Source organism: Taudactylus pleione, unplaced genomic scaffold, assembly GCF_031769625.1.
Source record: "Taudactylus pleione unplaced genomic scaffold, aTauple2 ptg001573l, whole genome shotgun sequence".
In the NCBI taxonomy this organism is placed as follows: Eukaryota; Metazoa; Chordata; class Amphibia; order Anura; family Myobatrachidae; genus Taudactylus; species Taudactylus pleione.
In genome coordinates, this window is record NW_028285970.1 from 5564545 (window position 1) to 5636633 (window position 72089).

A 72089-nucleotide genomic window follows, 5' to 3' on the forward strand; every position below is an offset into this window, starting at 1 on the left:
TACATTTAATAAATGAACGATTTTAGTAAACGATTTTCGTTCATTTTTCCCTTCAAAAAATGAATGAAAATCGTTTACTAAAATCGTTCATTTACAAAATCGTTGTGTGTATGCAGCTAGTGTGATCATTGATCCTTTATATGCTGGAATTATGACACACATATTAAAGCTGGTTAAGTGCTAATTCTACCTTCTTCATGGACTGGCCACACTCACTCAAGCATTTGGAAACTCCCCTCTAGAAATCCTGCGTTTGCCACTGCAGCGGCCCTGCATGCAGTTGACAAAGCCCCCGGGAAAACGCGCATCGGCACCGCTTGTGGGGTACTCCTGTGCGCACAGAGTACCCCTTCACCATGACCATCTGTCCCATTGGGGACTTCACCTTTACTACTTAAGCTGCATACACACACAAGGATTTTTTTAATGATTATCGTTAAACGATATCGTTTAACGATAATTGATGGCAAAAATCGTTCACTTTCTGAGTCAAACGATGAACGATTATCGTTCATGCGCGTTCACGTTTGTAGTTTGTCGTTTGTAGTTTGTCGTTCAGTCAGACTTGTCAACTCAACGATTTTCATTGAGGGAATATGCAAAAATCGTTTGTAGTTCATAAAAATCATTCATGACATTTAGTAAATGAACAACTTTAGTAAACGATTTTAGTAAATTTTTTCAAGGGAAAAAATCGTTTACTCAAATCGTTCATTAAAAAAATCGTTGTGTGTGTATGCAGCTTTACAGGTACTTTTGCTCTTTCCCCTGTTCTCTCACTAGCTGTGTTTTGGTCTGATGCCCTGCAATGCCTTGCAACAGGGTTTAGCCTAAAACCAGAGTGTTGGCAGCAGAAACAGATATACTATTCCTTCACTGTGCCGTTGCACAGGACTCTCTCATTCCCAGTCAGATGCTATGCAGGACTGGGAATTGCAGATCCTAGTGCGTGTAAATGCATAGTCTATTTTCATCTCTCACAGTAGTGGCTCAGATCTCTACCTTATATTCAATGTATGTATCTTTTCTTAATCTTCGCCGATATCCACGGTTGTGGAGACTCATTACACCCATTTTTTGCACTTATGCATAGATGCTTTTTTTTCAGTGTCTAGTGTTGACACATTTAAGCGAGATTAATAGTCATGTATACTTTAGCACACTATTGTTTCTAGATTAACATGTCATATTTGGATTCTGCCAGGCATTTCATGTATGTTCGTGTATGTATGTTTTATGAATTCTTTATGTATCTTATATTGATTACAGGATTTTAGATTTGTTTAATAAAAGGTTTTCCCTTGTAGCTGCATATTTTTGCTCATTGGGTGCACCCTCATTATGATATCAATATAGTTACTTATGTATTTATGTATCTAAATTGAATTTTTTCTGTTGTTTTGAGATTTCCGTTGTTTCTCCATCACTTCTTCAGTGCAGTGTGACATTTTCCCACTTTCTTCCCCTCCCTGATTGTAAATAATACCCCTTTTACACCAGAGCAAATACCCGGGTCGCAGCTCAGTGTAAAAGGGTCCCTGAAAAGTAACCAGGGTCAAGTGTCACGGTAATCCAACCCAGGTAGCTACCAGGGTCTGACCCAGGATGGACCTGGGTAATGGTGCAGTGTAAACGGCGCAAACCGAGTTATCCGACCTGGGTCATGCCTGAAATGAGCTGATTGGTGGTTGTGGAGCAGTCACCTCCCACTTTTTATGACCTTACAAGTTTAGCAGGGCAGACCCAGGTTCAGTGTGAACAAGGCTGACCTGGGAGTAACCCAGATCGAAGGTAAAGTGTAAATGGGGTCTGACCTGGGTTGGAATAATGTCGGACCCGGGTTTTTGGTGGAAAAGAGGTATAAAATTGTCTCCATTTTTTTTTGCAGGCTGGTGTCCCTCATATATTGAAATAAATTCAGTGGCAGATAAAGATTTTTAGATTTATTATCAAAGCTTATATTTGATATATTTTCAGTCTGTAACTACTGTAGAGTGTTCCCCTACAGTATGAGTACTGTATGAGTACTTTTTGTCGGTGCTTTTTCCTGTTTGTATATACTAGTTTACTCTGGGGAGCATCTCTCTGTAGAAGCTCATTATAGCTACTGTATACATGATTTGAGTGGACAGTCTATCCACATATACATGATATTAATGATTTATAGTATATAGCTGCATACACACACAACGATTTTTTTAATGATTATCGTTAAACGATATAGTTTAACGATAATTGATGGCAAAAATCGTTCACTTTCTGAGTCAAACGATGAACGATTATCGTTCATGCGCGTTCACGTTTGTAGTTTGTCGTTTGTAGTTTGTCGTTCAGTCAGACTTGTCAACTCAACGATTTTCATTAAGGGAATATGCAAAAATCGTTTGTAGTTCATAAAAATCGTTCATGACATTTAGTAAATTAACAACTTTAGTAAACGATTTTAGTAAATTTTTTCAAGGGAAAAAATCGTTTACTCAAATCGTTCATTAAAAAAATCGTTGTGTGTGTATGCAGCTATTAAGTCTCTACTGATTTAATACTATAACTGCATACACACACAACGATTTTTTTAATGATTATCGTTAAATGATATCGTTTAACGATAATCGTTTGCAAAAATTGTTCACTTTCTGAGTCAAACGATGAACGATTATCGTTCATGCACGTTCACATTTGTAGTTTGTCGTTTGTAGTTTGTAGTTCAGTCAGACTTGTCAACTCAACGATTTTCATTAAGGGAATATGCAAAAATCGTTTGTAGTTCATAAAAATCGTTCATGACATTTAGTAAATGAACAACTTTAGTAAACGATTTTAGTTAATTTTTTCAAGGGAAAAAATCGTTTACTAAAATCGTTCATTAAAAAAATCATTGTGTGTGTATGCAGCTTAATGGTGCATACACAAGATCAGATTTTTCCTTCAGATATGAACGATAACGATTTAAAAATCGTTCAGTCGTTCATATCTGAAGGAAAATCGTTCATATCTGACATGCCTGAACGATGGACGATCAACGATGCGCGTTCCCGTTTGTCAGATAACGATATCTGACATCTGATGGGTTTGCAGTCAGACTTGGACGATTCCATTCATTTTAATGCAGTCAAAAATCGTTCAATCGTTCAAATCGTTCAAAACTTTGGTAAAATCGTTCAAATCGTTCAATCGTTCATCTGACAAGTCTGACAAATCTGACCGTGTGTATGCTCCATAACTCCTGTGCAGCCTGCTGTCTCCCCTTTCCCCATTCCCTTTGTCTCATGGTTTGTATCTTATCAAGGTCCATTTGTAGCCCGTTACCGTATATATAATATATATATATGGCCTTGGGACATATTCTAGCTGAAAAATAAATATCAGTGTTGAAGCTTAAAAATGTAGCACTGTCTCTATGCAAGAGACCTGTTCGCCATACCATACTTTATGGTAATTAATGTTGGAATACAAGATGCACTAGTTATTCATTTGGAATGACTTCTTTCCTTATTGCCTCTATTAATGTCATCATTGGCAATATCTAACTACGGCCCTTTGCTTTAGGTACCCATAACTATTACATCGTTTATTTATAACACTCAGAGCTGCTGCACACTATTTTTAAATACTGTAAAAGTATCTTGTATTTGGGCCACATGTGAATTTGATTGCTCTAGCTAGCTTCATAGTAGAGGTGATGCGCTGCCAGTGACTTCCATGGGGTGGCGCACGACGCCTGCTCTTATAGTACTACGTTTTATGATGAAACCCAGAGAGAAGGGACAATTATGAAATGTTCATGCATACGTTCTAATGTGACGCCAATGTAACCCAACCCGGGCAACGGGCCAGGCATCATAACATCACCACCTAGGAGGTGGACGTCTTTTCAGTCCTCTCAGTGTGAATCAAGGTGGGGGATTGGTAGGAGGTGGTGCTGGAAGGGAGGTGCCAGCTGTGCAAGGATGGAAAGGAGGAGGAAGGGCGGGGGAGCTGAGAGATTTGGAGAAGCGAGAAAGGCTCCGTATATGGAATGGATAGGAGTTCCTTAATACAACAGGTACTGCGATGTGAGGCTCTCGCCACAAGATCTCCCCAGCAAGAACCTTGAGGACATGCCAGTCATCTACATGGATGTTCTACAAGGTAATTTGGGCAACACTGATACTTATGCCAGTACTGCCAGAGGCTACTGCGCTTGGCAGGAAATGTCCCCATGTCACACAGTAACTCTCTGTGAGCCTGGTGAAGTGTGCCTGATTAGTGCTGGCCGGTAACTGATGTTGTGTTGTGTTTAGTTGGCGTGTGCTGTTTCTGGTAACTGGTTACTGATGCTGGGATACTTGCATTTAAGTTTTAGATCTTGGAGTTTACATCCATGTGCCAACAATAAGCGCATGATGAGTTGGTAATGACAAAGGAGAGCAGATGAGTATGAACATGGAGATTCCCTCTTACATGTGGATCACTAAGCACTCACATTTCCCAGGTTAGCTGTGATTACGGATGTGTAAACGTATGGACATTTGTTAACCACATCTATAAAATATTGATGGCTTACTGTAGACCGGGATCACTTATTTGTAAGTGTAATGTTAAAATCCACTCTTCAGTCTTGCTTTGGGTTTTCAGTGCAGATCTGCTACACGGAAGGCAGGTAGTGTATGTAAGAAATCCTGTTTCCCTGTCCTGTAAAACCGTATCAGCCCTTTATACTTGAATCTATTGTAATAGGGAAGTACCGTGTAGCACTTAATGCTATTATAGTGTACAGCCCACATAACATTGCTGTATTTACTGTAGCTGTCAGAGAACATTCTGCATTGTAATCTATAAGATCATATTCCCCACAGGCTCAGCTATACTAGTAATAACTAATGTATAAGTCTGGGTACACACCTAGATTTCTATACAATCTGTCTGGTGGGAAGGAAAATCTGGTAATGTGTGGGAGCAAATGACAATCAAATTTTGCTCCCAAACACTGGAAAACGGACAATGGTCGTTCAGACAAATTGGCTAAATCAGTTTGATTTAATCAATTTATCTAAACAATTTTTGCTCATTTCTGGCATTTGGTAGCACAGGGATGATTGTCATTTGCTCCCATACATTACCAGATTTTCCTTCCCACCAGACAGATTGGTTAAACACCTAACGATTTGTCCAATCTGAATGCAAATGGTTGCATTTGTAGGTCAACATCTGACCACACTAATTAACTAAAGGGCTTGAAGCACCTGTATTACCTGGAGAATTAAGCTGGGTATACACTAAACCGATATATCTGCAGATCATGGTTGTTCACTTCATACACACTAAATAACCATCATATGTGTTCTGTGTGATGGAGGGGGCGGGTTGCACCCACCTCCCCGCAACTGCTGCTGCTGCAAGTGTATGGGCGGGCGGCTGACCACCCGTACACACACCATGATGCCCCAATATATCTGCAGATGTATTGGGCATTAACTGTGCAGCACAGACGATGCGATATGTCTGAGCGACGTTGTTCAGACATATCGCTGGGTACACACTGGCCGATGATCGGCCAATATAGCTGCCAGTGTGTACCCAGCGATAGGCTTCAGTGTTAGGCTAAATTGGACGTAGATTGTTTTATAGTCGCCGTCTAAGTGGCAGAACCTGCTTCTGATGGGGTATCAGATTCAGAAATTAAAATAAATAATTTTAAGAAGACAAGTGATTTTACATAGTAATAAAATACATATTTTAACATTTATCAAGTGTTTTGTGAAATTATCTGTTTTCTTTATCATGTTGGTTTCAGTTCATGTCTTAACAATAGACAATTGTAGGAAGTGTGAGGGAGGTCAGCTCTTCATATTAACACAAGATATTTCTGTCACATAAACGTGGCCACTTCCTGATATGCTGCACATTTTATATTGTCATACAGGACTTTGAGCTGTAATCACAAATTGCCATTCTGTTTTTGCCCTTTATTACTCTTGCATTTAATTTATAGTGTTATGACTTTATTTTATTCAACTTTTAATTAAAGCTCTATTAACTTCATTACCAGTATCATACAATGGCATTTTTTTACTGAACTCTGACAAATGACATTCAGTCTCGGTGCAGGACAGGAAACTTACGAATGTGAAACAATAATGGGATATGGTAATAGAGATCAGTTTCTTGTCTTCAATGAACTACTCTGAACTTGCACCTGCAATAGTTGTTATGGTGCATACACACGATCAGATTTTTCCTTCAGATATGAACGATAACGATTTAAAAATCGTTCAGTCGTTCATATCTGAAGGAAAATCGTTCATATCTGACATGCCTGAACGATGGACGATCAACGATGCGCGTTCCCGTTTGTCAGATAACGATATCTGACATCTGATGGGTTTGCAGTCAGACTTGGACGATTCCATTCATTTGAATGCAGTCAAAAATCGTTCAAATCGTTTAATCGTTCAATCGTTCATCTGACAAATCTGACAAGTCTGACAAATCTGACCGTGTGTACGCTCCATTAGAGAGAGAGAGTGGGTCTTTGAGGGAGCCTCTGCAACATCTAACTAGGCTTTCGCATGACAGGGGTATTTTAGATGTCAGATGGGTGACCGCTTTAAAATGCAGGATTCTCCCACACAAGTCTGGAGCATTAGTGTCTATACATTGAAACCAGGGCCAGTTCTAGACTGAGTAGAGTGCATAGTGAAAAGTGCCTTTGGCAAAGTCCCTCAGTTGAGGATGTGCTGTCAGGGGCTGGCTGAATGGCAACTCCTAGCCCAGGAGGATCTCCCAACCTAGTGATGCATTTTGAGTCATCACAAGAGGATGGATAACCCTTTCACACTGCTTTGCCGGGTCGCACCTGGGATTTTATACACAATTCCATCCTGGGTGTGAACCTGCTGAGACCCCTTTCAGACTGGCGGCCTGACCCGGCTTATTGCGCGGTCGATGACGTGCCAAGCAGGCGCTTGGAGATGAGATCATCAAAATAAATTGCAGGTTATTTCTAGGATTTTCCACTACAAAATGATGCATTTTTCCTGAAAATCAGTTCAGTAGATTTTGCGTCAACTAGGAACAAACCTACAGATACAACGTTCTTATAATATTAATATAGATATGTTAGCATTGGCGCTTCACAGCACTGGGATCATGAGTTTGATTGCTGACCAAAAACGTACGAGTGGAGTTTGTATGTTCTCCCAGTGTTTGTGAGGGTTTTTGGGTAGTCTGGTATCATTCTTTTCCCAAGTGCCTAAACTTCACCCTAACCCAGAGGTTCCCAAACACGGTCTTTCATTTAACCACATGTGCTCAACCATGGATATCTCTAAAACCTGAACTGCTGGGGTGCCTTGAGGACCGCGTTTTGGGAACTTCTGCCCTAACCTTTAAAAATTATGAAACAAAAAACATGTCGCCCGTTTTGGGGCACCATTTCCCAGGATTATTCTTCCAACCCATGAAGGTATAAGGTGAGGCAGCCATCTTGGGTGCACTACATAGCTAAACTGGGTGGAACATGCAGTGCCTGGAAGAGCTAACATTTAATTGAGGAACTACAGAATACTAAAGCAAAATACACAATGCTTACTAAATCATCAGAGCTATGCATTGTTCATCCTACACAGAAGAGTACCAGGAGGCCTACGCCATCTTAGCCATACTACATAGATTACGGTGGGCAGGATAAGCAGTTTGCGGAAGGGTGGGAATTACATAACGGATATGGGCCTATTTATTATCGGGGGGGCCTATTGGGAAATTCTGTATTGCTTCGGTGCAGAGAAAGCAGCTTTCCCCATGATCCCTAGAGGGAGCTGAACCTTCTTTGCAAGCCGGTGTTCCTGCCCATAGGGAACTAATGCCATCAAGGAACTAACGCTGTATATTAGGCTACTATCTTTTATGCATGTGTTACGGGTCCATAAAGGTTCATAAATAGGCCCTGTTGAGAGAAAAACTTTTATCCTCAGAGTGTTAGGTTTTCATACTTCTTCTGCATACATATTTGAAATCCATCTCTAGATATATAAAATAAAGTCCCCAGTTTAGGAGCTGCCTGTTTGTTAATATTTTGACACTGGACAAATTTTGATGGGGTTTTCACTATTCTATACAGCATTGGTCGAGGAAGGTTTAGGTGTATGAAACATTCTTCTTTGACAAAAGGGGCCGAGCAGCGACCATTTTACTGAAGCAAGTCACAGAGAAAGCTGTTGGTTGGTGTGTGTGTGTGTGTGACTGCTGCTGAGGGCTGATTGTCTCTCTGAGACAGTGAGAGCCCATCGGAGCTAACTGTGTGCCCTGTGGCTTAGCAGCAGCCTTGAGAGAGGGGAGGGAGTAAGGGACTGAGCAGGGTCAGAGCGAGAGACAGCCTCCAATGTACCCATGAAGATGCCCTGATGCAATAGCCAGGAAGGAGCTAGAGGAAGCATAGCTATCAGGAATTAAAAAAATCAATCAAACAATCATTTGATGATAGACCAGGAAATACAGGCTACATTGTGCAAATAGGACATTGCTCATCGCCATGTTTGGCAGCTGGAGAGGGGTGCGCATGGAGGCAGGGGACGGGTGAGAAGCAGGCGGTTGTGGTGAGATGCAGGGGGTATTGGTAAGAACAAGTGGCAGAGTTGAGAAACGGGCCTGTGGTGAGATGCAAGGGGCTTGGGTAAAATATAGGATGCTGTGTTGAAATGCAGGGGGCAGTTGTGAGAAGCATGATGCTGTGGTGAGGTGCAGGGGACTGGGGTGACGTAGTGCAGGTTGTTATGCGGTTCAGGGGGCTGTGATGAGATTAAATTGCTCCCATGCGAAACTGGGTCAGTTCACTAGTATTCTATAAAATAAGGTTTCTTTTTTTTGTTATTCTTTTGTCAATCTCTGAGAGTATTGGGGTCTATTCATGAACCAGAGAAGAGCCTGTTTAGCTGAAACCAGTGCTCTTCTCTGCTTCGTGCAATTCATGGAGCAAGTTTACTGTGGAGAAGTGTATTACTTCTCCAGTGGCACCCCTGCTCCAGGCCTGCATCGCATCACCATACTTTTTGTGAGTGCGATTCATAAAGGAACAGAAAGCTCAGCTTTCCGTTCCTCTCCTGCAGTACAGATATGCCATCTGAGGATGGCGTTCTCTGTAACGCAAGCTGAACAGAGCAGGGAAGCTGCATACTATCCTGCTCTCTGTCCGGCACCCAGCGCTGGCTCCACACCCTTTTCCCAGCGTCCACTGCAGCAGGTCTAACGTGACCTGCTGCTCTCGGATGCTGGGGCATGTGCAGTGAGGAGCAGGCATATCAGGCTCCCGATATGTCTGTCTTCTCACTGCGTACAGGGTTCGCAGAGAGGCCGGACACTGCCCGAAGACACCGGACAGGTAAGTGTACATGAATGGCTACTAAACATTACTATATATCGTATCCATGAGATGCGATATATAGTGAAATCTTTTAGAAGCCTCTGCATGTTGTACATGAATAGACCCCTTAATCTCTTCTGCAGCTATGGCCTTTCTTTGTTATAGAACACTACAGAAAAGCTTCCAAAGTCTGTTGTCCTGCAACTTGTTATACAGTACATTCATCCATTTGAATCTCTTCCTGGTCCTGTTATAAGGGGGGCATCCACTACACGATTTTAGCAGGCGATTGAACGATAACTGTCGTTATCGTTCAATCGTTTCAAAATCGTTCATAAATCGTGCAGTGTTTGGTCGTTAACGATCAACGATGTGCGCTCCCGCTGGTCGTTTGATCGTCTCGTCAGTCGACTGAACATGCAGGTCAATTTCACTTGATCTATTAAAGATAGTTTGCAAATCGTTCAGACTGAAAGATAAAATTTCAAGGGAAAATCCTTTAGAGATTGGACAGGGAGTACGTCTAGTGGATGCCCACCTATATCTATCTATCTCTAAATTGTATTATTTTCCTGCTTCTCCACTGTATGTCATATTTGCCAACTCTCCCTCATTGCCAGGGAGACTGCCTGAAGTAGTAGCAATCTCCCTGTCTCCCTGCAGAGTCTGCCTATCTCCCTGATTGCACCTTACTCCCATTATGAAGTTGTTATATTAAAAAAAAACACATAATACTAATGATCCCATTTGAATGTATTTATGTCCCTGCATTGGTTATAAGGCACAATGATCCCTATGGCTACATGCATTTTCTGAAAAGTATCAGTGTGTTTTCATCAACAAATAGATCTTACTGACTGCTTTTGGGCTCGTTTACATTTGCATGTAAGTTAATTTTATGATACGCCTCTCAGATATAGCCATACTTGCCTACCCTCCCGATTTGGTCGGGAGCCTCTCGAAAATCGGGTGCCGCTCCCGACCTCCCGGGAAAGCAGGCAAGCCTCCCGCTATCAGCGACACGTCTGCCCCCCCCTCCCTGCACTTACTATAAAAATCCCGGCAGCGGAGGGGCCAGTGACGTGATTCGCGCTGAATCGCGTCATCACGGCCCCGCCCCCTGCCTCACAATCCCTTTAAAACCGGCATTGTAAAGAGGGGGCGGAGCCGCGATCACGATGACACGCCCCCATGCTCTGCCCCAAAATGCACGTCACCCCCGGGCCCGCTCCCTTTTCACCGCGACCTGCCCCCCGCCGAGAAAGCCCGACAGCTCCCTCCCGGAAGGAGGGAGTGAAACATCGGCATGTATGGATATAGCACTACACGCCCACTTTTAACATTCTATAATAGGTGTTGCTGTCACAATCTCACTAAAATGCTTTTTTAAAAGTAGGTAAGTATGCTGCATGTCATCCTCACCTGCTTTTTATATTCACCATACTCGGGTGTCTCCCCCCTCTACTCTCTCTTCTACATGAACAGTTTGTATGTTCTTGTATTTGTGTGGGTTTCCTCCAGGTCCCTCTGGTTTCCTCTCACACTCTAAAAATATACTGGTAGATTTGTTTGAGCCAGACAAAATAAACACTATATTGTAATTGTATGTGAGGGACTTTAGATTGTAAGCTCCAATGGATCATGGACTCAAAAATTAATCTGTGCAGCGCTGCTTAAATTATGATGCTATATAAAATATAATCACTTTTTTATATATACAGTACTGTGCAAAAGTTTTAGGCAGGTGTGGGAAAAATGCTGTAAAGTAAGCATACTTTCAAAAACAGAAGTGTTAATAGTTTATTTTTATCAATTAACAAAATGCAAAGTAAATGAACGGAAGAGAAATCTAAATCAAAACAAAATTTGGTGTGACGCCCTTTGCCTTCAAAACGGCATCAATTCTTCTAGGTACACTTGCACAAAGTCAGGGATTTTGTAGGATTATAGTCAGGTGTATAATTAACCAATCATACCAAACAGGTGATAATGAGCATCATTTTCATATGTAGGTTGAAACAGTCATTAACAAACAGAAACAGCTGTGTAGGAGACTTAAAACTTGGTGAGGAACAGCCAAACTTTGCTTCAAAGGTGAGGTTGTGGAAGACAGTTTCATGTCACAGGTCATACACCATGGCAAGACTGATCCCAGCAACAAGACACACAGACCATTTTCCTGACGAAGGTGCGTAACAGCACAAAAACGCGTTGAGCTTCTCTAGCTACCGCCAAGATATTTATCCATTATTCCCCATGGGGTACTGAACATTTGCCACTTATACTCGTTTTTTGCTGTTGAATAGAGCTGTTTACCGGCGTGGCATTACCTGACCTGACTTAACCGCACATGCTGCGATGTGGATTTCCTTCTACTAACCAGGCTCCAGTGATACCTCGAGCCTGTCTCAGCCCCAGAAGCTGCGTTTTGCATCACACTATCGGGCACCTCGATTACCACGGCTACCCTGTCCCTGCCAGAGTAAAAAGTACAGTGTGTACCAGAGACGAGCGGGATGCCTGGATGTAACAGACAGGATTTTTTTACCTGTCTTGTGTAACGGTCCGTTAACACTCTGGACATTGGAGCCTGACATCAGGTAACAAGTTAGAATTGCCGGAGATCCATACAGCAGCACCAATTCCCAGTGAGGAGACAGTGCATGGATGTGGTAATTACCCACTCTTCACTAACTGAAGAGACATTAGTAACTAATTACAGGGCAGTGTTAAACTATTTTGATAGCATACATTCCTTTCGCGAGTGACTAAGTTGTATCCATTAATTGTGATTTTGAAGAAGCACAAAGAAACAGTGCCCTGATCTCAACATCGAGTCTGTCTGGGATTACATGAAGAGACAGAAGGATTTGAGAGAACCTACATCCATAGAAGACCTGTGGCTAGTTCTCCAAGATGTTTGGAACAACTTCTCTGCTGAGTTACTTCAAAAACTGTGTGCAAGTGTACCTAGAAGAATTGATACTGTTTTGAAGGCAATGGGTGGTCACACTAAATATTGTTTTGCTTTAGATTTCCCTTCTGTTCGTTCACTTTGCATTTTGTTAATTGATAATTTCTTAATTTTTTTTTTTTTTAACACTTCTATTTTTTTTAAAGCATTCCTACTTTGCAGCATTTTCTCCACACCTGCCTACAACTTTTGTAAAGTACTGTGTGTCTATATATATATATATACATACAGACACACAGTACTTTACAAAAGTTGTAGGCAGGTGTGGAGAAAATGCTGCAAAGTAGGAATGCTTTTAAAAAAATAGAAGTGTTAAAAAAAAAAAAAATTAAGAAATTATCAATTAACATATATATATATATATATATATATATATATATATATATATATATATATATATGCTCTTAACATGGAGTCTGTCATAATGATGTCTTTACTGTTTTTTCCTGTTCATCTTGGATGGTTACGAATATTTTGCTATGGGATCTTGCTAAATTCTATCCAGTTTCCTTTTATGAATTCCTTTATTTTTCCTTATTAGTGTGGCACAAGTTTTGTAGTGTCTGTCGTCTTTGCTTTTGCTTGTATTGTTGCTTTGAGCTCCTGGGCAACCTCTGGTCTGTATCGAGTCTGTAATGTTGCCATGGTACCTGGAGCCTAGTTCAGAGATGCACGTAAACCAGTGGGTGTATGTACATCTCTGATGGTGTGAGATCTGTCCATGAACAGATTCCGCACTGCACATCAGATCAGGTTCTGCAAGATTGCTCGTAGTTTCCTGGACTCCGCAGCCTGATTTACAAACGGTGGCCGTTTGGGGGCAGAGCTGGGGTGGCGACATGCAGCATTGCACACCTGTTTTCTGCTGAAGCCAAGGATGCAGCTTCACTGGCTTCAGCAGTAGGATTTCCCCAGTCATCTTGAGTAATCAGATGACCGATGTTCATGCATATGATCCGAGGATGTAGCAGCAGATCAGAGAAGGGGGCAGGAGGCATCTATTCACACAAGATGCCTCCTGCGGCATTAGCATGTTATCACACAGCCACTGTGTACAAAGACGCAGCGGCTGTGTGATTAGCGTACATCTCTGAATCAGGCCCCAGATGAGTTTATGCATTTCAGGCTACACTGCACAGTTGCACCATGCATGGCAGCACACATAAGCAGCTTTTTAAATGCTGCTGTTTTCTGTATGTGTTTAGTCTTGCTAAAAATCTACTCTAAAGAATTGGAAATGTTGCCAGGGTTTTGTTACAGCTTGCTCTGTTGGGCTGAAATAATTCACTTTTTATGATCTCCTATATCTTGTGCTGGCTTCCTGTGTTAACACAAGGCCGCTCTGTATATTTCCCCTTGCTATGCGCCGAACCTTATTCAATCAATGTGGTATCTGCTGTTTTCCTCTTTGTTCATATTTTTGTGCATGCGCCATCACTTTAAAATAGGGGCAGTCCCCCATCTGTTATAGAACTACACATTCCAGCATGCACCGCCAGGGCCGCCTTCAGGGGGGGTCTGCTGGGCCTGGAGTCCCGTGTCCGGAGAGAGCTAGGGCCCGGTGACAGCAGGGCAGTAGATGTGAAGAATCAGGCTTCGGCAGCCTGGGAGAAACAGCGCAGCGCCACCGACGGTATTTGAAACATGGCACCATCCGCGAGCATTACAGCTCGCGGACCAGCGGCCAATCAGGAGTGGCCACGATGGCCGCTCCTGATTGGCTGCTGGTACGCGAGCTGTGATTTGGCTCGCGGCCAACGCCATATTTGAAAGACCGCCAGCAGCGCTGCACCGTTTCTCCAAGGCTGCCATTGTATATCTGCGCCGCTGTCTCCCGGGCTCCGCTGATGCTGACAAACAAGGTAGGACTCAGAGTCCCTGCCTTATGCCCCTCCACCTAGTGCAGCTGGCCTTCTCTACCCTAACCCTCTACTCCAGCCAGCCTTTGCCTGCCCTGTGCTCCCCTTGTCCAGACAGCCTTCTCTACCCTGTGCCCTCTAATCCACCCATCCTTCCCTGCCCTGTGCCCTCTAATCAAGCCAGTCTTTTCTGCCTTGTCCCCCCTTCCCTGTCCAGCCTTACCTGCCCTGTGCCTCCCCCCCCTTAATAAACCCAGCCTTCCGTGCCCTGCCCCCCTCTAGTCCAGCCAGCTTTCCCTGCCCTGTGCCCCCCAATTAAGGTCCAGCCTTCCCTGCCCTGTGCACCCCCAGCTCAGCCTTTTCTGTGCCCTCCCAGTCCAGGCTTCCCAGCCGGGTCCCCCCACGTCCATCCTTCCTTCCCGACCCCAAACTTTGAGAATTTTTAAACTGGTTCAATCACCAATTGACGTCCCACCCCACAGTGTAACTCAACCCACATTATACACAGCTCCGCCCACCTCTGCACCATCCCCCAGGGGGGCCCTGCCTATTTTGTCAGTACCGGGCCCCACGATTTCTGATGGCAGCCCTGTGCACCGCCACAGTTTTGCTATTTGGCCATGCTAAAGCTGTTGGGATTTGCAGCTGGAGGGCTGCTTATTGCTGACATCTGCTTTTAAAACATATGGATTAACTTTAGATGACTATCAGTTTCTGTCATCAGGGGTTGGGTACAGGGTCCCTGTGTTCGGGACGACGGCGGTCAGAATACATACAGTGACATCCCGACTGTCAGAATCCCTACAGGATTAGTTAAGTAGCCTAACCCCTATCCCCCCCCAACCCATCTTTCCTGGAGCCCTTAATGCTGCGCTTCAACTAGGCGATTAAACCTAGCGATTGAGTGATAACGACCGTCGTTATCGCTCCATCGCTTGGTAATCGCCCGCAAATCGTGCAGTAAAATGTTAAAAACGACCAATGATTCGTGCGCCCGCTGGTCGTTTTTTAACACCAATCATCGCCCGAATATGATGGTCAACCTGACGACCGCCGTCAGGTTGCCATGTTCTGGATGATTCATCTGCATACACTGACCGTTCAGTGTATGCAGTTCATCCCGCGGGAGACGACGACGACGTCGTAATCGTGTCGTCGTCCCCGAATCTAGTAGTGGATGAGCAGCATAACTCACCCTCTAGTGCCTAGCCCTACCCCCTTCCCCCACCCCTTCCCCTCCTAAGTCTAATTACCATTGGGATGTAAGCAAATGGGATTCTGGATCTGGGATTCCTGCGCCGTTATTCTGACCGCTGCCATCCTGACTGCTAGTATGCCAACTACATGTATTAATATACAGCCAACCATTAAACATCATAGCAGTGAGTTTGCAGTCTCCGTTGTCTGAATGGGATGACCTAAAACATAAGGGGGACAATGGGCCCTGAATACTAGGATTGTCAAAAGTTGGGCAATTCCTTTATGAATTGAGATTGCTGATCTTAATAATAATAATAATATTATTATTAAGGTGTTTTTTATTGTGTGGCACTTTTAAGTGTTGTGTGGTCTTTCTTTGTGTGCTCAGCACACTTCTATACCACATAACACATACAGAGCGTGGTCGCACAATGTCACTGCATCCTATAATCCCCACCCTTGTCTGTTTAGAACAATGCATCATAAACACATCAAACAAGTTCAGCTTTTGATATTAACGGGTATTCAATATAGGAGCGATAACATCGTTTTTGCGTTAATATCGGAGGTATGATGTCATTATCGCAGGTTTTACATTTACACCGTATTCAATTTCAAAGACTTATCGCAGTTTTGAAAAGTCTTTGATAAAAAACGGGGATAACTTTTCACCATTGAGTAGGTGTCGAAAAAAAGTGCAGAATTGGGGTTTAGGGGTGCAGGCTTAAAAAAAATAGCCTGCACCCCTGGGAATGACATTTAGAAAAGAACTGTCAAAAAAAGTTTTAAAAAAAATAGGGACACCCCAAAAAATTAATTTAAAAATTGGGGTGAGAAAAAAAATGGGAAAAAATTGTTTAAGAATAGGGAAATAGGTTCAGGGCTATTCTGCAAGTATGCGGCAGGTGTTTTCTAAAATAGATTTTTAGCGGCAGGTGCACAAATGCAGAATTTTAAAAAACTTACTTTAGGGACATAAAAATATGCTAGTACCCATTTTCATGTACCCCAAATTTGATGGGACCACTTAAAAAAACTAAAAAAATTACCTAAGTGCTCTTCTGCATCACTTCTTCAATGTCGGGAAAAAAACACCTGCTGCGGCTATTTAAATCCCCGACTTTCAATTAAAACCTAAAACGGGGGTACCCATAGTGATTCCCCCATGTTTTTACAACTTTAGGGGGGTCTTACAATTTTTTTAAGGAAAAATTCGTAACTTTACGCAAATCCAACTTCGGAGTTTCCCGTTTTCGTTAATTTTATATTGAATACGGGGATAAGCGGGAGCGCGCCCGATACTTTAACGCAGGTAAAAACTCCGATATGAAACGTTAACTTCGACAGTGAAGTTAACGTTTCATATTGAATACCCCTCTAAGACTGTTGCATTAGTTCATAGATTTTTAGCTGTGATTTTGGGAGCGTCACAGTGCAGCATGCACATAATGGATGTCTTCTAGTAAATTACCCTTGTGGTGATAGGTAGGTAGGTAGATAGATAGAGATATCTATCTATCTCTATCCAGAATAATCCGCACACACTTCAATATAGCATAATTGCTGGGGTGCAACATCAAAGTCCAGTCTGGGTAAAAAATCCTCAGACAAAAAATATGTTGTAATATGGGGGTGCACTCACCAGACTTCAGCCAATTCATTGGATTAATAGCTTTATTCCATAATAAAAGATCAGACGTTTCGGTCCTCTTTGGACAAAGGTCCAAAGGGGACCGAAACGTCGGATCTTTAATTATGGAATACAGCTATTAATCCAATGAATTGACTGAAGTCTGGTGAGTGCACCCCCATATTACTAGATAGCGATAATATATATTTGTAGAAGTTAGACCTGTTTAGGGTTTAACAAACAAAATTTACAGTTACATTGGGTTAGTAAAACAGATTGCTTATTTTTGCTTTTATAGCATACAGGACACTGATTTGTGGTGATAAGCTAAATATGTGCATTGCATGAAGAAAGACAGACTGAATTTTAATAATTTGTTTCAGAGTGTTCTCTCCATGGGCTCAATTTATTAACATTATTTTTACTAAAATAAAGTGAAAAAGGGTGTTTTCACACCCTTTTCACATTATTTTAGTTTCATCTACAGTTACTATAGGGCAATTGGAGTAGAATTCGTAAAATTCTACTCCAAGCCCTAATTATCACTTATGTTTAGTAAGCAGATTGCATTTCCCATAATTGTAATGGGAAATGTGATCTGGCCAAAGTTACTAAAAATAAAATGTGAAAAAATACCGGGGAAAGCCCCGTGATAATAACACCACCTGGAGGTGGCGTTATCCAGGGTCTTCCCCAGTTACCGCACTCCTGCTCTGCTCTAAAAGGCAGTGCAGAGCCCAGAGCCGGTCCCAGTGATCAGCTGTGTGGTTTAAACAGACCACACGCTGATACACTGTAAAAAAAACAAACAACTTACCAGAATCCAGGGCCAGTGATCGGTGCCCCGGTGATGTCCTTCCTCCGGTCAGCTGGTCTCCCATCCTGAACTGGGGACCAGTCGTCACCTGACTGGGTCCCAGTGCAGGATGGGATGTCAGCTGACCGGAGCCACGGAGGACATCAACGGAGCACCGATCACCAAAGGTAATTGTAATTAAGGGAGGGGGCTCGTGATCGCAGGGGCGGGGCTTAGCGGCGGCTGGTCGGCACATGCGTGGGCACTTGTCATGGTATTTTTTGCGAAAATAATGTGATAAGTGTGTGGAGGGGATTCGCAGGGACAGAGCTTCATTGCAAGCTCTGTCCCTGCAAGGGATTTGTAGTAAATCCCTGTGATTTTGCCTGAAGTCGCAATGCGAATTCAGTCGGTAATATCACACTACAATCTGCATTACAAGTGCGGATTGTAGTAAATACAGACCCTTGTGTTTTAGGATAACCTCTTATCGTTTTGCTTTGTAAGAGAGAAAGTGGAAGATACACCTATTGTACCTCTGATGAGCAGTAACAATTTTACATGACTTCAGGAGTTCTTTATGAGCCTTGGGTATTGACAGCAGGTTGAGGGCGAGGCTCTAAGCTGTCATATTGAATGGAGGGAGATCATACATGCTAATTGTTACAGCCTATAAGGTATCTTTAACAATATGAGATTGTGCTTGAAGCATGTTTCCCTGACAGCTATTTACATAATGCTTTTGTATTACTTAAAGCCTACGAGACCTTAAGGAAAGCAGATGCAAATAGTATGCAAACGCCTTCATTGCTATTTGCTAAATTCTCCTATGCTTGACGCAAAGTCACTTAAACACCTCAACCTGTTGTGTTGTCTTTTTAGTAACACGTTCAGATCCTTTTCAAATCCATCTCCTTTATGCACGTATGTACTATTTATATAGCAGCTTAGTTTTAGCACACAATCCATTCGGTCTGCAGCATGCCCGGGTGCCCTCCATGATGTTGAAATAGTGACAATGTATAAGGCGGTTCTCTCAGGACTTCAGCAGTAGCGATCGGTGATGCAAACACCTACTGGACGCACTGTGCAGTAATCAAAATTTACTGTGTGTATATCTATATTTTTCTCTTGATGTGCCCTTACAAGATTAAAATTACATTCATGCATGTATTTCATACACGTATAGAAGCATATACATCCATTTTTGTGTGTATGTATATAATGTAATGTATTCTAAACTATAATACGTATCAGCATGAAGCTATTTATTACTGGTGTGTCTGCTATATAATAATTATTTTCTATTAAAGTGATTCATATACAATTTTGTTATTTAAGTAATAATAGCATTAATCTGTGCTTTCAGTCTCATTCTGCATCTGTCCCCATTAACAATTTTACCCTACAGCGTCACAACCTCTTAATCCTTTTTTATTTATAATTTTCCACATAATCATTCTTACACTTTTCCCTCTACTCCCATCCTTATTCCTGTCTTATCACCCCTATTATCAGTCTCCTTCCATGATCAGGGAAGCGGGCATGATTATTCATCATGCCCCTTTTAGATATTGGGATGCAGTTTATAGACCGGCGGACTAAATGCTGCCGGTCTATATCCCGTCTGGAGAAGCCCGACGGGGGACTTAAGATAGCGTCGAAATATAGACGACTATCTTAATCCCGACGCCGGAACGCCAAAGAACAACAACACGAAAGAGATACGGCCGGGGGGGCCTTAGCGTTAGCCACGGGGCGCGGAGGGTTAGGTTTAGGGAATGTAGCGGAGTTAGGATTAGGTTAGGTTTTGGGGGGGAGGTTAGATTTAGGCACCTCCTTTAGGCTTTTAGGGTTAGGCACCCCTAAGGGAGCGTTCGGGTACTTACCAGCTGGCGTCGGGATCTCCTCCTGTCGGGATTTGAACAGACAGTATTTCCTACCGATCCCTATATATCAGCCCTCCTCATCCCATCACTACATGTAGGAGAGTGCAGTGTATTGACACTCTGGCAATCCGCTCCCCCTGATTTGTTCACGCATCAGTCCGTCTGAGTCTAGAACTCAGAAGTGCAGGAATGGCGACATATAGATGTGTCCTTATACATCTTTGCTCCAGTGGTGCTAAAAAGCTCTCTTGGTGTGCCAGGTCGTGTAAGACTCTAGCGCTGGGCATCTTTTCTGCTGAAAATGTGATGCGACTAGGACGCACCAGCAGACTGTGCTGATTAATGTGATGTGTGACACTTGCTAGGACTGCAATGTGCACAGTACTGGTTTTCTCAATAGAGATAACTGATTCCGTTTCACTTTTAGGTACTTATTTGTGACTGCTGTTTCATAATAATGTATAATAATGTATACTTGCCTACTTTTTTTTTTTTTCTCTTCCCGGAAGAATCCTGGGTAAGAGAAGCAGGAGGGTGATGATTTTAACAATTTGCATCATTAAGCCCCACCCCCTCACTGTAAATTGCTGCGATTGGCTCGTATTGGGTGGGGCCAAATGATGTGATTAATGAAGAATTGCGTCATTAAGCCCCACCTTCTACACTGAGACCCGCGATCGCTGCGGAAATGCTCCCCATTCTGCCCACTTCACTAGGAAGTGGGTAGAAATGCCTACCCTTCCGGGGGTTCTGCGAAATCCGGGAGGGTAGGCTTGTATGTAATAATATAATAAAAAATTGGTGGGATCACTTTTGCATGTTTGGGCAATTTGCCGATCATTGCTAGCATCCTCTGTTATCATCCAACTGTCGTATAACAGACCTCTCTGGCCCTGCCACCTTTTAGGGCACTGTCTGGCTGTCCCACCCATGGGCCTCAGTGTATCGAGGAGGGGGGTGGTGGTGTTTGGAGGTCATTCTCCCTCACCTGCTGCTTTGTCCAGTGTTACAAGAATATGATGCACGACCACACTCCCCTTATCGTTTCCCCCTTCCCAAATACTGAGAAGTGTGCTTTAAGTACCACTTTAAATGGCTGCAAAGGAGGGTAGGTTGTGAGAGGAAGGACCAATCACATTTCAAAGTGCTTGGGGGAACACCACAGTTTATTTTAATAATATTACTATTATTCAGCAAATGTCTATATTTTCTGTTGTCTTCCATGTTTGTCAGCGCGGCTGTTATGTCCTAGCATGCAGTCTGGTGCTACAGGAAGTGCTCTGTTAATTCTCTGCCTTTTTTTTTTTTTAGAAGAAGAAAATGACCAGTGACTTGTCTGACATTAATTAGTGGTCAGACAAGGCCAATTTATGCGCTTGTGATAGACCTGATTTGGGGCTTATTCTAACAAATTTCGTAGGGCTCCACAGGGGAGACAATGGGGGTGTAGGTGGTACTTGGAGGACCGGACACCAACAGCAAAGCTTTTCCCCCTATACCCCGCCTACAGCATGAGGGCAACTCGTGCTTCGTTGGTGTCCGTCAGGAGCTGGTTCACCGTTTTAACAGTGGGGCTGCAAGCCCAAGCTTATTCTTATGATTTTATTTTATTATCATTCATTTTCCTGCTGATCAGCAGCACGAGACAGTCTGCACTGCTGCTCTGTCACCCCTCCATGGCAACCTGACACCAGCCCTTGGCTAGGTACTCCCGGTGGGGCTGTGAGGGGGACCTAGCTAGCAAGGCTCCCCGGACCCCAGACTGCAGCCGGGACTCAAGGGGACAGGTAAGGCGGATTCCCACTTGTGGGGTTCCACGTCTAATGCGCAGTCTTGCCTCCGGTCTTGGGAGACAGACTGGAGGCACTGATGTGGACATCGGTTCGCCCGGGACTCCGCTACAATACAAGCACTGGCGCAGGGCACAATTTAAGGCCAGGGGACTCGGTGGTTAATTTCAGCATAGGGGAGAAGGCCCTCCCCCAGCTCAGGGTGCCATCGCTCTATGGTCTTGCTGCTCCCTCACCCTCCGCCCCTTCTGACACTCACGGCAGCCATTTTCTGCAATCAGTCTCCGGGAATGCTGGGTCCAGTCTCCTTGTGTAGCTCTCCCAAGGGCCAGGTTTATACAGCGCTATATCCTACCAGCCACTGCGATCTGTGTAGTTGATTTTAGTGCCCACTGCAGTTACATTGTATATTCTGCATTTGTATATGACTTGTGCTAGCGCTGCTGTATGTTTTCTTTTTTTCCTTTTACTGTCAGCTTATACCTTTCCCTTTATTCTACTATAACCCTGGCATACTAAAGTATAGTGGGTTCATTATACTTCACATCTCTCTGTATTGTGAGGGCTATCACATACTATATATTGCTGTTGTGCACTATACTGTGCCATATTGCACATATATCTGAGTTACTCTCTGCACTGTACCAGATTGTGTGTTAAAATATTCTTGCAGATATGTCTGGCAGAGACAAGAATAACAAACAACTTGTTGCTCCCACTCTGGTGTCTTGTAAGTCCTGCTCAGCAGGCTTAGCTTCAGAGGACCTCATTCAGGATGTTTTTTGTACATCTTGTTATACTGCCCCGGGCTCACCAACTCCAGTGTCCTCTCCTCACAACCCACCCTGGGCTACTTTTTCACAGGTGCTGGCAAACATTGCGGACCACCTAACTGTCCCTGTGGTACCTCCCCCTATGGGATGGCCACAACAGGTACTCCCTGCATCTCCTTTGCCTCTCCCATGGGTAGACGTACTTTCTATGTCAGTGCAGAGTCTGGTGGATACCTCTACAGCCTTTCAACAAATGTTGCAAAAGGAGAGACCCTTACCTAGTAAGCCCAGGGGCACCAAGAGGGGGGGAGCAGTCCGGCACTGCGCGCCCCCCCCCCCTCCCCCCCTCTTGCATCGCTGCTGTGTGCTGGGTTGCGCTGGGAGACTGCTCGCGGCTGCTAAGAAGCAGCCATAGCAGTCTCTTATGCCTGTGGGGGAGCGATCAAGCTGATCGTGCCCCCCCATTGGTTATGCGGCAGGCTGAGGGGGCTCACTGTGCCCCCCTTGCCAGCGCTTTGCGGCACTGTAAAACTTTATTTACTTAAGGGGGCGTGGCTATGCCTCCTGCGATTAGGCCATGCCCCCTTTTTTTACTGGGCCCGGCGCGGCTCTTGACGGGCCTGAGTAAACCTACCAAGTGTGCTGTTATCTTTCCAGTCCACCCAGCTATCAGATTGTGAATTATCATCTGCGGAGGCAGAAGACTCAGACCTCTCTCACTCTGACCCCTCCTCGGGAGACGAGGAACCCTCCTCTAAATTTATTTTAGACCTGCACTTGTGAGAGCTGTAAAATCTATTCAAATAGAAGACAGAACCTGCTCCTAAGGCAAAAGAGACAGTATTTAAGCGACAAAGGTTAGTTTTACCAGAGTTTTCTCACTCTGATCAGCTATCTGAGTGAGGCATGGAATATGCCCAGTAAAAGATTTCAGCTGCCTAAACATTTAAGTTCCTTTTACCCTCTTTCCGCTACTGATTGCACTAAATGGGAAGTTCCCCCAGCAGTGGATTCCCACGTGACGCTCGGGCCAAGGATGCTACCTTACATATCCATACTGCAACCTCCTTGAAGGAGACGATGGATGCTTGTCTAAAATCTATATACTCTCTTACAGGAGCTATTACTCGTCCTGCCAGGGCTACGGCCTGGGTGGCAAAAGCCATTGAGAGTTGGGCAGAGGCCCTAGAAGATACATTTCCCTCTGATGCTTCGAGGGAACAGCTGTCCTACATATCTCGCATTAGAGATGCAGTCTCCTATTTGGGTGAAGCAACTATGGTTACGGCACTTCTAGCTTCCAAGGCATCTGCCACTTCTGTAGTAACCCACTGTATTGTCTGGCTCTGCTCATGGAAGGCAGATTCAGACTCTGGGGATATCCTGCTTGGCCTATAATTAGACAAAATTGTGACTACCTTGGCAGCTTCCAAAACGGCGTTCCTGCCCTCTGCCTATAATCAAAAGCCTCGGATGTAATCCTTTCGGTCCTTTTGTCCTCGAGGAAAAGCTAAAGGTCAGTCCTTTCCACGGTAAGGACTAATGCCTCCAAGCCTAGGACCAAACAGACCTGGGATACTATACGTCCACCTACCAAATCTGAGGACAAGCCTTCAGCCTGACTGGGCAGGCCTCTCCCTTCTCGATTCGCCCAGTTCTGGTAGCAGACCACATCAGATGCTTAAGTAAGAGAAGTGGTCTCCCACGGATATGCCCTCTCCTTCCTGAGGTGACTTCCCCCCCCCCCCCCCAACCAACAGTTATTTTGATCAGGACCTCCATTGGAACCAAGCAAGGCACTGCTGCTTCAAAAGGCCACTCAGTCCTTACTGCTCTCAGGAGTAATAATTCTGTCCCCTCCTCACAGCGAGGGAGGGGCAATTATTCTACCCTTTCCTTGGTTCAGAAGCCCAATGGGTCTCATTGGCCTATCCTCAAGTCTCTGAACAAGTTTATCAGGGTGTCCAGGTTTCGTATTCAAACCCTTCACTCTATTATCCTGGCTATGGAGCCTGGGGACTTTATGGTGTCTCTGGACATACAGGATGCTTACCTACATGTACCTATAACACCTTCTCATCAACAATGTCTCTGGTTTGCTATACTACAGCAACATTACCAATTTCAGCCTCTGCCTTCTGGCCTTTCAGCAGCTCCTCTGGTCTTTACCAAGATCATGGCAGTTATGGCGGCCTATCTTCGTCGTCAAGGGATCAGACTGCTCCCATACTTAGACGATCCCTTGCTGTTGGTCAGCTCCCCACAAACTCTTTGCCGCCATCTACAGATAACCATTGCCTTTCTACAAACGCACGGTTATTTGATCAACTGGAAAAAAAGTCTTCCTTGACACCTTCTCAAAGAATGGTACATCTGGGAGCATATACCTGCACATGTTTAATGAAAGCAGAGGTTCCATACTATGTTGTTGTTACCTTTGTCAGAAAGTCGTCCACTAAATAATAGACTGAGTTATATTAATCAGTCACCAAGATCTAAATCTACCCTGGCCAAGCTCGGATTATCCATGAATGAGCTGAAATCTGTTCTGACTCCATCCCATAGGAAATATCCCTTCTTTTTCTCTGGTTTTTCTTCCAGAAAAGTGGTCAGAATTTTAAGTTTCAATGATAGTTCAAAGTCAGAAAATACGTTTAAAGGACAGACCAAGCTATTAAAAAAATGAAGGCCTTACACCTGGAGCTTTTCCATGTTCCATTACACTGCAAACAATCACAAAACCTATTGAAATTTGCATTTCTTATGTTTGGGGAGCATTCACTCAGAACCAGGCAGTGAGAGGAAAATGGTCCACAATGGAGCAGTAGGTTTATATCAATCTGCTCAAGTTAAGGCCAGCCACATTAGTCTTCAAAGCTCTCATTCCCTGTCACCTATGGGAATTTGCAGTTTAAATTTGTCTGGATAATAACTGTGGTATCTTACCTGAACAGGATGGCATGCTCTTGTTCTCTGTCACAAAAGCCCTAGGGATTAGGAAATGGGCCATTCAAAGGCTATTCACCTAACAACAATTTTATTCTGGGAAACTAATGAACTGGACAATTCTCAATCGATATCTGATTTTGGGCAATGTTGCCTTAAATTAATATTTGAAACAATCATTCACACCTTTTAGGGGTTCCTTGAATAGATTGTTTTGCAACTCTTTTCTAAAGCTCCTTTTCCCACCTCTGTGTCCAGAGTATGGGACTAGTGATCATTCAAGGGGGGTGTAAAGTCTTTCCCATGGTCAGACCTTATTCTCCCATATGTTCTCCCACCACCTGCTTTTTACTGAAGATACTGCATAAAATGAGAGCAGATCAGGTATCCCATTTAATACTGGTTTATTCTCAGGGTATTGTTTCCTCTAATCATTTAGATGTGCAAAGGGCCCAAAATTCCTCTGGAACTCTCCAAAGACTGCTTCCAGGGTACTTCAGATCTCCTGGACAGGTTGCCACCGTGCATGTTGAGAATGACATGAATGGGCTACTAACAAGACTCAAGATTGACTTCTTCTACAGAAGTCCTTCTGTTTGCCTCACTGAGGCAATTCAAGGACCAGATATTCTACCATGATTAGAGAATATTATGGCTTAGTACTGCTAATACAGCTAGAAAAGCTCTTGACTTTTTATCACCAAGGCTAACTGAAGACATTTTACCATTGCTTACTCAGAGGAGTTCTTTCCTACCCAGCACTTTTATCCAATACTTGGAATATAGAAGCTGTTCTAACCCTCTAAGCTACCCTGGACACAAGTTTAGAGTGTCCTTTTTATTGAGAAAGTTTGCATTACTAGATTTAGCCTTAGGTGCCAGGGGTGCTGGGCTAACCTTATTATGTATATTAGCAATCCAAAACACTCTCCTTTTTGAAAATCGTATAGTTGAGTTTGATATGCTCAAAGATGGGACAAATCCAATTTTTCGGTAGTGATAAAGTATGGAAATTTCCCTATGCGCAAAATAGCAGCCTATGTTGATTGTTCTTTCTTCTTTTTGTCATATATTACTTGGAGGTTGGGGAAACCTCTTTTTTAGAATAATCAACCCTCCGGCGCTTACTAATATGTCAGACCATGTACAGAATATAATTAAATTACGTTCCTTTATAAAGAAGAGTCATATGAGTTCTTTCATCTCAATGGATTTTTTCATATGGTACATCATCTTCAATGAAAGGTATATATCCTCATGGATAACGAAAAATCGAATATGTAATATAATTGAAGAGAGAAAAAAAAAGTGTAATATTTAATAAAACATGTACATCAAAATAAAAAATATGCAAGTAAACCTAATAATCCTACCATTAGAATGGAGGCGAATTACCGACAGGGCTTGTAGGAACTATAAGTAACATCCACGTTACAAGTTTTAAATAGCTAGATGGAATACTGAATCGTGCTGGAGTCCCGCCCCCCAACACAGACTCGCAATCTGCCTGGTACCGTCTCCTTCCAAATAGTCACTTAGCCACGCCAACGCGTTTCTACCCGTGCTAGGGACTTTGTCAAGGCTGAGTAGGCAAGTGACTTCTCTTTTAAAATGATCATCCTTAAATACCGCCACCCAACAATTCAAAAGTTACATGTACAATTGTAAATCTCCCACAGCTGTCTCCAAGTATTTATCCAATGACATCCTGCATATCCTAGACACGTGGTGTAAACATCTATGGTTGCTAGGATACATATGTCTTTGCTTGTGTACATATGATCTCTCCGTTTCGTACACCCTGTGTCCGGACCTCCATATCACGTGACCATGATAGTAATATCACATGATTGGGAAACTTCCCCTCTATTGGTTCAAAGTAATGCCATGGCGATGCCGTTATGGCAACCACTCATTGTGTATGGTTCTTTACTTATGATCTGAATGGGGATATCCAAAGTGCCGGACTGAGTTACTGTATCTCACTCACTTCCATGGAGATCTTCCTTTTTAATGCAAGTGTGCGGAGAGACAGGTCTGGTGATGTTTTCTTACACCCATATCTTTCAATGTGTATAATTCATTGGATATATGGGAGTATAGCTGATATTTGTTATAAATGCAGTCTCAAGATCTAGTCCATAAAGGCCTATAAAATAATAAAAAATAATATCAATACACTAAAATAACATCAACAAGCATTCACAGTATATAGGGTATGAAAGTGCCATAGTGCATGTGTAAATAAACATGAGGACAGGGTAAAATAGAAGAAAGATAAATAATAGCAAGATAAAATAGTATTTATATAAAAATCATAAGAACCATTTCAACTCAAAATCTGAATTTAATCCTAAGGCATAAGTGTACTAAAATCATAAATATATTTAATTTCGCATCTGGCTTATTGACCCGCAAGATCATTGCATCTCCAATTACCTTTTACCAGGTTTATGCCAGCAAAACATTTCATACCCGATGTAGAACATCTATGTAAGTTTTTAAAATGTAACAACAACGCATGGCTCTCGAGACCCTTTTTTATATTTCTAATGTGATCCCCCATATGCACCTTTTAGGGGTCTGGAGGTCCTGCCAATATAAAATAAATTAAATGTGTGTTGGATGGTATAAACCACATTTTTAACGTTACATACATTTTTTTCCGTTGATCATTAAGTCCTCTATTATATTTAATCCATTCACATTCTTAACCTCCCTACAACACATGCACATGCCACAGCGATAAAAACCTTTGGACTTAATTCTGCTAGGGGGTTTATTGGGAGATAAGGCAATAACCAGTTTATTACCTAAATTTGGTGCCTTTCTGAATATGCACTTGGGCTTTTCAGGAAGTGTAGCACCCAACACTGGATCTTTTTTTTTTTTTTCTCCACACCATAAAAATAAAACATCTATATAAATCCACCAGGACACCAAGTTCACTCCAAAGGGGTTATGGTCCCAAACATGGCCCAATTCCCACTGTCCCATAAATATATTCGCATAACTTGGCGCGAACCTGGTGAACATAGCAGAGCACCAGGTTTCTGCAAATAAAAATAATCTTTGAACCTAAAATAGTTGTTCGATAAAATGAAATGCCCTCCTTCCACTAAAAAATTCTGTAATTTTGTGGATAAATCACTTTTTGGATTAAAAAATTACTCCCTGATTTAAGGCCCGCCTGGTGCTCTATGATGGTGTATAATGATTTAACATCAGCAGTCCCTAAAAACATGGAGTTGTCCCATCTTAATGAAGGTAAAATATTTAAAAGATCTGCAGTATCTTTAAGGTGCGATTTAATGGATAAAACAAGGGGTTGTAAGAAAAAATCTATAAATTCACTTAAGTTGGCAGTTACAGAGTCCACCCCTGAAACGATAGGTCTCCCTGGTGGATTTAAGGGGTCTTTGTGCACCTTAGGCAATATATATATTACCGGAATTATATGTTCCAAGTTCACCAAAAACCTTTTGTTCATTTTCATTTAGGATCCCCTAATTTTCCATATTTGGCAACCAGGGCTTCCAATCTATTTAAATTATCTTTGGTTGGATCAGACCTTAGCCTATGGCAGTGGTTCTCAAACTCTGTCCTCAGGACCCCACACAGGTCACATTTTCCAGGTCACCCAGCAGGTGCACAGATGCAGTCATTGCTCACTGACCCATTTGAAAAGATCCACAGGTGAAGCTAATTATTTCACTTTTGATTCTGTGATGAGACCTGCAAAACATGCACTGTTTGGGGTCCTGAAGACCGAGTTTGAGAACCTGTGGCCTATGGTATGTAGTCCGGTCTTCCAGTAGTTTGAAGACCTCTGTTTCATACCATGTTTTATTCATCACCACCACTCCTCCACCTTTGTCAGCGGGTTTTATAATCAGGTCCTCATTAGCCTGAAGGTCTTTTAGGGTGGGAATTTAAGGATGATCATTTTACAAGAGAAGTCACTTGCCTACTCAGCCTTGAAAATGACCCGAGCACGGGTAGAAATTCGTCGGCGTGGCTAAGTGACTATTGGAAGGAGACTGTACCTGGCAGATTGCAAATCTGGGAGGGAGCCCCGGGACTCCAGCATGATTCAGTATTCCATCTTGCTATCTAAAACTTGTAACCTAGATGTCACTTATAGTTCTAAAAGCCCTGCTGGTAATTCGCCTCCATTCTGATAGGATTATTATGTTTACTTGGATGTTTTCTATGTCGATGTACATGTTTTATTAAATATTATTACACTAATTTTTTCTCTCTTCAATTTTATTACACATTCGATTTATCGGCGTCCATGGGAGATATATACCTTTCATTGAAGAAGATGTACCATATGAAAAAATCCTCTTCATGTTGCTATGTTTGTACTGTATAATTACTTCATTGCATTGATCAAAACTATGTTTTTGTTATCAGTTCAGTAAACAATTTAACTGGAAAGATGTTAGTGTCTTCTTTCCTTGTGTTTGAACTGATAAACCTTCCTTCATTATCAGAGTCTAGTCTTGGGATTGTCATCAGTAGGCTTCCAAAAAATCGACCTAAGGGCAGTCTCAAGCGGTCACATGACCATTAGGTCAGAGAGCAGATGATCGGTCCCGCTCTCCTGTGTAGGGATATGCTAAGTGACATTTTATCACTTTACATTGTTCCAGCAGTATTCGGGAGGCTTGCTCATCCAAACGCAGTTGTTGCTAGGTGGCAATCCTATTCCCTAGAACAAAGAAAGTTTGCAGGTCATATATTCCAGCAAATTACTGTAGCTATACAGAACAGTATAGAGGCCACTTTACCCACACAACATTTGCTGACTAGTCATAGACCAAAATACATTTTGAATCATTAAACTTTCTGTGCAGTGAGACTGGGGACAATTAAAACGGAGCTGTAAGTGAATACTTTCTCTACACATCATATTGTGTTACAGATGTGTGGAGCTTGTGATATCCATTTTGAGAATTTGTAAAACTGCCATTTTGGGAAAAACCTTTTGGAAAGTTGGCAACATTTGAGCACACGTTACGATCGCAAGCCCTTCACTATCACCTTTTTAGAGTGTCCCCATAGTTAAAATTAGAAAATTTTAGATATAACGTTAATAAAAAATAATTTGCCATCTCATTACTTGCAAGATAAGTTGTGTGATAAAAAATTCTAATGAGAGCACAGGAAGTTGCTGTTGAGAGCCACAGTCTGGCACTATACACTTCAGCTCCTTCCTGCCCTGCAATTAATTTGGTGGTCATTGCTGCAAATAAAATTTGAAGTCACATTTACAATATACACTACCATTCAAAAGTTTGGGGTCACTTAGAAATTTCCTTATTTTTGAAAGAAAAGCACTGTTTTTTTCAATGAAGATAACATTAAATTAATCAGAAATACACTTTATACATTGTTAGTGTGGTAAATAACTATACTAAGCTATAAAACTGGCCTTCCTTTTGAGCTAGTTGACTATCTGGAGCATCACATTTGTGGGTTTTATTATACTCTCTAAATGGCCAGAAAAAGAGAACTTTCATGTGAAACTCGACAGTCTATTCTTGTTCTTAGAAATGAACGCTATTCCTTGCGAGAAGTTGCCAAGACACTGAACATTTCCTACAACGGTGTGTACTACTCCCATCAGAGAATAGCACAAACAGGCTCTAACCAGAGTAGAAAGAGAAGTGGTAGGCCCTGGAGCACAACTGTGCAAGACACCTTACAAGTCCTCAACTGGCAGCTTCATTAAATGGTACCCGCAACATGCCAGTGTCAACGTCTACAGTGAAGAGGCGACTCCGGGATGCTGGCCTTCTAGGCAGAGTGGCCAAGAAAAAGCCATATCTGAGACTGGCCAATAAAAGGAAAATATTTAATATGGGCAAAAGAACACAGACATTGGACAGAGGAAGATTGGAAAAAAGTGTTATGGACAGACAAATCAAAGTTCGAGGTGTTTGGATCACACAGAAAAACATTTGTGAGACGCAGAACAAGTGAAAAGATGCTGGAAGAGTTCCTGACACCATCTGTCAAGTATGTTGGAGGTAATGTGATGGTCTGGGGCTGCTTTGGTGCTGGTAAAGTGGGAGAATTGTACAAGGTAAAAGGGAATTTGAATAAGGAAGGCTATCATTCCATTTTGCAATGCCATGCCATACCCTGTGGACAGCACTTGATTGGAGCCAATTTCCTCCTCCAAAAGGACAATGACCCAAAGCACACCTACAAATTATGCAAGAACTATTTAGGGAAGAAGCAGGCAGCTGGTATTTTGTCTGTAATGGAATAGCCAGTGTAGTCACCAGATCTCAACACCATTGAGCTGTTGTGGGATGTCGAAGCTGAATAATTGGCTGAGACAAGTTCAGTTTAAAATTTAATTGCAGCGATGCCATCTTGCGAATGGCCGCAAGACACCATCTTGAAAATGAGATCACAAGACGCCATTTTGCGAATGGCCGCCTAAGCGCCATTTTAGATAAACTCACATTTTAGTACATGTGGCGATAATACTAATAGCACCATGCGTTTGCATCTTTCACCATTTCTCATACACACATTAATACACACAATTGCGCTGTTAACTAGTCGCATATTAGTGAATGCATAGGACTTTGTATGAAACCGCTGTTTTATTAGCTTTATGCGCACGCATCTGACCCAAGTTAACTAGCGTCCTTATATCAAACCCTGAATACCCACACATTACATATTCACACATAAGGTTCAATACGCTTTAAAGTGTATGATTTAAGTTGGTTCAGTTAGTTTAAATGCTGAGAAATAAAGATATTTGATAACTAAGGTATTATACATGCTAAACCAGTCGTGTTTGGAGTTGTACTGATGCGTACTCTTTTTACAGTATTCCAGTGTTATCGGTGGGGAGATCGCATCATGCGTTCTCGAGTTATGGATCGCAGAACCTACAAGCAACAAAATGTAAATTTTAAGAACAACTGTTAGGATGTTGCAGGGGGTGTGAAGAGGAAGATCCCCAGCTGTTAGAGGCAGGGAGAGTCTATTTGAACTAGCCTGTTAAATGTGCTGTAACAGATGCTTCTCCCCTGGGAACCAATGACACCAGCAACAAACTTCCCTATTGTCCTGTTTATTCTGGGGGGGGATTAATATGTGTGCACGTACGCTGATTCTCAGACTTCGTGCTGAACGCTGTATGACTAGGGGTCTCTTGCTGATGCCTATCTCCGGGTCCGGAAGCGCCTGCGTATGTATACTGTTCTTTGGTCTGTATAATTTTGCGTGTAACTGTCTGAACTTTTACCTGAATAACACTTGTGCTTTGGAACCACAGATTCCACGTCGAAGTCTTTATTTATGGTATGACTGCGTACGCAAATTAGCATCATCCTTAGAAGGTATAGGCAGGACATTAGAAGGTATAGGAAGGTGTGTATAGAGGTTCTGATCCAGTATCGTTAGGGAGCAGCTTCACCGTATGGTACGCAAGAAGTTCCCATCAAGCCAATCCAACTTATGGGAGGTGCTTCAGGAAGCGTGGGGTGAAATTTCTTCAGATTACCTCAACAAATTAACAGCTAGAATGCCTAATGTCTGCAATGCTGTAATTGCTGCAAAAGGAGCATTCTTTGACGAAAGCAAAGTTTGAAGGACAAAATTATTATTTCAAATAAAAATCATTATTTCTAACCTTGCCAATGTCTTGACTATATGTTCTATTCATTTTGCAACTCATTTGATAAATAAGAGTCAGTTTTCATGTAAAACACGAAATTGTCTGGGTGACCCCAAACTTTTGAACGGTAGTGTACGTACCTCCCAACCATCCAAATTTAGTCTGGACTAGTGCATCTGAGTTGCTTGCGCCCAACCTACACCCTGTTCCATTTGAATGCCACGCACGCCATAATAAATGGGTGCCACCTGCGTATTTATACACTGTACTGTAATGGGGCAAGTGCAGAGCACAACAGTCTTTTCGGACAACTGAAAAGACTGCCTGCGGGGACTGCGCAGGGACAGCGTGTTAACGCAACCAATGTTCCTGAGAAGATTATTGCTAAATAGCAGGTAAAACTGTAGAGAAAAAGAAACAAATGATGTTGATGTTGGCTGACAATATTCGGGCCAATATAGACATTGTTGGTGAATAGACTCCTATGTAACAACACTACATATGAGTGCTAATTGGTGGTATCCAGCTGTCGTGCTGGATATGGTGCTTTAGAAGAAAAAAAAGGGGATGGGAAGGGAGACAGGGTGGGAAGGGAGACAGTGAATATTATAAGACGACTATTATCAGACTTTAGAATTTATTTTAAGACTGTGAGTACACTAAGGAATTGTGCTAAGTGCATTTAATAAGCAGGTTAAACCGATTCACTATTGATCTGAGTGGCGAGCTTGTGGAAAAGCAGCAGTGAAAAAAGTTGTTTAAAAAGTCTGTCTTTCTCTCTCTGTTATTACCTACACACCCAGGGCCTGATTCAGAGCCGGACGCTATTTGTGCTCGCTCGTTCAGAAAAAGGGGCCGGCTATTTAAGTTGAGCGCTCGCTCTTTGCGGTCTGTTGACGCCTCTATGTGTGAGCGAACGAAACATGCGCTCGCTATTTTGTAAAGACGCCTCCTGGCCGCTTGCATCCTACGCCATCTCCGCTATTTATTAGATTAATCGAGTACATCGACAGGCGTCTGAACTGCTTGCAGTGCTTGTGGTTGGATTTTCCTACCACAATCATGCGAACAGTTCAGGCTAAGAGACAACCAAGTGACGTGGCCAATGACGCTGCTTTGTTAATTATGCACACCCTTAAAACGCCCGTTTTGACCGTTTGGCACACCTGCGTTTGGATCTCCACTCCCCGTTTTCAAGCACCTTCCCCTGTAACCACCCACAAACGCCTCATCCTGTCACTCAAATTAGCAGGCACTCTCTATTTTGCGAGCGCTCGATTTCCGACCGCACTGACTGGTTGGCGCATGCGCATTACGACCCATACGCATGCGCAGATGTGTGAACATCGCTCGGAGCGAACAAGCGGCCGCTTACGAGCGGCTCTGAATCAGGCCCACAGTTATAAGTAAGCAGATCACACAGTTCTAAGTAAGCAGATTATTTTGAGGCACAAATGTGACTTTTGCTAAAAGTGCCAGTGCTTTATTTCTTGTGTTATTAGAAATAAATAAACAAATTCATGTTCTAAGATACAAGGTTCTTTTTATAGGAGTAATGTTTCCGGGACTTTGTAATGGCTAAAATGTAATCATTAGTCACAATGCATCAGTTTTTCCGTCTGTCTCGCTCCGAGTTTGAACAGCCTGACATTACTTTTGGCAAATACTGCTGTTCTTGGCTAAGGGCATTGAATACCTTTTTAGTATATATGTTTGTATGTAAGTATAACGTGTGTCTGTATAAATATACACTAAAAGAAGAATCTGTGTTTGACATAGTATGGGGAAGAGAAAGAACCCATTAAAATCCTTTATGTAGCAAGCTGTCATTCTGAAATAATTGAAGAGTTCCTTCTGTTGCATAGAGATAGGTGGTGGTTTGTACTGTAGACTACTTCCTTATGATTCAAACTGTATTTTCCCTTCATTTACTGGAGCAGCTCATACTGCAGATAGAGATGCCGGGATAACTATGTTTTAGAAGCATTTTCCTGGATGAAATCTGCTTTATGCTGAGTATTCCAACTTATGAAGGCAATATATAACCTTCTACCTCTCAAGGAGATCATACAGTACATCTGCAGAATTAGTTATATAGCTATTATTAAACAAATGCACTAAATAGCTCTGTGCATATTATTATTATCACCACCACCACCATAATCCACCACCATTCTATTAATGCTTACTGTATCAGAGTGAGTCATGGTAGAGGTGTCAATAATTTTGGGCAATTATTTTAAGCTTTACAAGATGTCATAATGGTGTTTAACTCTGGTTCACTTCTTCCCACTGGGTAACTTGGAAAAGGTCAGTTTTTTCCTTGCTGCAGCATTTGCAGGAAACGTCATGTGCCACTTGAGCTGACAACTTGCTCGCAATGCGCTCTTTGCATCTCTTAAGATCTGTGTCATTTGGAAAGACATTACGTACGACTTACACCTAGGATCAAGTATGTTTCCAAAATGTAGTGATCCAATTGCATTATATTGCAAATGCTTTGGTCCTAGTGAAGCAAATAAAGAACTTGGTGAAGGGGGTTATCAAAGCTTGAAGTGAGATAAACAGGCTGCATCTGAAAAATGACAGTTAAGAGCTGATTGTTACTTTATCTCTCTCCAAGCATTGATAAATCTCCCCCTTAATGTACAAGTTCAACCATACTTGGCAGAATTGCTCTTTCATCTCCTCCTTCAGTTTCTATAGCTGCTTTTCCAGTAGTTTAATTAAGTCACCTGGCTGGCAGTGTCTGAACTCAGGGCCTGATTCAGAGCCAGACGCTATTTGCGAACGGTCGTTCAGAAAAAGGGGCCGGCTATTTAAATTGAGCGCTCGCTCTTTGCGGTCTGTTGACGCCTCTATGTCTGAGCGAGAGAACGAAACATGCTCTCGCTATTTTGTAAAGACGCCCCCTGGCCGTTCGCATCATATGTCATCTCCGCTATTTGTTAGATTAATCGAGTACATCGACAGGCGTCTGAACTGCTCACAGTGCTTGTGGTAGGTTTTACTTCCGCAATCACTGCAAGCAGTTCAGGCTAAAAGACAACCAAGTGACATGGTCGATGACACTGCTTTGTTAATTATGCACACCCATTAAACACCCGTTTTGACTGTTTGGCACGCCTGCGTTTGGATCTCCACTCCCCGTTTTCAAGCACCTTCCCCTGTTACCACCCACAAACGCCTCATTCTGTCACTCAAATTAGCAGGCCCTCGCTGTTTTGTGAGCGCACGATTTCCGACCACAATGACTGGTTGGCGCATGCGCATTACGACCCATACGCATGCGCAGATGTGCGAACATCACTCGGAGCGAACGAGCAGCCGCTTACGAGCGGCTCTGAATCAGGCCCTCACTTTATTGGTACTATTTGAAATGGTTTCAGTATCTTGCATAAATATTAGAGTATTCTCCACTGTGCTGGACTAAGGTACAATGCCCACCTATCCCAGTCTCTATGTCATGGCTTGTTGTGTAGCTTTGGATGGCTTGTTGCTGTTCCTCCAGTCGCTGAAGCATATAAAGGGAGGAATTCCACCTGGTTACTACCTCTTCTTCAGTTGGTGGAATGACAAATGTAACTGTTCTTGCATCTATGACATGCAGTTGCTAAATGTCAGAAATGCCCAGAAGTTTTACAGGCCTCAGACAGCATGTCCTGCATACACCTGTCATTTAAAAAAAAAAATTATTGTGTGCACAAAACATGGTATGTGTTCAAATCCACCCAGTTGTAATGCTCGTATAATGTTACTTGTGTTATTGGAAATTACAAATCCAGATGAGAGTCTTAAGGCCTCGTGAGCGACGGCACCTGGCGGTGTGACGGCATCAGCAAGTGAATACACACTTGCCGATACTGGGAGCGATGGCGCGAAAGCAGGGGCCATGCTGCATTCAGCAGCATGGCCCTCTCTAACTGCATTAATGGCGGCTGTTGGACACAGCTGTAATGCTAGCATGGCCGTCATGGCTTCAGTGATCTGCTGTGCAACTGGATGGGAGCTTTCATACTGGCAAATTAATGTTTCATAGTCAATTGTTGTTTTAAACTACTAATCTTCTTGGTACCCTTCTGTGATTAATATTTACCTCCAGCAGCAGCATCCCTAGCGTGCAAGAATTATTTTTGGTAATCCTGTATAGGGGAGGAGTCAGTTAGCCTTCACAAATTGGATGTAGGAGGACTACCTCCGATCATTATTGAGATTGATGATAAAGGTGTTGGCGGTGGAGATTGCATGTGCTGATATCTATCCATGTGGCTGCTAGCTGAAGCTGGAGGAATGGGTTAGAAATCCCAGCAGTCGGTATGCCTGATGTCAATATACCGACAGCGCCATCCCAATGCTCAGGATCCCAAAAAGGGTTGGGTAAATATAGTAACCCTCCTCCTTTCTACCCCTAACCCTCTGTTTCTACATCCTAAGACTAACCAAGGCTGGCCCGAGCCCAATTTATTAGGTAAGCAAATATTTTTGGGGCACCCCCAGAGTACCTGTTGCGCATGCTGAAACCCAAAAATTAAGGGGGCATGGGAAAAGCCGCATACATACCTAAAGCATGTTCACATATGTTTAGAACTATGCAACTACATATTTACACAAATGTATAAATAATTACTCAATGTCTAATATGTATATACACACACAGTCTGTTATAGGAGCGAGCTGCCCTCGCGCTAAAATCAATGGCAGAGAGGGCGCCCATCGGGACCAAGTGAGTAACTCACTGTCCATGACTGCAGCAGCTCCCTCTTCAGTCTGGCGCTCTACGCAGCCGCGTACCTGGCGTATAGGTCGGACCGGCTCTGACACTAACCCTCCCCGTTAGTCCCTAAACCTAACTCTCCCCCCTTGGTGCCTAAACCTAATCCTTAGTGCCTAAATCTAACCACCCCCAGTGGTGCCTAACCCTAACTCACCCCCGGGGGTAACTAACCTTAACCTGCCTAACCCTAAGCCTGTGATGGCTAAACCTAACACTACCCCTAACCAGCCCCGGTATACTTACGTTCGGCATCTCGGCTGTCTGGATTCCGGCGTCTGCATGTCACCTACTGTTGGTATTCCGGTGCCAGTCTTCTGGCCGGGTAGTGTCATTACGGTGCCGGGAATTCGTCAGCCGGGATGCCGGGTGTAGGTATATTAACTACATCCCGAAGCTGGACTGCTTGGTATTATTTTTACAGTATTTTTTAGATTTTGCTAAATAATTAGCATGAACACGCTGCAATTGATGTAACAGGGAGGAGGTTCCTAGATGGTTAATGTACCTACCTACTTATGAAGACAAAAGGCATCTAGAGGGAGTACTGGTATTTAGCAATTTAATAAGCAATGATATTGTATTATAAACAATTAAATGCACAATATATCAAATTAACAATAAATTAAAAATAAGTATACATCAAATTAGACAATATCAGGAACCAGATAATACCACTAGTAAACAGTTTCTTAAAACTTGTGTGCACTACATATTTAGTCCAGGGACACTGCAATTGTTAGTATCACTCAATACAGGTCGGCGAACTGCTAATAGTTCAAAAGCAATAAAATTCTGCTGTGAGGATAGTTTTTGTTGTGGTGGCAATCTGCATGTTAGTAATAGAAGCAGAGGGGTATCTTTACTAAAGTGCGGGTTTTTAGAAGTGGAGATGTTGCCCATAGCAACCAATCAGATTCTATTTAACTAGCACCTTCTGGAAGAGAATAGCTAGAATCTGAGTGGTCTCTACGGGCAACATCTCCACTTCTAAAAATCTGCACTTTCGTAAATATACCCCACAGAGTCAACATGGTCAGCTATTTCACAAATAGATCATATAGAAAGCAGAAGCATTAACATCACTTCAGGTAAGGGCAGTCTCCTTGGGGAGTGCACGGACACCAGCGCTTAGCACTGAACAGGCGGAAAGTACTGTCAGATTTGGGGAAATCAGCCTGACGCCCCTCAAAAGATGCTCTGACATGGGGGTTAGCTATGGTTACCCCCAATTTGGCTTGCTGAAGGTATTTGGTGTTTTCATTAGCTGCTAAGTAGCGTTTTTCTGTAAGTGGTGCAGAATAGTATTCAGGAGTATTTTTTGCAGAAAATAACTTATCCCAGCAAATTTTGGGGTACTTGAAAATGGGGGCCAGCATATTTTAAAGTTGCTTACGTTAAGTTAAAAAAATCATGAAAAATCCGCAAGCCCCTGCAATGAAAAAAACATATGGGGCATACTTGGGGACCCCCCCGGAGTCAAGTTCGCCAGTTTTTAACTTTGCCCCCGAACATTTTTTTTTTTTCGCCCCCAAATTCAAAGTGAGTTTTTGGGGTGTTCTTAAGTGTTTTTTTATTTTTGACACAGTTTACCTTTGGGGGACTGTCTAAAACCTGCACGGGGGTTCCCGCAATGTTGCACTCCAAAACCCCAATTCTGCGCTTTTTTCCGCCTGCTATTCATAGGCGACACTTTTCCGCCTATTACATTGCATTGACTTTCCGCCTAGGCGGAAAGTCTTTCAAATTGAATACGGTGATACTTTTCCGCCTGGCGAAATGACGTCATTGGCTAAACTTTTCCGCAGATTCCAGCTTTTCGCCTTAAATTGAATTCGGGCCTTAGTGTTACCTGATGCTGGGTCTGCTCCGGGCCGTTCCGACAGGCAACTTGCAACAGCTTGCAGACGCTTGGCCCAGCGTGTGGATGCAATGGAGCACATTACTTCCTGGTTTGGGATAGATATCACTGACTCGTTTCTCAACCAATACAAAGGGTTATTTCATCTCTACTTACTTTGGCTACACAAATGGTATATATGGCTTGAAAAATGTCAGGATTTGTGTAACGGTAATTCCACACAAATGGTGGCTTTTTTGGTGTCATGCCCAGGCATGACAATGGCCTCATTCTTATCAGGGGCAAGAACTGCTGCCACTGGTGGCTGACTTACTTTGACACAAACAACATCCTTCTCCTGAATTTTATCAACTTCTTCTTGTCCAAAACATTCATCATCAACTTCCTCATTACTGTCAGATACAAAAATATCCCCCTCATCCTGCTGCACTTCCACAGTAGTATCCCCAATTTCTATGTCACCATCATTACTTTTACTGCTGCTCATCCTCACATTTGCAGAGGGTGCAGAAATGGTGGAAGGAGGCTTTTCTACAATTAGTTTCAGAAAGATCAGAGTCTCACATTGCACTTGTTGGACACCCTTAAACTCTCTTCAGGGATCTGTGAAGTTTGAACACACAGGGTCTGATTCATTAAGGATCGCTATTGTGATCGCAGCTGGTCTGCTGTGAAAATTCCTATTGGAAAGAAAACCTGCTACAATAGCCAATACGCTACTATAGGCTAACACCATTTTCAGATGATAGTTTTCGAGGCCAAGCTCCAGAGTGCTTTGTATTCCAGAGCTTTGTAAATTCAACTGCATAGCAGCCCACATAGATACCTCCATGTTAAATCAGGGGGGATCCTTAATATTTGCAAGTTTCCCCTCGAGAACTGGTGATTTCAGGTTATATCCCACAAATATATTAATTTAATTAATTGATAAATATGTCCCCATATTTGGTTTCCGTAGTGCCACTATGCATTTTTAACTGTTGACCAAGTGTTGTGGCACTTTTCTAGTGTGTTCAGCACCCTCCTCTTGTGATCTCAGAGAGTGGTATATAAGGTGTGGCTATTAAATAATGAGACTGATGCTATAATTTGTTTCATTATATTAAGTACATTTTAATTTTGTGCCCCTTCTATGTGCTCCAGTTCTGCATCCACACACAGCTGCATTCTTATTTTCTATTGGTCAAAGCCGTGCTGCAGCTCATTATCTGTCAGCTGTCTCAACCACGCTGTCATTTTCTTCTTTGCCTCCGTAACTGATGCAAAACCTCTCCCTTGAGTACAGATTTGACTTAAAATGGTGCTAGGTCTGGTGAGATGGAAGGTGTTTTAGCACTGCAATCTGTTTCTCGGCCAAGTACTGCATACATTGTCCTGATGAAGGATGAAACCATTTTTCACAACTCTGGCCTATTTCTTCTTATTTTTTCCCACAAAGTTGCTGGAACATTTGTGTAGTAATGCTGAGTCACTGTTGCGCCTTCTGGTACCCAGTCTTCCAAAATAACACCCTTTTGTATCAAGGAAAGCAATTCACATGGCTTTAAATTTTGGATTTGCTTTGACCTGCTTTCTTCACTCTTGGTGATGATGGTGTTTTCCAGTGCATGGACTGACATTTTGTCTCCGGATCATACTGGAAGATCCATTTTTCATCACAGGTAATAACTTTATCTAAAAAATGCGACTCCGCCTGAATTTGATCCAAAATGTCCGTACAAATTTTGCTTTCGATTTTCTTTCTGCTCGGCAGTGAGAAGCCTTGGAACAGCAGAAACTTCTGTCATGTCAAGATCTTGCCTAACCATTTCTTTGTCGATAGTTACCATTTCTGCTATCAGTCGTATGCTGGATCGATGGTCAATTTGAACAATTTTCGAAAAAAAAATTTATTTGTTTTTGATGTGCAAGGCCTTCTGGAATGTTCATCCTCACAATTGTCACTTAATCTTTTGTGCCACTCAAACACACGGGCACGTTACATACAATCTGCCCTGTAAGCCTCGGTTAGCATACGGAAAGATTTGGTGGGCGTTTTTGCTAAATTTGACTAAAAATTTTAGGTTCACATGTTGCTCTCCTTTTGAACTAAACATGGTTACGACGCACAGGAAAAACACAACTTCTTTAAACACTGTGTGACCGCAAACTATTTGTTCGAGAGGGGTGAAACCTGCAAAACTGTTTTGGGATAGTTCAAGGTCAATGTCCCCCCACTCCCTTTTAACTCACGCAGTATGGTTTATTTTTTACAAGTACAGTCTTGTTATGTAATAGCCACACCTAGTATCATTGCTATCTGTTTATGTAAAATCATTATAGCAATTGCTAATTTACGCTTGCATCTAAATTAAGTTTTATAACTATTCTCATGGCTTAATTAGCATGTTAACTTTGCATTGTTTCATCAGATTACATAGTATGCCATAAAATGTTTATTTCCACCCTTCAAAACTATTTGTATGCTTAATACCTGTTTGTGTAATAAAATATTAATCTTTCCTCCTACAATATGCAAATTGTATGTCTTGTGCAATATAAACCTTACCTGCAAATGCTGATTCATTTCTGACCTCATTGTTTATCAGGTCTCGCCTATAATCCTACTTGTGGAAAAATTTAGTTCATGTAGATTGTGCAAGGAAAACCTAGGCAAGTCTAGCTCAACTATTGGGCATATCTAGTGCCACCTCTGTTAGCCATCACCAAGTGGAACATGCATAACATAGGCCACTCTCACACCTCTCCTATTGTCTTACTACTTCTCACTACCTTTCCTCACCTTTGCTTTCACTTCACCTTTCTCTGGACCTGATTTTCTCTGTCACCTCTATACTCACCTTCTTTCTCTACACCACCTACCTTACTCCTACCTCATTCTCACCTCCTTTCTCTACACCTCCTACCTCACTCTCACCTCCTTTCTCTCCCCCCACCTCCCTTACTCCTACCTCACTCACACCTCCTTCCTCACTCTCACCTCATTTATCTCCCCACCTCCCTTACTCATACCTCTTTCCTTAATCTTACCTCCTTTCTCTCCTCAACTTTCCTTTCTCCCGCCCCCCTCTCCCTTTAATCTAACCTACTTTCTCCGGGATGTAGTTATGAGACCAGCGGGCGCGATGCCTCCGGTCTCAATACTGACAAGGAAATCCCAACAAGAGACTTAAGATAAGCGTCAAAATACCAACGCCCATCTTAACGCCTCTACTTTTTCTCTCTCCAAAGTTTCATTCATCTCCCCTATTGCCAGATGGCTATCTTAACTAGGGTTGAGGGTACAAGGTGGCATATGTGCTAATGGACAGGTTGTTTTGTTTTTTTGTTTTTTATTATTGGATTTTTTCATCTCTGTTTTAGTTCTGTTTTTCCAGTTAGGGAAATATTTATAACAAAATAAATACTGGCCAAAACTTAATTGTTGGTAGAGGCAATCTTTTTATTTTCTATTCTGTTTTAAATATTAGTTTGGCAATGTTCATCAGTCTACTGTGGGATTTTACTTATGCAAAGAAAATAGCATGGTTGCCTTCAATAGCACAAAAGGGAAATATTCTGTGTCGAGAGAATGATTAAAGGGGAGATGTATCAAACCTTTGAGAGAGAGAAAGTGGAGAAGTTAAATACAGCAACATACTTGACGACAATCTGGCTGCCTCCTCCGGGAGGGGAAGGCGTGACATGAGTTTGAGGGCGGGGGCATGACTGCGTGATTGTGTCATCTCGGCCTCGCCCCCACTAAAAAATATTGCGTTTACCGGCATTGTGCAAAAGGGGGTGAGGTCACAATGACCTGATTCAGTCCGAATCGTATCATCTACCCCCCTGGCCCGCCCAGTTATACAAGGGGGAGCGGGCGTTGGTGGAGGGCAGAGCAGGAGGGGGGGAGGAAGACTCATTTTGCCAGCTGGGAGACTTGCCCACTCTTATAGAGGGCCGGGAGTGCCACACGATTTTTAGGAGCCTCCCAGCCATTCCAGGAGAGTAGACAAGTATGCATAGCAACCAATCCATTTCTAGCTGTCAGTTCATAAGCTGTGCTAGATAAGAGTTAGAAGGTGATTGGTTGTTATATTCAACTTTTAGATGGAATTTTGGCCTTTTCCGAGGTAAGCATCCGGTCATGTAAGAGGAGTCAGAGCAGATTTTTCTCATCTGTTCTTATTTACATAATTGTGTTTACACAGTTTTAAAGCAGGTGTGGCTAGAATAATCTGTGTGTGTGTGTTTAAATAAATACATAGAGACTTATTCATCATCTCTAATTTTTTACAAAAGCAGGTGAAAATTAAGTGTCCGGGCCATTCATAGAATTCCGAAAAAACATTTTTTTTGGAACTTGAAATGTGACCGGATGGGGCATAGGAGGATGTGGGGGGAGGAGTAGAAACATGGTGGGGGAATAGGGAGGGGGGGAGAGACATACAGCAGTGAGGAAATCCTTATATATACCTCAGCTACATGGGGGAAAAGTATAATTTTCCCAAAAAGCTGCCTCCGCAAAAAGAGCAGCTTTTCGGAAGTGATACTTTTTGTTAGGGAGGCATGATGAATGCCTCTAAAACATTTAAGAATAAACCATAATCCCTTTTGGAATAGGAAATACCCACCGGGTTGATGCGCATGCACAGATGGACATCACGCATATTCACTATTAGCCCATCGCTGACAGCGGTAGTCTGAAATATATTCAGACTTTATAATAGAAAATGTTATGTCTGGTGGGGGTGTGGAAAGGATTGCGTAACGGAAAAAAAACCAAAATGATTTACTGTTCTTATTTTCTATTTTAGGTCTTCACTGCCAAGAATTTCAAAACTATATCTGATGACACTTTGGCACAAAAAAAAAAAATCGAAAAAAATTTACTGGCCAGTGATTTATTTTTTTTCTGTGTGATTTGAAGTACTCCATTCTTTTCTGAAATGCTGAAAAGAAAATTACGTCATTGCAAAGTGAATCGAGTGAACTTTCTGATCTGTATTGCACTCACTGCAGTGACACTTACAGTGGTTAAAAACCACAACAAAACACTTTTTTTTAGCACTAGTAACTTAGAGCTTGTATTGGAGAATCCTAGCATCCGTGTGAACTGCACCAAGATCATTAGGGGAGATGACGAGGAAATTCAGAATGCCAAATTAAATTTGATCACCGTTAAGTACAAGAGCCATCTACATTGGCTGACCGAAAATGATTACATCAACATGACAAAAGACTGCTACTCTTTTACCAAGGACCGCAAATATATTTTATATCCACTCAGCAAAGAGGAGAGTGACTTCCCTATAGCATATTCAATAGTCGTTCATCATAAAATTGACATGCTGGAAAGACTATTGCGCACAATATATATGCCTCAGAATTACTACTGCATCCATGTTGACAAAAAAGCTTCAGAATCGTTTCTGTCTGCAGTGAAGGCCATTGCATCTTGTTTTGAAAATGTCTTTATTGCCACCCAATTGGAAAATGTAGTGTATGCATCGTGGACCCGAGTGCAGGCTGACCTCAACTGCATGAAAGATCTCTACCATCCGAATGCCCACTGGAAATACTTGATAAACCTTTGTGGTGTGGACTTTCCAATAAAAACCAACGGAGAAATGGTGCAAATGTTAAAAGCGTTGAAGGGTGAGAACAGCCTAGAAACTGAGAAGATGCCATCGCATAAACAAACCAGGTGGCAGAAGCACTACGAAATATCTGGTGACAGTATTCAGAAAACCGATATAGACAAAAAGCCACCACCCTTTCAGATCCCAGTGTTCTCTGGCAGCGCCTATTTTGTTGTCAGCAGAGCATTTGTCAGCTATGTCTTGGAAAATGACAAAATTAGAACATTTCTAGAATGGTCAAAGGACACTTATAGTCCAGATGAATTTGTATGGGCCACATTACATAGATTACCTGAAATGCCAGGATCAGTCCCTGCCAATGCTAAATATGACGTTTCTGACATGAATTCACTAGCCAGGTTTGTAAAGTGGCAGTACTTGGAAGGAGACATCTCCAAGGGTGCCCCCTATCCACCATGCAGTGGAACCCATGTCCGTTCAGTTTGTGTTTTTGGAGCTGGGGACTTGCAGTTTATGTTGGGGAAGCACCACTTATTTGCTAACAAATTTGACATGAATGTTGACGCCATTGCTATTCAGTGCCTGGAAGAACATTTGCGACACAAAGCCTTGTATTCAGAAAGGAATGGGTGAACTCTGCTGGTCTGAGTATACACAGTGCTAATATTCACCATTGTACAGTATTGTGATAAAGCTTTGTGAGACAGAAGTATCAGGAGAGAAACTATCACAGAAAAATATGGTACAATTTAGGGCTACACTTTAAAAGCAGTTGGGAATCTATGTAAGGCTTTAATTTTAACTCCGTAGGAGTTGCAGTGCAATAAACTGTATTTAATACTATTTTTACATTTAAGTTTTTGTCTGTATTTAAAGATGTTGACAGTTTTTGTTTAGCTATGTTGATTAGATCAGTTGACATTACAACCAAAGGTTGTGTTCAGCCATCCTTACAGAGTGATCAGATCCTAAAAAATGTGCCTTGTTGGTAGTAAGCAATATATCTAATATACTGCCATGACCACTGCTAGATGGAATTTTCATACCCTGTCCTCCTTTCATACCAGGCATACTTTCTTGATGAGTTTATTTTTGTTCTTCAGTTCACAAACCATAACCTATTCCAGGACAGGTATATAAATAGCCTCTTACATTACTGCAAGCCCTGTATGTGTTTCCTTTACAAAAAGTAAATGTACATATATTTTGTGTTAATATATGTATACAGGTCTGTGGCTGGACTACCTAAAGTGCCCAGGGCACTTTTCTGTGAATAGACCCAAGCCTCACTATTTGTTTTGTGTTCCGCTAGTATAATCTGAGCTCTTAGGGCTAAAAGATCAGTGTTTTACTTAGCTAATGATTTATTTAAAAAATAAATAAAAATATATTTAAATTCAGTGCTTGAACACTTTATAAGTAAGCAAGTACTTGATGACAAACATTCACCTGTATTCACATCTGTTGTTCCAAGCTATGTGATCTATTATATTTAGTTGTTTCAAATTACGGACTATTTTTGTTTTGTTTTTCCGGTTGAAATTGTATTTAAAATGGAATTCTGCAGTTGTATTTATTTTATCTCGATACCAAATTCCTTTTTAAGCACTCTAACATTTTAATAAGCCTATTTTGTTTTTGTTTTTTCCTCCAATGGATCATGTGACAAACAAACATGCAAATTTAATTTTCTCAGGACATCTTGTGTTAAGTGCCTGTCCAATGTTTATAAGATGTATAGTCTTTATTTTTCTACATAATTAAATCAAACTCCTTTTTATTTTTCTGAATGAAGTGTTTCAAATTGTAGTATGTGATACATTGTTAGTGTTGATTATGATTTGAATAATAAAACCATAAAATGCTGTCTACAATTACATGAGGAGTTATTGGATTCTCTTACAGTACCCATAACAAGTTTTTGGAATCCATTTTATCATATTGAATATTGTCCTATCTCTCTCTCTCTCTCATGCTCAGTAGGACCCTCTAGAATTGACATAAGACACTGGTGGGAGGGGTCAAAGTTCAGACTGTCAGCAACAGTAATGTAGCTGTTACATTTTAAAACTGTGTATACACCTATACAATTAACTTGCTGAGCATCCGATATTGACCAGTTGGCCCGATGATTGTATAGGTGGGTATCTGTATTATCTGATAAACAGCTTAAAAAATAAACTCTTGCAAACGTTTGGATTGGGAGGTCGCATCTTATGAGCAGTTTCATATTTAAAATGGCCGACCACCTGATCCATTGAAGAACGTACACACTGAGGTAGAAATAGCTCAGTGTGTACGGAGTCACACTGATTGGATAATTGCTGTGAGGATTGGAACGTTTATCTGATCTGAGTGATCGGCATAGTGTATACCAGGCTTTCCAACTTCTCATTAGCACCATTCTACAGAGAGAGTTGTAAGTTCGGGAACATCCAGGAGGCATTTTTCAGAAACTATTAATGAAACCGTATGGCATCCTAACGGCCTACATAGACATGGACCCGAATGTTGTTGCTCAGATCACCCTTTAAATCTTACGGAGCAAAACCAGTCACCCATTTCCCCAATTATTTGTCCGCAAACCACTCTTTGGACACTAATCCCCAGCCTTTGAAGCATGTCCATGGTGCATACTTACCTACATTTTTCATCTATTCTCTAGGAGAAGCCCGGAGAGGAGATGAAGTTGAAGGCGGGGCCAGGCTCTGATGTCATTAGGAAATTATAGCCCCCACCCCACCATATGGACTGGCGATTCCCATTTTTATCTCCCCCATTGTGCCAATTTACAGGGAAGTGAGTGGGATGAGAGAGATCCTGCCACTCTTCCGGGGGTGAATGGGGGCCACCAGAAAAATCAGGGGCCTCCCGCACATTCCAGGAGAGTAGGCAAGTATGCCATGGTGTGTTCATATCTGAAGAGCAATGTGTGTAGGCTCAGTCATTTGGACACGCATTTGAATTTAAAAAACAAAAACTACAGCTTCAGCACGGTTAAGGGCCTGATTCAGTGATGTACACAATGCTGATTTTTACGCAGAACGAGCATTTTGTTTTGCAATTCTGACCGCACAGGATCTATTTGCAAAGTGAGTGACAGGTAGCGTTTGGGAGGAGGTAATGGGGGGTGGCTAGGCAAATGCAGGCATGTCTGACTGTTGTAAAACATATATATAATAAAAAATATAGTGGTCGCTCACATCAGCTTAACGGTATTGCACAGGTGCTTGTAAAGGGCGGGGTTTACTCTGAACCACAGAAGAAAAGGGTGTTCCCTCCAGCACACTGCAACAATATCAGCAAAAAATACTTGAACCCTACATGATAATAGAAATTCAGAGGAATTTGTTACATACATTTGCAAATATATGATTAAGCGCCGGGCCAGCGTCAAGGCTCCTCTATACCGGCGTCCCAAACATTCAGGGGTTCACATCTGAGGAGCAGGGCACCCCAAAAGAATCCAGCCACGGACCATCCCCAGGGCATTACACGAAAAAGGTGATAGTGAAGTGTAAAGTATAGAGGTGTAAAGATAATCAATAAGTATTAATTTAGTATGAATTAAAATTACATGAATAATAAACAAATAAAAAGGTGTTGAAAAAGTATCTATGTGAGTTAAGTGGTGATGCCCTGAAAAGGCCCAGCCAGAGCAATCCCGGGGGCCCCACGCCCAAACGCACACCCCAAAATAATTAATGCTACCTAATAGTAGCACCCACTCTGGGTCATATAATTATGATTAATATACTGCATGATAACAGCACATGTATAAATATATAAGCCAAGAGCTGACTCAGCTAGGAGGTACCCCAGAAACCTCCAAATGGCACTATATGAACCAGCACATCCTCCCAATGTTGGCTCCCTTCATGCCTCTCAGAACTGCAATAAAAAATCTAGTGGTCTCTCATATCAGCTTAATGGTATTGCACAGGTGCTTGTCTGACTGTCGAAATGCTGCTTCATTGGCGTGCTTAAATTGGCAATTGTGATCTTCACAGCATTAGAGCCCTCTGCGTGTCATGAGAGCTGCAATGTTTGCGGCTGGTCAGACTTGCTGCATGGTTGCCCGATCTGCAATGTTACCAATGTTTACGCTGTTGTACATCATCGGACGGATATGAGAAGGCAGCAGTGGGAGTCCCTATGCTCGGCTAAGCTTTGGAAGGCATTGGCATATTTTAGCAACTGCAATCCGTGAGTGAATGCAGTTGTGATTGCATTAGCGTACATCTCTGAATCAGGCCCTAAGTGTTTGAAATAGGGAATTTCCCCTACTTTTCACCTGCTATAGGGCTGCAAACAAAAAATTGTGTTTAAATCCCATTGAGAACCAAGTTAAATTTCCATGTTTTTATTTTTCATTATTTTAATTGAATAGCAAATAACCTGCGGCTGGCTGCATTAACCCCTGTTAATGGTTAACGTGGATAATTGATTTCTGGCCTAAGGGGAAGATATATCAGACTTTCTAAAAAGGATATATAGAGAAGTTATCCATAACCACAACCAATCCGTTTCTAGCAATCATTTATCAACTACATTCAATAAAATGATAGGTAGAATATGATTGGCTGCTATGGGCAACTCTTCCACTTGTCCTCTATAGAAGGTATGGTATATCTCCCCTTAAAAGAGAAGCAAAGAAATAACAACAGTCAACACATTGGAAGTAGAAACCGTAGACTCTGTCGGCATATATTTATAATTTAGAACAGGGGCACTAGTACCTAGAACAAACCGATTTCCTCCTGCACTGGCTACAATGGGAGCGGAGCCAAGAGGACAAGCCCCTCCCCCAATACCCCCATGAATCACAGCATTATATTGCCCAATGATGCAAGGGGCCCACTCCCATTAGCAACCTGCAGCTGCTACATTAAAAGTGTATGTATGTGTAATGTTTTACAGTGAATGTCTATATGTATGTTAGTGTGTGTATGTATATGTGTGTGTGTGTGTATATATATATATATATATATATATATATATAAACACATGTGGGTGTCACTCTCCGGCCTTGATATTAATCCACACAGACAAAAGTAACTTTTGTCTGTGTGGATTAATATCAAGGCCGGAGAGTGACACCCACATGTGTTCTATTTACTTCAAGTGCGCACCACGGCAGGTAAAGCATTTGGATCAGGAGTGCCTGCACCGTGGAATTTATATATATATATATATATATATATATATATATACACACACACAAACACACACGTGTACATGTGTGTATGAATGTGTTAGTGTGTATTGTGTTTCTATATATGTGTTATTGTGTACTAGCTAGGATACCCGGAATTGCCCGGGTTGAAGACTGGACCCTGAAGTGCACCTGCAGCCTTTATTTGTTTACATTGTTCTCGCCTTTAACCCCATTCCATCCATTGACCCTGCAAAGGACCCCACTGTTTGATAACATGCATGCAAACAGTGGTGTAACTACCGTAGGTGCAAGGGGTGCGGCTGCTATGGCGCCCGAGTCACGCACACAAGGTGGGTCGTCCAGTCAGGGTCATCGAGGGGGCATGGGTGTTAGCGATGTTGATTTGGTGCTGGCAGGCAGTCGTGGAAAGACAGCGCTGCCGGTCACGTGGCAAACAGTTCGCAGACCAACAGCCAATCAGCAGTGGCGGCTCCTGATTGGCTGCTAGTTGCTGATGGCACACAGGGAGGCGAGAGGTTGCTGGAGAGACACAGGGAAGTGAGTTGCTGGGGGGCATAATGTGTAAGAGGCACTACTATTGTGTGGAATAATGTTACTTGTGGCATAATCTGTAAAGGACATTACTGTGTGGTATAATGTGTAAGGGCCATTACTGTGTAGTGTAAGGGGCATTACTGAGTGGCATAATGTCTATGGGGCAGTACTGCATAGCATAATGTGTATGAGGGGTACTACTGTTTGGCATAACTTGAATGGGGTCTGTGTGGAATAATCTGAATAGGGTATGTGTGGCAAAACATGAATGGGCTCCGTGTGGGGGCAAATGTATGTGGGTTTTTTTTAGACCTTGCTATGTTGCCCACAAAGTTCTAGTTATGCCCTTGCATGCAAACACAGAGGCTCTGGATTTAATATGAACTTGCGTGAGTCATCAAGTTTTCTCAGGCTGAGGTTAAGATGATACATTTGTAGCTTTCTCACAGGTTTTTGGCAGACTGCCAATTTACACTGGAGCCTGTGTAATTTTAAGTGTCCAATTTTTTGGGATTGTGTGACAGTTTGTGGCCCTGATGAAGTTCAAACCTAGGCAAATACCTAATCCTGGTCAAAATACACCACCATGCCAAATTTGGTAGAGCTAAATCCCAACTCTGGCAGTGCATAAAGGGCAAGCAAACTGATGCGCTTTCTTACTTATTTTATGGATGATTTTAGTGTGTGTATAATAAATATATATATATATGTGTGTTAATGTTTATATATCTGTTAGTGTGTACAGTATGTTTTTTATATAACATATATATATGTGTGTGTGTTTAATAAATATATATGTACGAGAATCGCGCCACCTCCCAGAAAATCCTGTGTTTTCCCCTGAGGGGTAGGTGACCTGTAGCAGTCCAGCTCTTGCAGCACTATGCATCCCATCATGCCCACACAGTTTTAGCAAGCCCTAACCACAATACTGTGGCAGGGCAACACAGATGGTGTATTGGTTAGCATTACTGCCTCACGGCACTGAGGTCATGGGTTCAATGCCCACTACGGCCCCAAATGTGTGGAGTTTGTATATTCTCCTTGTGCTTGCGTGGGTTTCCTCCGGGTACTCCAGTTTCCTCCCACACTCCAAAAATATGCTGGTAGGTTAATTGAGTCCCACAAAAAATTAACCCTAGTGTGTAAGTGTGTGAGCATGTGGTAAGGAACATGTAAGCTCCACTGGAACAGGGACGGATGTGAATGGTAAGATATTCTCTGTAAAGTGCTGCGGAATATATGTGCGCTATATAAATAACTGATGATAATAATCTCCCAACAACAATGGCTTTAGCAAATTTACAGAGCATGACATGTTTAACAAACCCTGTGGGGTAACTGAAGGTAGGGGTCTAGGGGCCTGATTCAGAGCCGGACGCTCTGACCAGAGCGCTCGCTCTGAATCAGGGCCCTCCTCCATGAAAATGGAGCGGCCTCCTGGCCGCTCGCATAGCTGTGGGTAACCACCCACAGCATATGCGAGCGGCCATGATGATGGTCGTGATGGTTTTGACCATTGCGACCATCGGACTTGCGACGGAGACCCTGCGGTAGGGTCTCCCTGCCACAAGCCCTGGAGTGATTTTGGCTCTATCAGTGCCAAAATTACTCTCACTGACATCACTACTGATGTCAGTGGGGCCGGCTTCAGACGGTAGGCGTTCCCATGGGGACGCCTCCGTCTGGCAGGCACGCCCACCAAAGGGGGCGTGCTGTCAATCAACATCGACAGCACGCCCCCTTTGGTGCGAGACCCGGAGCGATGGAAAGCCCGTCGCTCCCCGGGTCTCGCGCATGCGCACGACGGAGCTCCCTCCGTCGTGCGCATGCGCAGTGGGGAACATCGACCCACTTGCGAGCGTACTGCCGCTCGTGAGTGGGTCTGAATGACCCCCTAGGTTCCTTGCCCTGTGTGGACACTTATTTGGTTTTAGCAAATACTTCCATATTTATTTGTTTGGTTAAAGGTACCCATGCAGCTCACATTCTTCATGCATTTTGTGTGCTCGCAACACGGCAAATGACTGGTCCATAATACTACTTATCTATAATGTACTCCCATGTGGTAGTGCTGCAGTTTTACTTCTAGGATACTCTATAAAAGAAAGTGATACATTTCACAAATATTACATTAAATATGTTGCAAACATGTTGAAATTGAAGATAAATGTCTTATCTGTTGCAGGGACCAGCCACATTGTTGTGCTTGAAACATGATAATGCTATTTCATGCTCCAGGCTGCAGTTTCAGAGTTATACACCTTTATCAGCAGTATATTCATTTATTTTTTTAAAAGAGGAGAAAAAACAGTACAGGGATCCATGTGACTCTAGGACACCAGCGTTTATTTACTATGTATTTTTCTTTTAATGGTTTACATTTTTCATAGTTCTAATCCTTTCAGTCCCTGTGAGGTGCACAGAACTGTATTTTCTTACAGTAACTCCAATAGAATGGTCTCCAAGGATCTTGGAAACGTAACACAGGCTTTTCCCCATTTTTTATTTTTTTTTAAAGTTTCCCACTGGGTTTTGTCCAATACTGATTTTTTTTTTTTTCTATTGGATACCACTGGTATCAGAAGCATGCATATCCGCTGTGATAAAAAATTGCGCATTAGCTCTTAACAAATTGGTGTATACACTAAAGGCGCCCATACACCTACGCGATTTTTGGACGATTAGACGTTTTTCGACTCGCTGTACGATCAGTCTTGTAGAAATCGTGTATTTTTTAACTGTGATATGATACGATTTGCGCTCCCGCTGCACCTTCAATCGGATCTTATGATCATATGTGCAGCACATATGTTCCATCGTATCGTGTGCAGATCATGCCATTTATTTTGTTCATGCGATCCATCGTGCAGCAAGTCAAGTCATTTCAATGGCTGTTTCCCTTATGAGCCTGTGAGACACAGGATCGATCTTACGACAGATCCTGTACTAAGAAAAACAACAAACATGCTGCCGGGACTGCCAGGGAGCTCCGGGGAATCGTAGGGAAATCGTATGATGAATCTGATCTTATGCTGGTCATGCAGGTGTTTGGGCCCTATTATATTTAATAAAATAGCAAAAGGGGACCCTGTATTGTGTACTAAAATATAGAATGAATATCTTGTGCTGTTGGTTTCTTTCTTTGTCTATAGGGCCTGGATTAAGGTCCTTGGGGGCCCCTCTCACTAAAACTTGTATGTGTGTATATTGATATATATATACTGTGTGTGTGTATGTATGTATGTATGCATATGTGTGTGTGTGTGTGTGTATATATATATATATATATATATATATACACACTCGCACAAGTAAGTGTGTATGTATGTATATATATATATATACACACACATATATATATATATATATATATATATATGTGTGTGTGTGTGTATATATATATATATATATATATATATATATACACACACACACACACCAGGCTTACTTAGAAGTGAGGAGTAAAGAAAGTTTATTTTGGACTGTATTACATTTATTTTAGAAAATAATTATTTTAGATATCAGAAACAATTTATGTTGCGAAAAAGGGGCGTGGCCATGGGGACACCTTTCGCACCAAACTTTGCAAATTTATATTTGGGGGTATGGGAGATGGAATTTATAGAAGGACCTAAGAACCCATTTTTTGAGAATATTATATTATTTAAATGTTTTATAGATGATGTATTAATAGTATGGAAGGGTACAGCAGAGTTGTTTCATAAATTCATGTCCTGTTTGAGTCCAAATTGTTTTAATTTAAAATGTACCCATAATATACAAAAATAAAAAAAAATAATTTCTGGATATTGTTCTTGATAGTTCTTCTGATTGGAGTCCAGGTGATAATATCAATACCTATACACATATACAAAAAAGTGGATAGTAATAATTATATACATTTTGATAGTTGTCATTTATTTAATTGGAAAAAGAACATTCCTTACTCCTAGTTTGTAAGATTGAGAAGAAATTGTAGACAAGAAAGCAAGTATAGTGAACAAGCAGAGATTTATAGTAGGAGGTTTGAAGAAAAACATTATCTTATAGATTTAATAGATGCTAATAGAGAAAGGGCAAGGAATAGGGATAGGACAGAATTCTATAAGAAGAAAATGGGCTAATAGGTGTGAAAATGATATGTACATTCCATTTATTACAGTATTTAATAGTTATGAAAGAAATTAGATTAATTTTGAATAAACACTGGAAAATTTTATTATTAGATCCAATTTTGGGTAATAAAATTCCCCCCAAACCACAGATTGTTTATAGACGGACCCCTACCCTTAAAAAACGAATAGCACCTAGTGTGTTACCAGTTGAAACCTTTAAAGAAAATAAGAATTGGATAGAAAAGGTGTTTTTTTTCCATGCCAACATTGTAAAGTATGTAAATATTGTAATAAGGAGAGGAGTGATTTTAGGGACAATGCTAATATAAAGACATGGGATATTAAGGATAGGATGAATTGTGTATCCGAAGGAATGATCTATATGATCCAATGTAAATGTGGTAAAAAGTACATTGGGAAAACGAAGTGCCAATTGAAGCTTAGAATATTGGAACACATGAGAAGTATTATTAATAAAAACATAAATCATAGTGTTCCTAGACATTTCTATAGCAGTATAAACTCTTCCCTAGAAGGCTTTTCTTTTAAAGGAATAGAGTTGGTTACACTAGATGAGAGGGGAGGTGATTTTAAAAAAAATTATCACGTAGGGAGAAATATTGGATATATATGTTAAATATCCTTGGCCCAATGGGCTTAAATGAAAATTATGATATTGTTTCCCATTTATAAACTGGTAGGGTCTGTAGAGTACTGGAGATTAAGGCGAAATGAGGTCAGTATTGTTGTTGAGAATTTCTCCTTTGCTGACCGATCTAGTTAAACTCCTTTGTACTCTTGTTTTGTATGTCCTGACCTCAGGTACTTTTTTTGGGCCATGTGATAGAATATATTCTCTCCCCAAGTGTCAATTATCTTAAAATATAAGTATAAAGTAGTTATTTAAATTAATATATATACAATGGTAATTCTTTTTATTAGACAAAACTATGTATGTAGCTAGTTTCTTTGATGTACAGTTGTTTTCTCCTATATATTGTTTCAAGAAGCGCATATATATTGAAAGTCACCTTTTCTGACATTCATGCAGTTTATTAAAAGAAAAGTATGATTATAACGTGTGTAATGAGTTTGCAATATTGTTGTATTTGTTTTTCAAAAAATAAATAAAAATTGTCGTATGACATTGCTGCTAATTGATTTGTAACATTATTATATTTGTTTTAAAATGTTGTGTAACATTACTATTATATGAGATTATTGTAGTAATTGTATGTAAATAAGGTGCACATTTGTTGCACATGTGTAAAGCTTATTTGAATTAGTGCTGCTATATAAGGTTAGATCAGCAGAGCTAGGACACACCCACTGACGAAGTCCTCAGTGATGAAACTTGTTTGGGGCGGCACCAGTTTGACACTTGCTGTATCCATCACTTACTCTAAGTGAGTTATCACCAAGGCAGGAGCTTTGGTTTATGGTGTGTCTGGATGTCCATGAGAGAGTCGGCTATAAGCAGATGATTCTCCATCTCAGGACTCGGTATTGACGCATAATAGTTCCAGCAGTGACGAGATTCGGTGGTTATCCGGTGATGTTACACGCTGTTGTTTTAACTGAGATGTACGTGATTTTATGCATTTATTTATATAAAGATTGATTTGATTCTACAATGTGCGCTCCTTTCATCTTCTTCCTAGAATATATATTTATAGATATTATCATCACACATACATACATACAGCAGCATTCCATGCAAGAAAGGAATGCCGCCATATGCTGGTTTTGGATACATACAGTATACATGTGTGTGTGTATGTATGTATGTATGTATGTGTATATATATATATATATATATATATATATATATACAAATGCCCTTTTTATGTGCTATTTCTTATTAGGGTAATAATGAGATTCAAAACACTTAAAGATCTAATAGTATGTGGCAGCACCTTTCTCTTTGTATCTCTGTTAGATAGATACAAGGCAGACAAAAACCAAGAAGGAAAAGAAAACAAGTGACACTTGCAGCAGACTGAATTGTTAGCAGCGTCCTGAAGAAGTGAGACGCAAATACTGTGTTAGAGGGTGACCCCTCGCTCCTTTGACACTTCCATCCCACAATGGAATCTCTTGATTTCTCTATTGAGGTGACTGCGCTGACCTTGCACCAGTCACCACACCTAGCTGGCACAGTGCATCTACATGTGTCCAATGATGTTATTGCATGCCTGTGGGAATACTAAATATACTTCCTCTTATGGAAGCTCTCTTACTCTACTTCTCTAATCAGGGGCGGTTTAAGAGAGAAGGGGGCCATGTTTAGGCTCCATGCTGGCCCCCTCCTCTCAGCTGCGCATAGACTCTGGCATTGAGGTAAGTTTTTGGCATCATGGTCTCCCGCCTTTTTCCCTGTCAGTTCTCTACTGTGTATTCGCGAATCTCTGGTGATTTCTGCTTCAGCACCAATGCAGAACTCCGGAGAGGTGAGCATAATTTTATGGGTGCAGGGTGTGCACACTCTGCACCCATTATAGATATGCCAATGTCCCACTAATGCTGTGTAGGTAGAAATCTGTATGGGACAATACAGGACTAATATCACAGAGAAATACGGTAGGGAAAGCAGCATATTGTGAAAACTATATGGCTGGAGCTGGAACTATTGAGAACTGACTATGGAATTTGTCATGCAATACTATATAGCAATACAAGCTTGATACTTAGGGGTCAATCCAAATAGCCGCAAGTCCTATTGCGGCAAGAGTAAGCGCGGCAGGAGCCGTACTTTACGGCAGCCTGAATTCGCTGAAAAATGCTCGCGGCCCCATAGGATGCAACGAAAAATGAGCAAATTCATGCTGGGAGGGGTGCGAGATGCGGTACAATTGCCAGCTTTTAACACCATGGCAACAGCAACTCGCAACCTTTGCGACTAATTGGATTGACCCCTTAGAGATAAGGGATCGCACTTACGCACTATAGCACATCCTTTACCCTGAAATGGCTGTGTAGGACCAACTTTTAGTAAATGAGCTGGTCCCTGATGACAAACTACTCTGACCGGCCAATACAGATGTGCAGCATCTCAACCAATAAGGAAGTACACCAGGCACAGGAGAAGGGGCAGGATCTGCACTCCCAATGCCAGGCAAGTATATACCTTTATGCCACTGCCTACTCGTATATGGTGTATAGTGAGTGTGACCCGTCACTCCCTGCCTGCTGCCACACCAGTGACTGCTCATCATCCATGTCCCCCAGCCTCTCCTGCTCCTCCTGCACTCCGCCTCCAGGATTAGAGAGCTGTTCATTGGGGAGGGTGTGACATCGGAGAGATTACAGGATTGGACCCTGAATGAGTCAGCCTCTTATTCCTACAGGAGGAGGAAAGAGATCAAAGTGCATGAGCCAGGGCTGCATGACCAGCATGGAGTGACTGCCGCTGCCCTGATCACCATCTTCCAATGGCCACTGCGAAAATGAGGAAGGGAGCCCAACACCCTTTTCCTCATAATCATCTGCAGTAGCGCACGCAGGGGGGGTTTCTGAGTACCTAGAAACCCCCCCTGCACACACACACACCGATAGCCCGAGCCTTCTTCCGCACGGGCTGTCAGAAAACTAGCCCTTCTGTTATTTGAGCTGAGGCAGGGAAGGGAGCCCTCTCTCTGCACTCACGTTGCTGAACGTTCAAAACCATCCCCCTCTACACACGCTGCTGCACGGGAGCTCTCCACAGCCCGGACAGGCACGATGGTGAGTTAACCCTTTGAAAACCTTCATGGTTTCTAGAGTGATTGCTTATGAATGCTTCAAGGGTGCCCTTCCAAAACATCACTAGCCCAGGCCCAGGTATATGTATGTATGTATGTATGTATGTATGTATGTATGTATGTATGTGTGTGTGTATGTATATATCTATATATATAAATATATAGATATATATATGATACTGTCTCTGCCTGCTCTTCTCTCTGAATCTGTATGAGACCTGAAGCTCCATCCCTTTGCTATATATATATATATATACACACACACACACATATATGTATATATATATATACACATATATATATATATATAACATTTAAGTTTTACATATATTTATATATATGTATATATAAATATACTGTATGTATAGAAATATACAGGTGTGTATGTATGTGTGTGTGTGTGTATATATATATATATATATATATATATATATTATTATTTATTTTTTTCCGAGATTGGGGATTTGGAAACCCCCCCCTTTAAATATCCTGCGTTTGCCCCTGATCTGGATCTCTAATTTCTCTCAGGAACAAATAACTTATGCAAGGGTCTTGGAGTAGATCCAGCAGTTAAGAGGAGACCTCCTCAAGCTCTGGTCCACACTAATTCATGTATGATGTGCATGTACAGTGCATCCGGAAAGTATTCACAGTGCGCCACTTTTTCCACATTTTGTTATGTTACAGCTTTATTCCAAAATGGAATAAATTAATTTTTCTCCTTAAAATTCTACACACCATACCCCATAATGACAACGTGTAAAAAGTTTTTTTGAGATTTTTGCAAATTTAAAAAAACAAACAAAAACAAAGAAATCACATGTACATAAGTATTCACAGCCTTTGCCATGAAGCTCAAAATTGAGCTCAGGTACATCCTGTTTCCCCTGATCATCCTTGAGATGTTCCTTCAGCTTAATTGAAGTCGACCTGTGGTAAATTCAGTTGATTGGACATGATTTTGAAAGGCTCACACCTGTCTATATAAGGTCCCACAATTGACAGTGCATGTCAGACCACAAACTAAGCATGAAGTCCAAGGAATTGTCTATAGACCTCTGAGACAGGATTATCTCTAGGCACAAATCTGGGAAAGGGTACAGAAAAATATCTGCTGCTTTGAAGATCCTAATGAGCACATTGGCCTCCATCATCCTTAAATGGAAGAAGTTCGGAACCATCAGGACTCTTCCTAGATTTGGCCGGCTGTCTAAACTGAGCGATCAGGGGAGAAGGGCCCTAGTCAGGGAGATGACCAAGAACCCTATCGTCACTCTGTCAGAGCTACAGTATTCCTCTGTGGAGAGAGGAGAACCTTCCAGAAGGACAACCATCTCTGCAGCAATCCACCAATCAGGCCTGTATGGTAGAGTGGCCAGAAGGAAGCCACTCCTTAGTAAAAAGCACATGGCAGCCCACCTGGAGTTTGCCAAAATGCACCTGAAGGACTCTCAGACCATGAGAAACAAAATTCTCTGATCTCATGAGACAGAGATTGAACTCTTTGGCGTGAATGCCAGGCGTTATGTTTGGAGGAAACCAGGCACCGCTCATCACCAGGCCAATACCATCCCTACATTGAAGCATGGTGGTAGCAACATCATGCTGTTGGAATGTTTTTCAGCGGCAGGAACTGGGAGACTAGTCAGGATAGAGGGAAAGATGAATGCAGCATTGTACAGAGACAGCCTTGATGAAAACCTGCTCCAGAGCGCTCTTGACCTCAAACTGAGGTGACGGTTCATCTTTCAGCAGGACAACGACCCTAAGCACACAGCCAAAATATCAAAGGAGTGGCTTTAGGACAACTCTGTGAATGTCCTTGAGTGGCCCAGCCAGAGCCCAGACTTGAATCTGATTGAACAACCCAGGAGAGATCTGAAAATGGCTGTGCACCGACGCTTCCCATCCATCCTGATGGAGCTTGAGAGGTGCTGCAAAGAGAAATGGGCGAAACTGCCCAAAGATAGGTGTACCAAGCTTGTGGCATCATATTCAAATAGACTTCAGGCTGTAATTGCTGCCAAAGATGCATCAACAAAGTCTTGGGCAAAGGTTGTGAATACTTTTGTAGATGTGATTTCTTAGGTTTTTTTTTTTTTTATTTAATTTGGAAAAAACATTTTACACGTCATTATGGGGTATTGGGTGTAGAATTTTGAGGACAAAAATGAATTTATTCAATTTTGGAATAAGACTGTAACATAACAAAATGTGAAAAAAAAATTATGCACTGTGAATATTTTACGGATGCACTGTATGTTCATAGAGTGTTCTGTGTGTGTTCCTGTCTTTCCTCTGTTACTGTTCCTATGGGTTGCTGGGCTGAGATTGGGAATCCCGAGACGAGGCCACGCACATCATCCCTTCCCAGTTCTTCCTTCCTGCTCCAGCCCTCAAGAAACGTCCTCCACAGGCAGGGCCGGATTAAGGTCTGTGGGGGCCCCTATTAAATATGGACGAAATTGTGGTATGCGCAATGGGGACCGTATCACTCGTAAGCGGTACATTGACAAACAGCGATAAGTTTAGCTCAGCGCTGTTTGTTAAATACTGAAAGGAGGACATAAAACACACTATATACACCCATGAAAAAAAATAAACATATAGGCACCCACATGAAATATTACTTGCCAGTTGCGCAATCTTTTCCACATTACACCGCACATAGTGCCCCTGTTTCACATTACACCACATAGTAGTGTCCCTTTATTCATGTTATGACACACAGCAGTGCCCCTATTACACAATGCCCACAGTAGTGCCCCTTATACACACCCACAGTAGTAGTGCCCCCTAATACACATAATGCCCACAGTAGTAGTGCCTCTTATACAATGTCCCTTATGCAGTGCCACCAGTAGTGGTAGTGCCCCTTATGCAGTGCCTCCAGTAGTGGTGCCCCTTATGCAGTGCCCCAGTAGTGGTACCTCTTATGCAGTGCCCCTAATAGGGGCAGTGCCCACAGCTGTAGTGCCCCTTATGCAGAGCCCACAGTAGTAGTGCCCCCAGGAGTGGTGCACCTTATGCAGTGCCCCTATGCAATGTCCATATTAGTAGTGCCCCCAGCAGTCATGCCACCTATGGTAGTGCCCCCAATAGTAATTCCCCAGTAGTGATGCCCCCTGTAGAAATGCCCTCAGTAGTAATGCCCACTGTAGTAGTGCCCACAGTAGTAGTGCCATGACGTCTCTCCCATAGTGCATTGCACATTGCGGGAGCTGGAGCTCAGGTGTGAGCTCCGGCCTTCGGCTGCCGCTGTGGGGAGGGAGCCGGGTGCCCGCTGGTAACAAAATCTCAGCCGGTGCCCAGCTCATGGAGCCTACCTGTGGCGCCGGGGTTAGGTGGGCAGGAGGAGGCGGAACTGGTTCAGTCTCCCATTCTGGCCCACTTTAACAGCTGGTGGGTGTGGGGGCCACCTATGTGTGGGGGCCCCAGGATGACCCTGTCGCCCGGGATGAAACCCAGCGTCTGGTGATGTCTATGCGTTCCAGACTTCAGACTGTGATTGCCTGCAAAGGTTTTGCAACAAAGTATTAAAAAGTGAAAGTTAGATTTAGGATTGTTTAGTTTGTCCCATTACTTTTGGCCCCTTAAAAAGTGGGAGGCACATATAGAAACCGTTGTAATTCCTGCACCGTTCACCTGATTTGGATGTAATTACCCTCAAATTAAATCTGAAAGTCTGCAGTTAAAGCACATCTTGTTTGTTTCATTTCAAAGCCATTGTGGTGGTGAATAGAGGCCAAAATATGAAAATTCTGTCAATGTCCCAATATTTATGGACCTGACTGTATATAGGGCACATTGTTTAATGTGTACCCGCAATTGCGCATTCTTGGAGGTCACATGCAATATTGTGTTAATGGCCGTGCCGCACGACCAAGCACACGATTTCGTATGCGGGACTGTACAGTATATTGTAGGACAGAACGAGGTATTGATCCGTCATTCATTACATCGGGTAATGTGCACCAGCAATCTTGCATAGTCCAGGTACTCAGCCTTAACTGTAGTTGCAATCACAGTTCCACGCTAATTACACACTAGTATAAACTTAGTATCACATACAGTACCAGATTCTTCTGTGTACAGTAGTTACACCACTAGCATTCCCTTGTCCGTCTACACTACTCTCCATCTGCAGGTACACTTGGCGGTATATTTCTGAAAGTCCGATTTTATGTTAGATTTTATGTTCGATTTAACTCATTTGAAATCGAATCAAATCAACATTCGTTTTCACTGTCAAAATTCCAGTTACTAACATTCGATGATGTTGGTCGATTTTGACTAGTGGTTTGTTGTTTAGTTTTGAATGTCCATTTCAAAATCGAGCATAAAATCACCTATAGAATCGAATGAAATCAAATAAAAAATCCACAAACACTTCATTATGTATTCCTATTGGACAAAACATATCACATGTAAGAATCTACTGTGTTTTCCACTAATTCTGGTTTGCATTTCTGATGGTAGGGTGCAGGGCCGGCCCAAGCATAAATTTTTTGGTAAGCGAATATAGATTTTGGCGTCCCTTATATGTATTGTGCGATTTAAATTTAGCTTAAATATTGGTCGCAGACTCCAGGCACACCTGATATTGATAACTGTATAGTTTGTAATAATCTAGTTCATTGATCGCGGGTTCCCTATAGTAACCAGGCTAACTTGGTCGATATCGACCAGGTTCGCCTGCATGCACGGACGATGGTCGTTCGGGGTTGAAAGGGCCCCAAAACAGGACGATATGAACGATAACTATATGAACAATATAGTTATCGTTCATATCGTCCTGCAAGGTCGTACCATGTGTACCTTTAGGCTGTAAAAACAAAAAAATTCCATGAGAGAGAGAGAGTGTGAACCGTAGGAGTGGCCAAATCAACAGTGTGGCACATTCTAAGAAAAGAACAAAGCACTGGTCATCTTGCAACACAAAAAGGCCTGGACGTCCATGGAAGACAGCAATGGTGAATGATTACAGGAGCCTTTACATGGTAAGTGATCGCGATGAGTGAAAAACATTGTGGGTCCCAGGGACCCCTCACTTTAAGAAATGAAGGTCCTAACCAACTGTTTATGGGTCCATCACATATTACGGGGGGTGAGGGCAGACAGCAGTTGCGACAGTGCTGGGCGGCAAGGAGGGTGCTAGGGGCAGGCAGAACTGGGGGTACGAAGGTGTTAAGAGTAGATAGCTGCTAAGGCAGTACTGGGGGGAAAGGGGGGTGTTAGGGGCAGTGCTGGGGGTAGGGAGGAGGCAAGTGTAGACAGCAGTTTGGGTGACAGCATGCCCACCTCCCTTACAAAATGTGTCAGAAAAGCCCCTTTACAGTCACAAATTGTGACAGCACCCCTCCCTACACAAACAGAATGTGACAGCATGCCCTCACCCTACATATACAAAGTGTGACACCATATCCCTTTACACATACACACTGCAACAGATACACCCCTTACGCACACGTACACGCAATGAGTGACAGTATGCCCTCCCCCTACAATGTTTATCGCAGTGATAGAAACTCTTCTATGGCCACAATTTACAGAACCAATAGGAGAACTCTTGTCAAGGCAGCCGAGCGATGCTGGCAGGTGCATTAAGGGCGGCTGAGCTTGCCACTTTGCCAGACCAGTGTGAAGAAGACATATACACCTGCTTGCATGTATGTGTGGAAAAAATAAATTATATATATATATATACATATAATATAGTAAGTCCCCATACGTGCGGCACTCCCCGCTGACGAAAGAAACCACACTGCAGTCAAAGCTGAATGAGATCAACGTTTCAATGCCTTTAGTCACGGCATTTTCATCAGGACATACATACAAAAAAAAAAGTCACATCTTACCTTATATACAGCCACCAAGTGAACACACTGCCTCAACGGAGCGGGTCCTCCCACCCGCCCGTCGGCACATACCACTGACGTCAATGCGTCACGACGTAGTGAACCATCACCATAGAAACAGAAGACGCCAGCATGCATCATAAATACAACACTTATCAAAGCAATTGTGCATAAAATATCCTGTATGATACCAACTGCGAATGTAGGAACCTGATCATATGTAACATGTATAATAAAAAATATAATCAAAAATGCATAGGACACATGACAGTATACATACAGTTGCCAAACTATCTACCAAATGCATAAAATACCAGCATATATGTACAAGGCAATGGGGTCATGCAGCACTACAGATCAAAAACACATATATACAAAATTACACAGGTAATATATCACTATATCTATACCATGGCTACTACTCCGAGCATAACCAATGTTATAGAAAGGCTCCAAAGCCCAATTGTGTATATATATATATATATATATATATATATATTGTGACACAGTCAGATTAGGGGTCCCTCTCCTTACACACACAGCAGCTGGGAAACAGTACGCCAGTCTGGAGTCGAGTACAAGCTGGTCGGCGCCAGTCTTTATTGTACAACGTCAGAAATAACATAAAGAAAACATAAACATAAATCCTAGCCCTGTCGGGGCTTTAACTTCACAAGTGGTTCCCTCACTACCAGAACCTGGCAGGGCCTAATGCCCTCACCAGCAACAAAAGCACAGCACAACACTCACGGATAGATTTTCAAGTGTCTATGAGCAAACTCCCTGTCTGCTCTCCCAGGTGAGACACTCAGCCCTAAACACACTAGGCTTATATTGGCCACTCTCAGGTGGAAACCCTAACAAGCCTGTTACCAGGCTAAGAGAACCAAAACCTGGAGTGGCCGTGGGTGGAGCCCTCCCTCTCCTCTCACCCACAACCCCCAGGTCCCAAACCGGCTTTTCAAAAAGCCGAAACTCAAGCCTGCTACACTGCAGACTTTCTCCTGGGGGTTTAAAACACATAAGACAGGAATCTGGGACAAATGTACCTGCCACAGACCACTTTACCAGTGATCAATCACATATCCCCCCCCTTTGTTTCGACCTGTGGGGCGGAACAACTGAAGCCCCCAAACAATGAACGCGTGACAACGCGTCTGCATTGGCCAGCTGGCTTCCTGGCCTGTGTTCCACTGAAAATTTAAAAGTTTGTAACGCCAAGAACCATCTCGTAATTCTCTCATTACTGTCCTTATTTACGGACATCCACTTCAAAGGGGCATGGTCAGTGATCAATTTGAACTTTCTTCCAACCAAGTAGTACCTGAGAGCCTCTAATGCCCACTTTATGGCCAACGCCTCCTTCTCCACTGTGGCATAGTTTCTCTCATGTACATTCAACTTTCTACTTAGATAGAAAATAGGGTGTTCCTCACCCTCCTTGTTCTGGGACAGGACTGCTCCTATACCTACTTCTGATGCATCGGTTTGTACTATGAATTCCCTGTCAAAATTAGGAGTCATCAGGACTGGTTGGGAACACAATGCTACTTTCAACTCCTGAAAAGCTTTCTCTGCCTCAGGACTCCATTCTACCATGACTTTTTGTTTGCCTTTGGTCAGGTCAGTCAGTGGGACTGCCATGGTGGCAAAGTTGGGTATAAACCTCCTGTAGTACCCCGTAATTCCCAAGAAGGCTCTCACCTGCTTCTTATTCAGAGGCCGTGGCCAGTTTTGTATGGCATCAACCTTATTGAGCTGAGGCTTTATCAGGCCTCTGCCAATGGTGTATCCCAGATATTTTACTTCCTCCATGCCTAGACAACACTTTTTTGGGTTGGCTGTCAAACCTGCCTTATAGATGGAGTCCAACACTGCTTGTACCCTGAGTAAGTGAGACTGCCAATCAGGACTATGAATGACCACGTCATCCAGATGAGCAGCCGCATACCGTCTATGGGGCCTTAGAATCCTGTCCATCATTCTTTGGAAGGTAGCAGGTGCCCCATGTAGCCCGAAGGGCAACATCTTGTACTGAAACAAGCCCTCTGGCGCTGAAAAAGCTGTCTTTTGTTTGGCGCTCTCGGTTAACTGTACTTGCCAATACCCTTTGGTTAGGTCAAGAGTGGTTAAATACCTTGCCGTCCCTAGTCTCTCAATCAGTTCATCCACTCTTGGCATCGGGTAGGCATCGAATTTTGAAACACTGTTCAACTTTCGGAAGTCATTGCAGAAACGCACACTCCCGTCGGGCTTTGGAATCAACACAATGGGACTTGACCATTCACTATGTGATTCTTCAATAACCCCTAACTCTAGCATATTTTTAATTTCTTTCAACACCAATTCTCTTTGTGCTTCTGGTAACCTATAGGACTTTAGATTAACTTTAACCCCTGGGTCAGTGATTATGTCATGTTTAATGACCGAGGTTTTCCCAGGCACGTCAGAGAACAGCACCCTATTTCTGATCAGAAACTCCTTGACCTCTTGTTGTTGAATTGCCGACAGGGTTTTTGCCACTGTCACTTCGGGAACTAAGGGCCCTGGATTTACTGGAGGGGCTCGGTCGGCCGACAGTACCGTTCTATCTTTCCAGGGCTTTAACAGATTTATATGGTATATCTGTTCCGTCTTTCTTTTCCCCGGCTGGTAAACTTTGTAATTGACCTGCCCCACTCTTTCTAATATTTCAAAGGGCCCTTGCCATTTAGCCAAAAGTTTATTTTCCACAGTGGGAACCAATACTAACACTCTGTCCCCAGGAGCAAAGCTGCGTAACCGAGCATTGCGGTTGTATACCCTCTGCTGTGCCTGTTGAGCCTGTTCCAGGTGCTCTCTCACTATCGGCACTACCGCAGCAATTCTCTCCTGCATTTGAGAAACATACTCAATCACCGTTTTGTAAGGACTAGACTGCCCCTCCCATGTCTCTTTGGCAATGTCTAGTAACCCCCTTGGGTGTCTCCCATACAACAAGTCGAAGGGTGAAAACCCGGTGGAGGACTGGGGAACTTCTCTTATGGCCAACAATAAATACGGCAATAAGTAATCCCAATCCCTACCATCCTTGTCGACCACTTTCCTAAGCATGTGTTTTAACGTATTGTTAAACCTCTCGACCAGCCCATCGGTTTGGGGGTGATAAACCAAAGTTCTTAACTGTTCGATTTTGAACAGGCGGCATAACTCTTTCATGACTTTTGACATAAACGGTGTTCCCTGGTCAGTTAGTATCTCCTTAGGTATACCCAGCCTGCTAAAGACATGAACTAGCTCTCTGGCAATGGTCTTGGTTGACGTATTGCGCAACGGGATCGCTTCCGGGTACATGGTAGCGTAATCCATTATGACCAGAATATACTGGTGTCCCCTTGCAGACTTCATTAAGGGTCCAACCAAATCCATCGCTATTCTTTCAAACGGCACCTCTATAATAGGCAATGGAACTAGTGGACCCTTAAAATGTGGCCTGGGAGCATGATACTGACACTCAGGGCAGGATGCGCAAAAGTCAGACACCTCTTTATGAAGCCCGGGCCAGAAAAACCTCTGCATTATTCGCTCAGTGGTTTTCTCTACCCCTAGATGGCCTGCCGTTATATGACCATGGGCCAGATCCAACACTGTTCTTCTGTAGGCTTTGGGAACTATTAGTTGTTCCACAATATCTTTCCCCTTCTTAGTCACCTGATATAACAAATCCTGACACATTGCCATGTGGGGATAGGACAAAGGACTATCAGGGTCTACGGGTTTACCATCAACTACTTTTACATTCTCCCTGGCTTTTACCAAAGTAGGGTCATTCAACTGCTCCACGGCAAAGACCTCTCTTCTGACCTCTAAATCAGGCAGATGATCACCTGGCCCAACAACACTTCCCACCTCAATGGGAGGCATATCAGTTGGCGGGCCACCGTCACGCTCCGCATTCTCTAGTTCGCCAATCATAGTAGAAAAAGGGAATAACTCTGACTCAGAAGAAACTCCCTCCTCCACTACATCGACAACCTTCTCAAATGGATCGGGGTTGTTCACTTCTGGAACAAAACAGCTTTCCCACAACTTCCAGAAGTGAGCAAAGTCTCTCCCCAATATTGCATCGTACATCAGACCATGCACCAAACCCACAAAAACTATAGCAGAGCCACATGGTGTCTCGATGTTCACCTCGGCAGTAACATAATATCGAGTATCCCCATGTATACAGGTCACACCAACAGTTTTCCCCTTACGCCTCAAGGGGTTCACCAGCTCAGCTTTTATAAGTGTCACCAAGCTACCAGAGTCTAACAGTGCCTCTACTCGGTTGCCATCTACAGTGAGTACACACATGTGCTTATCAGTCTCAGCCTGCCGGTCAGCCGTACAGGCTGTCTGTGCAAAGAAAGACCCCCTGCGGTAGACATGAGCAGTATCACATTGCATAGGTTCAGTTGTAAGTGAGCAATTAGCGGCAATATGGCTGAAGTCACCACATCGGAAACACTGAGTCATATTAATGTCTATTCGTTTATGGGGCAAGAACCTTCCTGGCCTGGCAGGCCTGTCTCCAGTTTCTACACCCTCAGTCTTGGGTACATTCCACCGCCCAGCACCCTTCTCCCCTGGAACAGTCTTACAAGTGTCTGTGGGAGTTCGCCGGTGCGCCATCGGGGCTCGGTGGGGCATACTCATCAGCTCCTCAGCCGCCATGTACCTCTCCACCAGCTCGACCAACTGGTCCGCGGACTTAGGGTCTGCATGGCTCACCCACTTGCGCAGAGTCGCAGGTAACGATCGCAGGTACCGGTCCATCACGACCCTTTCCACGATCTGTGGTCCCGTCAGTGTCTCGGGCTGTAGCCATTTTGAGGACAGATGGACGAGGTCATGCATCTGTGAACGTGGAGGCTTGTCCATATGGAACTCCCAGCGGTGGACCCGTTGGGCACGAACAAAGGTGGTGACTCCCAAGCGAGTTAGGATCTCCTGTTTTAGTTTTTTATAGTCCTTGGCATCATCCAGGCATAAGTCGAAATAGGCCTTTTGTGGCTCCCCAGACAAAAAAGGTGCCACCAGACTTGGCCAACTCTCCCTTTCAGCCGTTCTTTCAAATGCGGCGAGATAGGCCTCCACATCATCACCCGAAGTCATCTTTTGGAGGAAGTGACTGGCTCGTACGGAGTGAGTGGTGGTGGGAGGACCAGTAATAACATCTCTGGGCCGGGCGACCAGGTGCTGTACCACCACTTTTATGGCCTGGCTGTTTTCCGCTAAGGCCTGGCGGGTTTCCTCGATGGCAACCTGTTGTTGCCCCTGGGCTGTCTCCAAGGCCAACAGTTGCACCCTGGTGGATTCCTGCAGAGCCCTGGTAGCTTCCTGCTGAGCTGCTGTAGCTTGGAGCAAGGCCTTAATTATGTCCTCCATTTTGTCCTGGGGTGTAGGTTGGAAGCTGAACCTTGCCTCTCTGAGCATTGGCTGACGCCTCCTCTATGGGACTCCAAGGACACAGCGTTATTTCCACACTCACAAATTGGGTGTCTGTCCCTTTAATTTTTAAACGGAAAGTTTTCCTCTCGCTGCAACTTCAGTGTGTGTGGGTGCCCGCATTCTCCACCATATTGTGACACAGTCAGATTAGGGGTCCCTCTCCTTACACACACAGCAGCTGGGAAACAGTACACCAGTCTGGATTCGAGTACAAGCTGGTCGGCGCCAGTCCTTATTGTACAACGTCAGAAATAACATAAAGAAAACATAAACATAAATCCTAGCCCTGTCGGGGCTTTAACTTCACAAGTGGTTCCCTCACTACCAGAACCTGGCAGGGCCTAATGCCCTCACCAGCAACAAAAGCACAGCACAACACTCACGGATAGATTTTCAAGTGTCTCTGAGCAAACTCCCTGTCTGCTCTCCCAGGTGAGACACTCAGCCCTAAACACACTAGGCTTATATTGGCCACTCTCAGGTGGAAACCCTAACAAGCCTGTTACCAGGCTAAGAGAACCAAAACCTGGAGTGGCCGTGGGTGGAGCCCTCCCTCTCCTCTCACCCACAACCCCCAGGTCCCAAACCGGCTTTTCAAAAAGCCGAAACTCAAGCCTGCTACACTGCAGACTTTCTCCTGGGGGTTTAAAACACATAAGACAGGAATCTGGGACAAATGTACCTGCCACAGACCACTTTACCAGTGATCCTATCACAATATATATTTTTATATTACACACACATAGGCCCTGATTCAGAGGCGCTCGCTATTTGCGAGTGCTCGCTCTGAATCAGGGAGGGACGTTTTGTTCCACGGCCTCCAGGCTGCTCGCTAAGCTGTTCGTGACCACCGACAGCTTTAGTGGGCGCCCAGGTGATGGCCGCGATTATCCTGACCATCGGGCTTGAGAGGAGACCCTTGTGGTAGGGTCTCAGGTCTCGCAAGCCCGTGTGGACTCCCTGCTCTAATAGAGCAGGAAGGTCACTACTGACATCGCCCGTTTGTGCAGCCACCCCCCTTACAAAACGGGGCGAGCTGTCGATCAACATCGATAGCCACCCCGTCTTGTAGCGAGTGAAGTTCTCACTCGCTCTGGGGCATTTTGCACGCCGCGTGTGCGCAATGCCCAAACATTGACCTGTCTGTGTCAGGCCCATAGTATATATGTATTATATACCTCACATTTTTGTTTGTTAAATCCCAAAAATGGGACATGGCCTCACTACAGCTATATCTATCTATGGATAGATCTATTATATATCCGCACCAAAAAGAATGACTCTAGGCTCTCATACAGCTATATTTATCTAATTATAGGGCTTAAACATGCTTATGGTGTATATCTATAAAACCACACCATTAGCATGTTTAAGCCCTATAATTAGATAAATATAGCTATATGATAGCCTAGGGTCATTCTTTTTGGTGAGGATATATATCTTATATAGATATATCAATAAAACCACATCACTAGCATGTTTAAACCCAGCCCCAGGCCAGCACCTCTTCTTTTGATAGGAGTCTGTATTTTACCGTTGTCTGACACTGTGTTATAGCAACTTACCAGCAGGCAGTCCTGTGACATGAGGGATGTGGATCCCGATGATGGTGACTGGAGGCCCGGGTGGGCGGATCTGCTGCTCCGGATCTGCCGCTCCTGTACACAGGACAGTAGCAGCAGAAAGATTACCGCTGGTGCCTGGCGCCAACCAAATGCGGGCCGCGGCTCCCATTACACTCTCCACCACTGCGGTGAGCACTCCCACCCTTGCCCAGTTAATGCTATGCGATGGGCCTGCGGCGACGGCCTTGCGACGTGACGTCATGACGTCACGTCGCCCTTTGCATGCAAACAGACGGCCGCCCATTACAACCGCGGTGCAGCTGTACCACTATGACACAGTCTGCCCGCGGTCTGCCTTTGCTGCTGGCCCTATTGTTTAATAAAGTAATGTATCAGCATGGTCACGGCCGCGGCGCCCTTAACTATGTGGCGCCATACGCGGCCGCGTACCATGCGTAATTATAGAGCCGGCCCTGGTAGGGTGCCTGCACATGCACAGGACCTGTTTTGTGCATGTGCAGAACGGATCCTGTGTCATCACACACACTTCCCCTAGGCCAC

General features: G+C 42.9%; 1 protein-coding gene across 1 annotated transcript; it reads left to right on the forward strand.

Moving 5' to 3' along the window:
- Positions 1 to 3844: 3844 nt before the first annotated feature.
- On the forward strand, positions 3845 to 46806 carry GCNT1 (glucosaminyl (N-acetyl) transferase 1). Its single transcript, XM_088464049.1, has 2 exons — positions 3845 to 4128; positions 44274 to 46806. The coding sequence occupies exon 2, from the start codon at positions 44406 to 44408 to the stop codon at positions 45690 to 45692; it is 1287 nt and encodes a 428-aa protein (XP_088320175.1). The 5' UTR covers positions 3845 to 4128; positions 44274 to 44405; the 3' UTR covers positions 45693 to 46806.
- The last annotated feature ends 25283 nt before the right edge of the window (positions 46807 to 72089 follow it).

Bases quoted from the DNA above. Each gene is read 5' to 3' on its own strand.
- GCNT1 (XM_088464049.1), top strand. From the start codon at position 44,406: ATGCTGAAAAGAAAATTACGTCATTGCAAAGTGAATCGAGTGAACTTT.